At 43.4% G+C, this 72,089-nt stretch overlaps 2 protein-coding genes across 2 annotated transcripts; both read left to right on the top strand.

The window, feature by feature from the left end:
• The first annotated feature begins 13,353 nt into the window (after positions 1-13,353).
• LOC146960790 (uncharacterized) lies at positions 13,354-36,338 on the top strand. Its single transcript, XM_085772058.1, has 6 exons — positions 13,354-13,357; positions 18,721-18,916; positions 19,945-20,205; positions 20,297-20,470; positions 24,796-24,842; positions 35,492-36,338. The coding sequence occupies exons 1-6, from the start codon at positions 13,354-13,356 to the stop codon at positions 36,019-36,021; spliced, it is 1,212 nt and encodes a 403-aa protein (XP_085628184.1). The 3' UTR covers positions 36,022-36,338.
• A 5,303-nt stretch (positions 36,339-41,641) lies between these two features.
• LOC146960789 (uncharacterized) lies at positions 41,642-51,305 on the top strand. Its single transcript, XM_085772057.1, has 8 exons — positions 41,642-41,684; positions 47,421-47,540; positions 47,671-47,784; positions 48,764-48,877; positions 49,063-49,141; positions 49,302-49,530; positions 49,683-50,089; positions 51,297-51,305. The coding sequence occupies exons 2-8, from the start codon at positions 47,470-47,472 to the stop codon at positions 51,303-51,305; spliced, it is 1,023 nt and encodes a 340-aa protein (XP_085628183.1). The 5' UTR covers positions 41,642-41,684; positions 47,421-47,469.
• Positions 51,306-72,089: the final 20,784 nt, after the last annotated feature.

Genomic DNA, 72,089 nt, shown 5'->3' with positions numbered 1-72,089 from the left:
CGCTGAGCCAGCCAGGGGAGAACAAAGGGAGGATGGTGGTGATGCGCACAGGTGAGCGCACACACCCACAGGAAGAGCTTACAGGTGACAGCAGCCTCCTCCCTTTTATACCCCACTCCCTTAACAAGAAAACTGACCACTAGATGGCAGTAATACACTGACCTTTACAGGCACTTGAGTGAGGAAAAAGGGGGAATCAGCAGACAAGACACAAGAAGGCTCAGATGGCAGCTCAAAACAATTTAGCTACTATCATTTACAAGCAGCACATCTTTATATACAGTGCTGGAGCTATTTTTTTATTGTTAGTATTTAGTGCTGTTTAGTTTAGTATTTTGTTTAGTGAGTATTTTGTTTTGGTTATTCTCAATCAATTTATTTGATTTCATTATGATTAAATTTCTATTAGTATTCTAGTTTATTATTTGTTTAGTTTAGGTGTTTCTTGTTTATTATTTGTGTTTTGTTTCATTTGGACACGGTAGGAGGGCACCTGAAATTATATAGGTAGGCTGTCGGTAAGGGACCAGCATGCACCTGGGTGGGCAAATGGTTTTTTACTGGAGCGGGAGAGGCACAGGAATTTTCTTTGTTCTTTGTTTGCTCGTCTTTTGGTTAAATAAACCACGATTTTTGTTGAAATTGGACATTGGATGATGAAATTGGACATTGGATGAGAAAAAACATTATGTTTTTTCTCATCCGAGTACACCACAACCCATGGTGCAACAGTGGCCCTTTGAATTGTATAATTTGAAGTTTGATTTGACACTTTTATTTGTTTGACAATCGGTTACTACTACATTGTTATCATCAATTTATTGAAGCACCAGACCAGACTGCACAATGTTGTTAGATTTAATACATTTACACCTGTTGTGCTTCTGGCCACTTGTATTTGAGCTGCATGAACTTTACTTTAGATCATAAGAGATTTGTGCAACGAATCAACTTCCACTGCTCACCAAGGCAAAAGTGCACAGCTGTTAATAGCAGAGTATAGCAGAGTTACGTATGGTGTACCGCAGGGTTCAGTCTTAGGGCCAATCCTCTTAATTCTTTACATGCTCCCATTAGGTGGCATCATCCGGAAGCACTCAGTCAATTTTCACTGTTATGCTGATGATACGCAACTCTACTTGTCCATGGAGCCAGATGACAGAAGCCGCCTCATCAATCTGCAAGACTGTCTGAAAGACATTAGATCCTGGATGTCCTCTAACTTCTTGCTACTGAATTCAGATAAAACTGAGGTTATTGTGTTTGGACCTAAACATCTCAGGGACACTTTCTCTAATCAGATCGCTACTTTAGATGGCATCACCCTGACCCAGAGTACAACCGCGAGGAACCTTGGAGTCATTTTTGACCAGGACCTTTCCTTTAGCTCCCACATAAAGCACGTGACTAGGACCGCCTTCTTCCATCTGCGCAGTATCACTAAGATTAGGAATATCCTCTCCCAGAGTGATGCTGAGAAACTAGTACATGCATTTATCACTTCTAGGCTAAACTACTGCAACTCTCTCCTGTCAGGATGTCCGAAAAACTCTCTAAAGAGTCTCCAGCTGGTCCAGAATGCCGCAGCAAGGGTTTTGACAGGAGTTAGGAAGAGAGAGCACATCTCTCCTTAGCTTCTCTCCACTGGCTTCCTGTAGGATTTAGAATAGACTTCAAAATCCTTCTGCTGACTTATAAGGCTCTTAATGATAAAGCTCCAACCTATCTGAAAGAACTAATCATTCCTTACTGTCCTACCAGAGCACTCCGCTCCCAGAACGCAGGTCTGTTAGTGACTCCCAGTATCTCTAAAAACAGACTGGGAGGTAGAGCCTTCAGTTACCGGGCTCCTTTACTGTGGAACCAGCTCTCTCCATGGGTCAAAGAGGCAGACACTCTAACTACATTTAAGTCTAGACTTAGGCCCAATCCCATTTCACCCCTTGGCCCTACCACTTACCCCTACCCCTCCGTTTTGCGCGTTCACGTGTAGGGGTAGGGGTGTCCCAATCCCCGTTAAGACAGAGGGGTAGGAGGAAGTGGTAGGGCTACATACCCCTCCAAACGGAGATTTTTCAGAGGCACACTCCAAACGGAGGGGTATGAAAAGTTTCCCATAATGCATCTTGCGGCAGCCGGCAGCGGTGGCTGTAAAACGAAAAGCTGTTTTATTTCTTGCTGTAGCGCTGTTATTTCGTCACTTTCTTAAGTTTTAATATTTTTTCTTGCGAGAAAGTAACTGTTTAGGTCCCAAATGTGCGGTTAGTTTACCCAAATGACGGCGGGTTAGAAGTTTGCTCCGACGATTTTTCGGAGAAGTGAAGCTCCAGGAGGAGCGGCTCCTCACAGAGACAGCAGCCGGTCTGCAGCGCTGCTCCACCGGCCAAATTACGTCCTCGTCCCGGTCCCGCCGGTAGAGAAGGCGGTCGTTAAAGCAGATATCAGTGGAATGTTTTTGTTAATATAAGTCCTAAATAGTCCTATTTTCCGTCAGCAATCACTTACATGAAGTATTTCAGCCTAAACACGAGTCTCTCCGTCACTCTGCTCTGCTGTAACCCGAGGAGAAAATTTTCCTTGTGGGATACAAGTGTTATCCAATGAGGGGAGAGAACGGCATGAAGGGCTGTGTGTGCAGCCAAGGGATGCGCGTGAATGTGGTGACGTAGCACGAGGACCAATTGATGCCTGACAAGGGCGGGGGCTGCTAACTCATGGTGCGTTCAAGGAAACTCGTACTTTGTGTTTTTCCTTCCTGTGAAGTCATACCAGTTCGATCTGGTACGAGTTCACGGGTCGGAAGTTACGAGTGGCCGTTATAGGGAACTTTCACAGACAACAGGACGGTAAAAACACAAGCTACGGGTTACCTGGAACGCTACCAAGTCGTAGTTGTGACTTGAAGCTGTAACTTACGGTTTCAAAAGCCTGCCTTGAACACAGCATTAGCCGAAACGGCCGTGCCACTGATATCTGCTTTAATTAACTTATCCGCGGGTTTTTAGAGGTTTACCACCAGCATGTTAAATTCTTTTTAGCATTTAAATGTTGGTCTAATTGATTAAATCTGACAATTGTGGCAGTAGCATTAGTTATTTGGATGAAAAGTGAAGCTTCATGTATCAGACAGAGGAGCAGGCAGCGCTGCCTCTGGGCTCTGTGTACAGAAATCACCACATTTACATCAGTAAATAAATGTTTTACAATGAACCGATCAGTCTGCATTAAGTTTTATCTTATTTTATTAAGTTATATGGTACACGGCTATTTAATTTCTGGCAAAAGCTCGCCGCATCAGCTTATGTAAAAGCCAGTGAGACTACGTGATGACGTATGTGACTGTTGAAGGGGTGTCCCAATTCGGAGGGGTTAACTTTCTACCCCTACCCCTTGTAGCTCCGTTTCAAGGGGCGAGGGGCAAGGGGTAGGGGTAAGAAAGAGAAATGGGATTGGGCCTTAAGACCTTCCTTTATGACAGGGCTTTTAGTTAGGGCTGGTTCAGGTAGCTCTGAACCATTTTATAGCTACGCTGCTATAGGCTTAGACTGCTGGGGACACATCTGGTTACACAGAGCCCTCTCCTCTCCTCTCCTCTCCTCTCCTCTCCCCTCCCCTCCTCTCCTCCCCTCCCCTCCCCTCTCCTCTCCTCTCCTCAGTATATTTTTGAACTGTCATTTTCTGCTGCACTTTGTAGTTTGGCCTTGGTGTCTCGCACTCTCTCTGTGTTTCCGCAGATCCACCGGAGCTCCATCTCTCTGCACCAGCCGCCGCCTGCATCGCCCCCCCTCCCACCCTTTCCCCTGCTGTTAGACCGGCCTCCCCTTCCTTCCCATGGACCAGTCTGCCACCCAGTCCTCCCATCGAGCTGACCCCCCCCCCCCTCCCCTCACCAGAGACTGCCTTCATCAACTCCTGCTAACATTTCCATATTTCGCACATTCTGTGACAAACTGTAAACTGTTTTCTTGTCTGTAACAACATCTATTGCACGTCTGTCCGTCCTGGGTGAGGGATCCCTCCTCTGTTGCTCACCCTGAGGTTTCTCCGATTTTTCCCTGTTAAAAGGGTTTCCATGGAGTTTTTCCTCAGTCGATGTGAGGGTCTAAGGACAGAGGATGTTGTTACGATGCCATGTAAAGCCCTTTGAGACAAACAGTTTGTAAAAACGGGCTATACAAATAAAATTGCCTTGCCTTGCCTTGCCTTGCCTTGCCTTGCCTTGCCTTGCCTTGCCTTGCCTTGCCTTGCCTTGCCTTGCCTTGCCTTGCCTTGCCTTGCCTTGCCTTGCGAGGTCGAGAGGAGAGGAGACTTTTATATATCAGTGAGTTACAGAGGAATCAGCAGGAAAGGAAACAGTAGAGACTGTGGGTTTGGAAGGAACGATCAGTCCTGGTGTCTGATCTGCTATGATGGTGGTTACGATGTCTGGCACAATGACAGATCGACACCTACCTTCTCCTCCTCCTCCTCCTCCTCCTCCTCCTCCTCCTCCTCCTCCTCCTCTGTCTCTACCAGAGTAGCAGTGTATGTGGACTGTCCTGCTGGCTCTCTGTCCTTCTACAGAGTCTCCTCTGACTCACTGATCCACCTCTACACCTTCAACACCACCTTCACTCAACCTCTGTATCCTGGGTTTAGGTTCTTCAGGTCTGGTTCCTCAGTGAGTCTGTGTTGAGTGAATCAGAGTCTCCTCCTGTCACAGAAACCTTCTCTCTGTTGAACAGACAGTTCAGTCTCTACACGTCTGTCTCTGTCTCTCACTCGCGTTGTTTTCACAGGACAGAGATGAATACAGTTTAATAATGAACTCATCAGCGTCATGGCAACAGAAAATCATCAACAACACAATCCAACAACTCCATGTGACCTGCACATTCACTACACTATGAAATAATCATGTATAATAATGTAACATAACGACACACGAAGCAAATACTCGTAACTATTTGCGCTTTTGAAATCACTCCACCCAGCAGTCCTGTCTAATTGGGACCTGAAAAACAAGAAGTTTACGAGAATCACTGAGAAGAGTTTAAAAAAAATCTACTGATTTAATCCATGAATGTAAATAATCTGATGTGAAATAAACAAAAACGTGATTTAATAAACAATCAGTAAATAAATGAATTAATAAACAAACATACATGTCGACATTTATTACTGGATTTATTTTGAGATTCATTTCCTGGCAGATTGTAGTACTTCATTCATCAAGTTTTGACTAAAATGTCTCCCCATAGGCGTCAACGTCTTATTCTGAAATTGTTCACTGCTGCCAATGTGTGACTTTACATAGTAGAATGTTTATCAGTTGTTTTTCTCTAGTTGTTAAAGGGATAGTTCACACAAAATTCTAATTTCTGGGAGAATTTTCAGAGTCCTCCGTGCCTTCTCTGAGTTACGGGGGGGTCCGCGCAGCAGTATGTGTCCATATAATGGTTGTGAATGGGCCTCACTTTTCTTTGTCCAAAAAGACACACCAAAAAACATCCAAATACCTCCATAGTGCTCGTCTGTAATGTCCCTCTTGTATTGAAGCCCCGACATGAGAAATTGTAAGTGTGTCGGGCATTGCCTTCAGGGACAGTTTTTCATCAAGCAGTCTCTGTATTTACCTATCTGGAGTTTTGGAGCGTTCTGGTCCAAAGCCACAAGGGAACAGAAGAAGAACATGGTTGTGGAAGAGGTCTCACTAAGTGGAGCGGGACCGCTTCCACATCAAGGCTGTGTCCCATAGGGCAAACAAGGAGCATGGACCCTCTGGGAGGACACCGTCGACAGGGCGGTAACATGGGCAGACATCTGGCCAACTCCACAGCCACGGCTCAGCTTCCTTGTGAGAGCAGCGTATGACACCGTGCCGTGTCCCCGAAAACCTCTCGCGATGGTCTGGAAGCGAGGAGAAGAGCCCCCTGTGCAGCAAAGTCCACGCAGGCCTCCAACACACTGAATGTGAGTGTCCACACTGATACTCTCTGTTTCTGCAGGCAGGTCAGGGGGTTCAGCATCTGTCTCCATCTGTTACAGATATGAGCACTAGTAGCCAACTACATCACTGGCTTCGGCACGGTGGCACAGTGGTTAGCACTGTTGCCTCACAGCAAGAAGGTCCTGGGTTCGAATTCCCGGCCGCCCAGGTCCTTTCTGTGTGGAGTTTGCATGTTCTCTCCGTGTCTGCGTGGGTTTCCTCCGGGTGCTCTGGTTTCCCCCACCACTGAAAACATGTCGGCTAGGTTAATCCTCCAGTCAGCGCCCCTGACCAAAGGCACTGGCTCATAATCTGGAGTTGGTCCCCACTGCTCCTCAGGGATGGGTTAAATGCAGAGAAAGAATTTCACTGTACTAGCTGTATATGTGACAAATAAAGTACCTTTACCTTTAACAAGAAATGGAACAAAAAGAGCAGCACATCTTTATATATACAGTGTTGGAGCTATTTTTTTATCGTTAGTATTTAGTGCTGTTTAGTTTAGTATTTTGTTTTGGTTATTCTCAATCAATTTATTTGATTTCATTATAATTAAATTTCTATTAGTATTCTAGTTTATTATTTGTTTGGTTTAGGTGTTCCTTGTTTATTATTTGTGTTTTGTTTCATTTGGACACGGTAGGAGGGCACCTGAAATTATATAGGTAGGCTGTCGGTAAGGGACCAGCATGCACCTGGGTGGGCAAATGGTTTTTTACCGGAGCGGGAGAGGCACAGGAATTTTCTTTGTTCTTTGTTTGCTCGTCTTTTGGTTAAATAAACCACGATTTTTGTTGAAATTGGACATTTGTTTGGACATTGTGTTTTTTCTCATCCGAGTACACCACAACCCATGGTGCAACAGTGGCCCTTTGATTTGTATAATATAATTTGAAGTTTGATTAGACACTTTTATTTGTTTGACAATCGGTTACTACATACAGTATATAATAGCCTGTTATTGGTTGTTTTAAATGTATGAGCATGTATGAGCTCCTTCCAAATAATTTATACGCCTCATTTGAACATTGTTATCATCAATTTATTGAAGCACCAGACCAGACTGCACAATGTTGTTAGATTTAATACATTTACACCTGTTGGGCTTCTGGCCACTTGTATTTGAGCTGCATGAACTTTACTTTAGATTATAAGAGATTTGTGTAATGAATCAACTTCCACTGCTCATCATTAAGGCAAAGTGCACAGCTGTTAATGTGTGAAAGGAACTGGAGTTGTGATGATGACAGATTCTAGTTTTGGATTACTTTCACATTCAGTCAGTCCACAGTTGTCCACCACGCTCTCTCTCTCTGACAGCAGTGGTGTTTTATTTATTTATTATTAGGGCCACGGGCTATTAGGGCCACGGGCAATCGCACCGGGCACTGATCCCTACAGCTATGAAATAGCTGCAGGGACCAGTGCCCGGGCAAAGCCCCGGGCACTACTGTTATTGTGTGGATTTTTTCTTCCATAATATTATTTTTCATCTTCCGGACGCTTTTTCGGTTCGCTACTAGTCCTGCAACTCATATAATATATCAAAACGTGCGGCTTGATCGGGATCGGTGTGCTAGTTTACGAATTTTTCGCGACGTAAGTAAATTTTTGCATGTAAGTCAATGGGACGGGCGGAAAAAAAAGAGCGAAAAAGACCAATCATTGGAGTTTAACAAACGTCTACTGCTCAGGCATACTTTCACCTAGAGACTCCATTTAAACTTTAAACAGTAGACACAAGTCTGGTGTATTGTCGTATTACTCCACGTTTTGATAGGTCATATAGTTTTTGATCAATCCATGATCAATGACCATGATCATTTTTGGAGAAATTATTAGATTATAATGGGTGTGTATTGCACGGAATGTTCGTGTCAGAGTGGGTGACATCATCGGTTAGAGTGGGAGAGATGCCAGAAAAACTCCAGATTTTTTCTCTATCCAAACTCCAAACGGCCACAATTTTCACTCTATACACATAATTTCGGCCACGTTTGTAGACGAGCTCATCCTTGATCTCTTAATCTGCTCAAAATATCAGAGAGACTTACAGAATTTAAACTCTGAGCCTCTAAGTGCGGCCACGTCTGTCTCTGCTCCTCATTGAGTCCAATACAAATATTTTCTGAGAGAAGCAGAACGGCCTGATGTTTTAAAACTGCCAGCGTCGCCAAAATATTTACTGTAGAAACACCAAATCGTACCGAAATTTTCAGTAAGTCCTTAGAGCAACGTTGATCTGTGTTTTGTTCTGATAGGAGTTACCGTTTTGTCATGCTAAGCCTAAATGTGAGGCCGGTGCAGAGGCAGAAAATGGCTCTTTTTCTCCACGTTTCTGTCTGTCTCAGCCTGCGGGGGCCCCTATTGCCGTGGTAACCTCTTTGATCCTCAGGCCAGGGCTCGTTAACTTCATAAACAATCCACCTGGCGCTCGTTTAAATGTTTATAAACAGAGACACAGCTAAATCAGACTGACACAGGATGCAGCTACTAACTAACTATGTGTCAAGTCAGTCACACACACACACACAGACTCTAGAACCAGCTTCATGTGATTACAGTCACACACACACACACACACACACACACAAACACACACACACCTTCATGTGATTAAAACACAGTTAACGTGCAACAGAATTTAAACTTAAACCATGATTTAATCTGGTTTTAAAGTTAAACCTTGTTGGTGTCAAATGCGTCAAATGCCTCTCGTGGGAGCAGCTGATAGAGTCCCCCCCAGCTGAAAGCAGCCCACCCCACCAGCCAGAGGGTCCAGGACCATAGGGACTGCAGTGGAGGAAGGCTGCCTTAACACCCTGCACAATGGCACCCAGTACACAGAAGTTAGACAGGACCAGTCAGCCCATCACCTGGTCCGTTCAACAAATCAGTTTATGCTACTGTGATTTATGTAGCCTAGTTAAATACTACAGTAATCATCATAGTGTATTGGCAGGAAAGACCATTTAAATCTGTATCAAATATCGATTAATGAATTAATCGATCATTTGCATGTTGGTCTTGGTTAGTAAGTACCACCTTGAAAAAAAAAACAATGTTTTGTTGCTTAAGCTATTCAGTCATTCAATGGTATACTAAAATCCATGTGAAAAAAATGCTTCTCACTGTTCTCAGGTCAAATATTTATATGCGATTAAAATGCAATTAATTGCGATTCATTAATTACAAAGCCTCTAATTAATTAGATTAATTGTTTTAATTGAGTCCTGGCCCTATTACACAAGATAAACACACACACACACACACACACACACACACACACACACACACACACACACACACACACACACACACACACACACACACACACACACACACACACACACACACAGGTAACCTAATGTGGTTACAGCTCCTCCATATCAGTGCTTATAGAAAGATGATCATGTGTCTGTCTGATCAGCTCTGTCTTGACCTTAAGATCGTGGGTTTGATTCCCATGTTGACAGAGATGGCACAACCGGCAGTAGCCCCGTGGCCCATTCAAAATTTCCCGAGAGGAAATTTTCTAGTTATTATTATTATTATTAAAGAGGTGTGTCACCTTACGTCAGCATTAAGATCTGCTGTGTGTTAGACCATGGGTTAAACTTACGCCGGAATATCCCTTTAAATAAATAATGTGTTACATTAACATTTTTAACACACACAGGGGAAACACACACATGTTCTTCTGACAAGCGGCGGACTGAAGATCAATATTATCATTAGTATTTTAACTGTTTATGGTTCAGTATTAGAAATAAACAGCAGTAAAAACACCAGTCTCTCTACTCAGATTACAGAAGTGACATCCCCTCCCCCACTTCCTGTTTAAAGTTTACTTCCACTTTTCACCACGTGGTTGTGTCGCAGCTTATTTCGTCGTGTGAAGGTAAGGTGAACAGTCTGAATGTTTTCCTCGTTAACACCTGTCGTTACCTGAGTTCTCTGCCCTTCAACTTGTCGTTGTGTTGTTGTTGTGTTATTATAATGTTACTGTAGCTGAGTCAGAGCTGTAGCTGTAAAGTCTGGACCGGGTTGGGGTGGATGTGTGGATGTTGTCGGTAGAAGCGCTGGAATAAGAGCAGAAGCAGAGTCAGTGGATGGATTAGTGGATTTGTTCAATACTATGGTATTAATGGTTAAAATAAATTTGAAGCAATTTGGTTGAATGTGTGTTTTATTGAATTTAGTAACACTCTTTGTCCCCAGTGGACAAAAGAGCACAAAACATAACATTATCACACAAGTTGTGTTTCATCTTTTTATTCAACTTCAGACCAACCTGCTAATTTCACACCTCATTTATATGAAATAATACCTATTTTTTGAGTTTCACAAAATAGAAAATTTCCTCAACTGGTTTGACTGCTAAAAAGCACAAAACATAACATTATCACACATATCTGTGTTATAAAACAAATCAACATTCATTTCCAAAACATTTAACATAACATTTGAGGGGCAGCTAGGTGAGGGGCAGCTGGGCGAGGGGCAGCTGGGTGAGGGGCAGCTGCCACAGAAAGAGAGACTGTTTCTGAATGAAGATTGACTCTGAAAAGTTAGTTAGAAAGATTGAATGTATGCTGTTAAATGTTTTGGAAATTAATGTTGATTTGTTTTATAACACAAATATGTGTGATAATGTTATGTTTTGTGCTTTTTAGCAGTCAAACCAGTTGGGGTCATTTTGATATTACTAAAAAAAAGGGGTTAACAAAAAAATCCTGATGGAAGTTTGTCATATGCCAGTGTCTGATAATCCATCAATTCATTTTCCTTTGATCTTTACTATATTTGAAATTATTCAGATTTTCTGTTTTGTGAAATTAAAAAAATAGGTATAATTTAATATAAATGAGGTATTAATTACAAAAAAAAAGTATGAAATTAGTATCAATAGGTTGGTCTGAAGTTGAATAAAACGATGAAACATAAATGTGTGTGATAATGTTGTGTTTTGTGCTTTTTAGCCGTCAGAAGACAATGGATGTTACTATTTGCTGCCATTAAAAAAAGAAGAAAAGGTTAAAAAAAAAAAAAAAAACTCCTGATGGAAGTTGCTGTGATAGTGGAGCTGTGAGGTGAAATAAGTGGAGGCCCAGTTGTTGTGTGTGTAGCTTGTTTGGTCCAGTGGTTTTCTACAGGGACGCTGTCCACACAGAGACTGTGTCACATCAACTCAGTGGATCTCAGTCCTTGTGTGTGTGTGTGTGTGTGTGTGTGTGTGTGTGTGTGTGTGTGTGTGTGTGTGTGTGTGTGTGTGTGTGTCAGTGGATGGAAACAGTGGTCCATGGATCATGTTGCTGGGCTGCAGCTCCATGACGCCATCTAGTGGACTGATAGTAGAAGTAGAGCAGCTGATGGCAGCTTCCTCTTCCTCACTGCTGTGTGACTGCATTCAGCTGACACTGATATGAAGCAGAGGAGAAGAGCCAATCAGTGGAGGAGCAGCTGGAGACATGATGGACATGTGAGCTGCTGTGCAGATGAATGATGTGTGTTTCCTCTGCAGGTGAAGCTACAAAGTGTGTGTGAGCTGATGTGGATGTGAGCTCAGCAGCATGGATCAGTGTGAGGACAGAGAGGAGGGAGCCCCTCCCTCTAAAACCAAAAGCCAGACCACAGGTCAAAGGTCAGAGTTTAAAACAGTCAGAAAGACTTTTATCTCTAAAAGTCAGTTGTTGTGTTTATTAAAAGACTGAAGATATTTTTCATCGGTTTTTCTCCAACATGCACATTTATCAGTTGTGTTGTTGTTTCAGGATCCAGCAGCAGAGACCAGACTCTCCTGAACCCAGCTGTCTGTCTTTAAAGAGCAACGACTCAAAGGACTGGTCCATTAACTTTAAAGGAGGACGTGGACCAACTGATCAGATGTAAGAGACAAAACAACATTTCAAAGGTTTAGAGTTTCTGTTTAACATTCTTCCTGTGGAGTCACATTTCAATGATTCTCATTAACAACTGAGATATAACTCAGACACACGTTAAAGGACAATTCCAGGCGAATTCAACTCGGGGGTGTATGTTCCTATCATTTTAGGTCTAAAAGAAGGAATCTGAAGATTTTCAGTTTAATGTCTCCTGTTTTGCGGTAGTTGTGTCTGTCTCCGCATCACCACGGCAGCGATGAATGGGAGCGGATTGAAGTATTGCTGCTTAGGCTGTTTACATCCCTCAAAGCCACAGACAGCGTCAGATGGCGACTCAAACATGCACCGAGAAGTTTATTTACTTCAAGCAAGCCGACATGATTGTAAAACTCTATCTAATTCAAAGTCTCCCAGAGTCTCGTGCGAGACCCAAGTTGCCGTGCTGGTGTATTCAGGTGCAGTTGGAAAGCTACTGTTTGTGTCATAAACACAGGAATATCAACTTTTGGCTTGCATCAAGTAAAAAAAACTTCTCTGCGCATGTTTGAGTAGCCACCTGATGCGTGTCTGAAGCAAGTCAAGAGTTGATATTCCTGTGTTTATGACCAGTGCTTTAAGTGGGAAAAAATAAGTGCCGGTACTCCCCTTTTCAGCTGTTGGCTGGTAAATTAGGCGGTGGGCGGTCGATACTAGCACATCATTAAGAGACAGGCTATTGTACACTCAAATATGATGCTGATTAAAAAACAAAAATCCAATTGAACTTTCCAGAAAGATTTTTAAGAAGTATTTTCTTGTTAAAATCCATCTGTGAATAAGACGACAAATGAATCAGTATTTGTTATTTGAAGTTTACCCACTTCATAAAGTGTCTCTATCCTGTCCTAATTGCTGTCCTAAATTATTGCCAACATGAGTTTATTCACTACTGTAACGGAACAGCAACATTTTCAACAGTAAAGTCACAATAAACTCAATATCTAGAAACAAATTAAAATTTTCACTAAAATCAAGCTGAATGAGTGATTCCTCCAGATTCACTACATCCTGGCAGCCTAATGTTACACAGGGGTTTGGAGCTGGTTTGTCTCAGCTAGAAGTTTTTGTGATTTGTGGCCAGATAAACAGCCTGTCAGCTGTCATTGTTCTAACAAGCTGACTGCAACAGCTTTCATTTTACTGTGATCTTGTCAAGAGTAGTGTTAGCTAAACAAGCATTTTAGAAAATATGACTCATATTTAAGCATGTTGAATACAGTAAGTGGTAGGCTACCACTGGGAAGTCATGTTAATGGCTTTACACTTTAGGCACTGTTTATGACACAAACGCCCACGGCAACTTGGGTCTCGCGCGAGACTGTGGGAGATTTTGAATTAGATCTAGTTTTACAAACATGTTGGCTTGCTTGAAGTAAATAAACTTCTCGGTGCATGTTTGAGTCGCCATCTGACACTGTCTGTTGAAAAAAATTGCGGCTTTGAGGGATCTAAACAGTAGGGATGGGTACCGAAATTCTGTACTTAACCTAACTTGACCTAATTCCCACCAAAGTACCGAGTATTGATTCACATAAAGTCAATCGGTACCACATTTCGGTACCTGAACGCACCATCGTCGTGCGTCAGCAAGAGTGCAGTCTGCATGAGCACCGCACACTCGCGCCCGCCCCCCTCCTCTCTCTCCCTCTCTCTCTCTCTCTGTCTGAAATGAGACGCGGAGAAGCGGTAGTGCCAGCCCGTCGTTTTAAATCACTACCTGACAAACAGCCGTCCGTCATTCAACGTGAAGAATGGACTGTTGTAACAATCCGTACCGAAGCGGTCCGGTCCCGAGTCCCGCTTCTCATCACAGCGGCGCCATTCAAGTCCTCGTCATGTAATAAGAGCACATCTAAACGAGTCTCCCCTTCTCCTCTCGTCAAAACGTGAAGTCCACATGTTGCAGAGTTTGCACTGCAGTTTCAGTTTTTTTTTTTTTGGACAAAGTTTCACACAGAGCTTTCTGATGGCTGTAGGAGTCTCTCCATGTTTCTCATTTTCCCACAGTAAAAACGGACATTTTTTCAGACAAGACTATAGTCTCAAACTTTTTTTTTTTTTCATTGAATGACTATTCCATTATATGAAAATTATTGCCCATCCCAAAACATGAAATAGGGGAGACCGGGGTTGGTTGGCTACAGGGGTTGGTTGGCACACCCCTGTTTTCTGGCCTCCTGTTGGTCACAGACTCACAAATGTGACATCAAAATGATCATCTTTTTGAGCTGCACTTATCTAGTTTGTTAAAACATCTGAAAATTACTCACTTTTTTGCTGAGGGCAAAAAATCTGTTTTTTAGTACCAAAAGTAAAAAATTGCCCCCCGCACTTAAAGTGTTATAAAATTGCTTTGGATAAAGATATTGGAAATGTGTTACTTCCAGTTTGTAGAGATAGGAGTCAGCTTCAATTTGATATGAAACTTGAAAGTCTTTGATGAGTGATGTTAAATGGGCAACATCATATATTCACAAAAGTGGGTTTGTTTTGGTCGGGGTTGGTTGGCACACTCATGTCGGGGTTGGTTGGCACACACAAACCAACCCCAAAATGCAGTATACATATATTAAATGTGATTAAACATAATTTCATACAATTCAGTGCACTGAGTGCAAGAAATGGGCACATGATTTATGCAGTGAAATGGGCCACAAAGCCTGTATATGCCAATACTGTAATTCCAGTGATTCTATATAGGCCTTAATGTAAATAATCTGCTTCCACCCCACACAGCAAATCTAAAACACAGTGAGATGGAAAGACATAAAAATACAAAGAGGTGATATGCTATATTTAAGAATAAATTATATGTTCATTGAATATTTTCTCTTTAAAAAAAAAAAAAAAGAAGCTCAAATCATTTACTGTTTGATGTTCTGTGTACGTGTTATCTTGTTCGTGGCCTTAAATGCCCTGTTTTAGTGTTATACATGCAAATATATGCATGCACTATGCTATCTCCTTAAATTTGAATATATTGGAATTAAATTTCCAATTTATTATTATATTGGTTGCTTCATCCATTCATTTTTACAATGTGCCAACCAACCCCATGAAGTGTGCCAACCAACCCCGTGTCGGGGCTGGTTGGCACAAGTGCGCAGTATGATTTTATTCATAAATAAATTGATTTTAGAATATAACTGTGGACATGGAAATGTGTTTAGTTAAAGCTGACACTTTAACCTTTCATTTGATGCTGGTTTGAGTATTCTCACATAAATGATGCCAGAGTGCTATGGCAAAGAGTGAAAAGTGTGCCAACCAACCCCGGTCTCCCCTACTCTTAAAGGCTGAGGAGTTGTGATGTTGTTAAGGGGTAAATATTAAAATTTCAGGCGTTTCTATTAATTTTTTTATTTTTTATTTTTTGAATTACCACACACACAAAAAGTACCGAAAACAGGTACCGATTGGTACCGGTATAGGTTCCCAGGTACCGAGTATCGATACCGTATCGATTCAAATGCAAAAGGTACCCATCCCTAGTAAACAGCCTAAGCAGCGGAACTTGCATCCGCTCCCATTCATTGCTGCCGTGGCGATGCGGGGACAGGCACAACTACCACAAAACAGGAGCAATTAACCTGAAAATCTTCAGATTCCTTCTTTTAGACCTAAAATGATAAGAAAATACACCCCCGAGTTGAATTCGCCTGGAATTGTCCTTAAAGTGAATGACTGACAGCATCCCATGCATCTTTTTTTCTGTTCTTGCATCCACTGCTGATGCTACTAAATATAACAGCTGCTTTTTGTTCACTTCCTGCAGCAGTCGCTCCACTTCAGCACTAAAGTTCTTTTTATGTTTGGAGTCTGACGCTCCCCTTAGATTTTTGTTTGGACATTTTAACATTCTTTCTCAACTCACATTCTCGGGCATTCTTGATTTAACAACACGTTCATGAATCTGACGTAGAGTTTGCATGTTCTCCCCGTGCATGTGTGGGTTCTCTCCAGCTTCCTCCCACAGACCAAAGACATGCAGGTGAACTGGTGACTCTAAATTGCCCATAGGTGTGAATGTGTGTGTGTATATGTTGGCCCTGTGATAGACTGGTGACCTGTCCAGGGTGAACCCCGCCTCCTGCCCAAAGTCAGCTGAGAAAGGATCCAGCTCACCCTCCACCCTAGTGAGGATGAGCTGTGTAGAAGATGAATGAACTTAAAGAGATATTGGCGAATGAGGCCCATTGTTACAAAATGTAGGAAAAGGAAGACATTCACATTTGTAACCCTTAAAATAACTTTGCAGAGAATTCTTTTGAAAACCTAAAACTGTCAAACATGAGTTGTGTTGTTGTTTCAGGATCCAGCAGCAGAGACCAGACTCTCCTGAACCCAGCTGTCTGTCTTTAAAGAGCAACGAATCAAAGGGCATTGTTGTTAACTTTAAAGGAGGACATGGACCAACTGATCAGATGTAAGCTGTAACTGAGTCAGACTCAGGTTATTGTAGAAAAGAACCAGTTTGTACGACGTGTTGTTGGACCAGGTCTGAAACCAAAGTGTCTGTGTCTGTTGTGAACGTCCTCAGGGGACATATAAAGTCCATCTTGTATTATCTCTCTTTACTGATGTTGACTTGACACTGATTCCTCCACAGACTGGACCAGGAGAGCTCAGAGGTTCCCAGTGGTCAATCTGCCCAGCAGCATCAAACACACCTGGACTCCATATTTATGGTGAGGACATGTCCAACAGCTGCTGTCACATCTGTTGTGTTCACCATCATCTCCATGCTGCACTTTGACACCAGTGGATTGTCAGTCTGTCCAACATGGATCTGATGTTTGGCTCCTTGGTTTTAGTTTGATGCTGTCACTCATAGAGTTTCTGTTCCAGCTGCTGGAGGAGAACATGGTCACTTTTGTCAAGAATGAGCTGAAGAAGCTTCTGAGTCCAGATTACCCAGAATGCTCAGGGAGTCAGAGGGAGGATGAGGATGTGTTGGATGGTGAGGATGAACAGCAGAGGAGGAGCAGCAGAGAGGCATTAGTGAAGATCACAGTGAACTTCTTGAGGAGGATGAAGCAGGAGGAGCTGGCTGAGCGTCTGCAGAGCAGTAAGAGGATTTCTCTGATGGACATGATGGACAAATGAGACGTTCACTGACATCAACACATGGAGGGAAACATGTTCATATAGTCGCTATTTAGAGGAATTTAAATGTTATATTTTCTTATTGATCTAATTTCTTGTGTTTTCATTCAGGACATTTAGGTGCAGTTTGTGGATGTAAACTCAAATCTTCCCTGAAGAAGAAGTTCCAGTGTGTGTTTGAGGGGATCTCTAAAGCAGGAAACCAAACCCTTCTGAACCAGATCTACACAGAGCTCTACATCACAGAGGGAGGGGCTGGAGGGGTCAATGATGAACATGAGGTCAGACAGATTGAAACAGTGTCCAGGAAACCAGACAGACCAGAAACAACCATCAGACAAGAAGACATCTTTAAAGCCCCACCTGGAAGAGACCGACCAATCAGAAGAGTGATGACAAAGGGAGTGGCTGGCATTGGGAAAACAGTCTTAACACAGAAATTCACTCTGGACTGGGCTGAAGACAAAACCAATCAGGACATACACTTCACATTTCCCTTCACCTTCAGAGAGCTGAACATGCTGAAAGAGAAAAAGTTCAGCTTGGTGGAACTTGTTCATCACTTCTTCTCTGAAACCAAAGAAGCAGGAATCTGCAGGTTTGATGAGTTCCAGGTGGTCTTCATCTTTGACGGTCTGGACGAGTGTCGACCTCCTCTGGACTTCCACAACACTGAGATCCTGACTGATGTGACAGAGTCCACCTCAGTCAATGTGCTGCTCATCAACCTCATCAGGGGGAACCTGCTTCCCTCTGCTCGCCTCTGGATAACCACACGACCTGCAGCAGCCAATCAGATCCCTTCCTTCTGTGTTGACATGGTGACAGAGGTCAGAGGGTTCACTGACCCACAGAAGGAGGAGTACTTCAGGAAGAGGTTCAGAGATGAGCAGCAGGCCGGAGAGATCATCTCCCACATCAAGAGATCACGAAGCCTCCACATCATGTGCCACATCCCAGTCTTCTGCTGGATCACTGCTACAGTTCTGGAGGAGCTGTTGAAGACCAGAGAGGGAGGAGAGCTGCCCAAGACCCTGACTGAGATGTACATCCACTTCCTGGTGGTTTATCTAAAATTGAAGAAGGTCAAGTATGATGGAGGAGCTGAGACAGATCCACACTGGAGTCCAGAGAGCAGGAAGATGATTGAGTCTCTGGGAAAACTGGCTTTTGAGCAGCTGCAGAAAGGAAACCTGATCTTCTATGAATCAGACCTGACAGAGTGTGGCATCGATATCAGAGCAGCCTCAGTGTACTCAGGAGTGTTCACACAGATCTTTAAAGAGGAGAGAGGCCTGTACCAGGACAAGGTGTTCTGCTTCGTCCATCTGAGTGTTCAGGAGTTTCTGGCTGCTCTTCATGTCCATCTGACCTTCATCAACTCTGGACTCAACCTGATGTCACAACAACAAACAACCTCGAAGAAGAAGACTGAAACAACAGAAGTCAAATCAGCAGAGAGAAACTTCTACCGGAGCGCTGTGGACGAGGCCTTACAGAGTCCAAATGGACACCTGGACTTGTTCCTCCGCTTCCTCCTGGGTCTTTCACTGGAGACCAATCAGAATCTCCTTCAAGGTCTGATGTCACAGACAGGAAGTGACTCACGGTCCAAAAAGAAAACAGCCCAGTACATCAAGAAGAAGATTGAAAAGACTCCCTCTGCAGAGAAAAGCATCAACCTGTTTCACTGTCTGAATGAACTGAATGATCGTTCTCTAGTGGAGGGGATCCAACAGTCCCTGAGCTCAGGACGTCTCTCCACAGATAAACTGTCTCCTGCTCAATGGTCGGCTCTGGGCTTCATCTTACTGTCATCAGAAGAAGATCTGGACAAGTTTGACCTGAAGAAATACTCTGCTTCAGAGGAGGCTCTTCTGAGGCTGCTGCCAGTGGTCAAAGCCTCTAACAAAGCTCTGTAAGTGTAGAGATAGTTGGATTTATTCATCATTATATAAAAACACTGTCTTTATGATAGGGAAACTTCGAACGGCTGTGGAACCAGTGCTTGATAAATGTCAGTTTGCCTTCACCAAGAATCGCAGCACAAGTGGTGCCATAGTGACATAGTGAAACATACTAATTTAAGTGTTCACCAATCTGCGTGTGTGATGCCCACTTGCTGCATATTAACACGACCAAAACTGTTGAGATGCTGCTCGATCCTAGATCAGTGGGTGATCAAAGCCCAGTGGCCATCCATGGCCAAGACATTGTGGCGTACCTTGGAGTCTTCGTTGACAGCGACATGAGCTTGAGCACACAGGTGGCCAATGTCTGTGCCAATATTCATCAGTGTCTCTATATCTTACATAGGCTCAGAGTGTTTGGAGTCACATGTCTGTTCTTATGATACAGGCTGTGATCCTGAAATGTGTGTTTCTCTTCTATAATACACATTCTACATCTCGGAGGCAACATCGTTCCACATATGGACTCCCTTCCCCTTTCAAACGGGCAGAGCTCCTTGGGAAACAGTAGTGGAGACACCAAGGGAGAATCAGGGTCTGACACACACGTGCACGAAAAAGACAAGCGCACCGTTACAGCGTTGTGTTGTGATCGCATATGACGCGTGTCTATATTGAAAGTAAAGAGTTTGTGTGCACACCAGCAGCGGAAAAAATATTTGTAAAATATAACACCTTGCCACCTTCACCCTTTTCATGTCGCGCACCCCCTAGCGGCGGCTTGCACACCACACGTTGGGAATCCCTGGTCTACTGTATGAGTGGGATTGTCCAGTGTTGGTCTGTGTTTACTCCACTAGTCTTTTAATCTGATGTACGTTTATACTGTATGTTGTTTTTACTGTATGTGCTGCAACCGCTCCTTATCTCTGGGACAAATTCCTCCCTGGTGGAGACCAACAAAGTTACCTAACCTTTTCAACAGGACAGAAAATAAATTCCTTTCTTCTTTAACTCCTCATGATCATCTCTTCAGACTGAGCAGCTGTAACCTCTCAGAGAGAAGCTGTGAAGCTCTGTCCTCAGTCCTCAGCTCCCAGTCCTCTAGTCTGAGACATCTGGACCTGAGTAACAACAACCTGCAGGACTCAGGAGTGAAGCTGCTGTCTGGTGGACTGGAGAGTCCACACTGTAGATTGGAGACTCTGGACCTGAGTAACAACAACCTGCAGGACTCAGGAGTGAAGCTGCTGTCTGGTGGACTGGAGAGTCCACACTGTAGACTGGAGACTCTCAGGTGAGGATCCATCCAGCTGTTTATCTGATGACACTTGAACACAGCAGCAGGTGTTGACAGAGGGTTCCTGTGTGTTGTTGTGTGTGTTCAGTCTGTCAGGATGTCTGGTCACAGAGGAAGGCTGTGCTTCTCTGGCCTCAGCTCTGAGCTCCAACCCCTCCCATCTGAGAGAGCTGGACCTGAGCTACAACCATCCAGGAGCCTCAGGAGTGAAGCTGCTGTCTGCTGGACGGGAGGATCCAGACTGGAAACTGGACTCTCTCAGGTATGGAGAGGCTGCTGCAGCCACACACACTGTCTGATAGAGGAGGAGGAGCTGGATGTTCTATGGCCCCGTTCACACCTGGTCACACCTGGTATTAACATCTGTCTCAGGTGATCCATGCATTGATGACATCAGATCCCATCACTCAGACCATATCCAGAGGTGGTGTAGGCCACAGTGAAGCTCCGCCCACTCCACTGACGTCCTCTGTCTCAGTCTGACTCGTCCCAACACAGTTTATACTGAAGCCAAAATCTCAGAGTGTTTCAAACATGAGCTGTGCAGCTTTCATCAGCCACAGTGATGAACTACTGTGATCAGGAGTTTCTCCTCATGATGACTTCAGTGTCTCATCATGACTCACTGTGTCATATTCAGGAGAAGAGATGTCAGTGATGAAAGCAGCTGTTGGCAGCTGTGCTCTGAGTCTCTCCAGATGTTTGGATCAGACTTTATTTCAGAGTGTATCAGGAAACATTTCAGCTGCAGCTGGTTGAACTGCTCCTGAACCAACAGAGTGTTTGACCTGAACAGTCCCAGAGACTGTAGACACCTGTTGAGTGTGGACACACTAACAACAACACAGCAACAAGAATCAAAGCATGTCCACTGTTCAGAGACATTCGTCTCCCAGCGTCTCCAACCAAGGAGGAAATAAGAGACAGAATCCAGGCGGCACCATCAGGTCTCTGTCTGGTCAGATATTGATGATCAATAATCAGCTCAGTCTCTCTGAGATCCTGATCTTGTCCTGATGAGATGTGTTGTTGTGTTGAGGAGACAGTCAATCACAGTGTGACATCCAGATGTCCTCACTGTCCAGAGGCCTGGAGCTGTCAATCAGAAGAAAGTGAGTGTAGTGAACAGTGTAATAATCAGTGTTTGTGGCCAGAGATGGACAGAGTTCTCGACCCCAGTACTTGAGAAAGAGTACAAATACTACTGGTCAAAATTTACTCCCTTACAAGTAAAAGTAGCTTAGTCGACATGTTAATCGAGTAAGAGTAAAAAAGTACTTGCTTTTAAAGGTACTTATTAAGTATCCAAAAGTACATGCTTTTAAATTTACTTTAAGTAAAAGTAAGAGTGAGAGTAAATTTCTTATTTTTCACATCAATGTATTACAATATTCTTTTCGAAATGAATTTAAGTACCTTTTAAAGCAGAAGTAAGCGATCCGGTGGTTTTGGCTAACTTCCTGTCAGCAGATGGAGTTAGCAGTCCCCGCCCTCGTCCCTACGTCACCACATTCACGCGCATCCCTTGGCTGCACACACAGAGAGGACTGCCCCTTTATGCCGTTCTCTCTCCTCGTTGGATAAAGGTTGTAGGATACAAGGAAAGTTTTCTCCTCGGCTTACAGCAGAGCAGAGTGACTGACAGACCCGTGTTTCAGACCAAACACTCTATGTAAGTGATTGCTGTTGGAAGATATAACTATTTAAGACTTATATTAACACAAAAATTCCGCTTACTTCTGCTTTAACTCTTGTTTCTGAGAATTAACTCTTTGAAACCACCTGCACTGATGTGCTGCTTTTAGGGGTTAGGGTTTCCTTCTTTGACAAACACAGCTTGTGTCCAACAGTATTCCTAGAACTTAACTTGAGCAAAAGTAAAAATATTTGTCTTGGAAATGTATTCAAGTAAGAGTAATAAGTACCAAATCCTCTGGATATGTACTTTACTCCGTTACTGTCCACCACTGTTTGTGGCTGAATGTGTGTGTGGTCAAACAGCTGTTTTCAGACTGTGTGTGTGCTGACTCCAGATCAGATGAAGCCACAAAGTGTCTCCTTAATGAAAGTCTCCAGCAGCTGGAGCTTCACTTCCTGTCTGAGTCCATGTGCTCTGAGCTGAGCCTGCTTCTCTCTGCTCTACAGTTTCTCTGCTTCCTCTGGACTCTGATTTCAAGTCCAGTCAAAATGTGTGGACAGGTTTGATGGAGCTCAGGACTGGTCCTGAGGACGGCTGCTTTATTCCACATGATGTGACTGATCTCAGTGAGTCAGTGTGTTGCAGCTGATCTGTGTGAAGAGCAGAGAAGAACAGAGTCATTGATCATGAGGTCCTGATCCGTCCTGTCACTGTGATCAGATGGTTTCTATTAGAGCTCCTTCATCCACTCACTGCTGCTGTGGCTCCTGTGGAAACCTGCTCACAGCCTCATTCTTCAGCTTCCTGTGGAGTTTTCTTCAAACAAACACAAGTTGTGTTCACACTCAGTGTTTCTCACGTGTTGAGTGTGTTTCCTTCCTCATCAAACACTGAAACCACACTGCAAAAATTCAAAATCTTACCAAGAATATTTGTCTTATTTCTAGTCAAAATAAATCTAATTCTACTTAAAATAAGACTCATCACATTTAAAAAGTAGCTTGTTTTTAGACACTTTTTAATTTTTTCAAGCAAATTTTCCACTTTAAATAAATAGAAAAATCTGACAGTGGAGTAAGTTTTTCTTTACAAGCACAAAAAACGAAAGAGATTAGTTTTGACTAGAAATTAGACATTTTGACAAGAAATAAGTAGGGCTGTCAGTTTAACGCGTTAATTAGATTAATTTATTACACCGCAAATTAACGCGTTAGGAAAATTAACGCAATTAATTCTGAGTGGCAATTCAATGCGCCAGCGCTTTAAATTTGGCCCATTGAATGACCCTGGCTACTTGGCAGTGGCACGTCACGGTAGCATAGCACTGAGGAACTTGTCCGGACGTGTTGGTCACTTCCCACCTGCGTCGCTAGTCAAAGCAGAGTGACAACAGACATGGACACGACTCACAGCCCGGAGGGACGCACTGCCCGCGGAAGCGGAGCGGGAGCAGCGCGTCCTCACAGGCGCTTGGCTGCTGCACAGGCAGCTGCTTCTCCTGCTCTCTCCCCGCCGGTCAAACATCGACTCCACTCGCATCTCTACCCGTCTGTACACACACAGGTCTGTCTCTAGCTCTGTATGAATGGATGTGTGTGTCTCGCGTGCAGACGCAACTGACAAATAGACGGAAAAGCAACAACTTAATTAATCATCATTAATTATTTTATTTTGAAAATTGACCGGATTCTCTCGTCTTTTCTGAGCCCGACATCCTGTCTGGTACGATCTGGTCTATCCAGCTCGACAACAGTGCTCGCGGCTCGTGTGAAAAATAGAACAGACAGCGGCGCCCCACAACCCGAGATGTGTGGCCAGAGAGAGACTTCGCCGAAGAGCTGCGAAGCGGAGCGGCCGCGTCCCTCCAGTTCACACCAGACGCTGATTTCTCCGCGGCGGTCGCAAGCGCCTCTGCTCCTCAGCTGTTGTTTACCCACATAGAGCTGTTTTTTTTACATCATGGATAAGTAAATAATTTGACCGGAACATGGTAAATGGTGGTAAATGGTCTTTTATTGGTCTTCTATTTATATAGCGCTTTTACTATACCTGAACGATACTCAAAGCGCTTTACAGTACATCACATTCACCCATTCACACACACATTCACACACTGACGGCGGAAGCTGCCATGCAAGGCGCGAACCACGACCCATCAGGAGCAAGGCGGGTAAGGTGTCTTGCCCAAGGACACTACGGCAGCAACCGGGACAGAGCGGGATTCGAACCGCCAACCCTCTAATCATTGGACGACCCGCTCTACCACCTGAGCCACTGCCGCCCCCTCATCATCTTTATGGGTGTCCATTATCACTTTTTAATGGACACCCCGCAGCCAATCAGAATCGAGGATTCACCCAGACCATGGTATAAAATTTTGTAATGTCCTAGAATTTGAATTCTTTATTTGGGTAACTTTAGCAGATATAAGATTAAAATGTGATTAATTAGATGAATTAATTACAAATTCTATAATTAATTAGATTAATTTTTTTAATCGCCTGACAGCCCTAGAAATAAGACAAATATTCTTGGAAAGATTTTGAGTTTTTGCAGTGCATCCACTCTTCACAGCTGCACTCTTCTTCTTTCCTGGTGCATTGTGGGATATCTGGGCTGGTCAGCTCCACCTGTTGTGTCTTCATCTTCTTTGCTGTGACGTGTGTTTGTGCAGCTTGAGAGTCAGAGAGTGAAAGTGTGTGTCTCACACTGCAGTGACATCAGATGGAGAAAAGACATGATGAAGTGTTTCCTCCTGGTCTCCTCCTGCTCTGTATCATCACTAGATAAAGACTCCAGCTCCTTCTTCTCTGTGCTCAGTGTTCATCCATACATACCAGCCTCCATGTGAACACAGTGATAAAACAGTGTGTGTGTGAGAGCCATGTAATGTCCATGTGTGCATGCTGACAGAGAAGGTGCTGCTCTGACCCCCCTCCTCCTTTCAGGGTGGAGCCTGCTGGAGTCCCATGGTTGACACCAGGTCTGAGGAAGTGTAAGTCTGTTTTTACTTTGATTCATGGAAACGAGGGATGCACATGTTTAACCGTTTAACCGTTAACCGATAACAAGAACTTTGACCGATTAATACTATCAGTATTTTTTATTTTTATTAGCTCCTTGTCATCAACTGATGGGGGCGTGTCGACACGTGTAGATTTCCACGTGCCTTCAGTCATATCTCGCGGTAAAAAGGTCCACAGGAGGACTGACAGTATGTGCAGCAGCCCCCGTGAAGGAAGATCAGACCATAAATGTAGCTACACAGACATAGATGTGCATCACCTGTAACAACGGCGCTGAAAAAAAATGAAAAAAATAAATAAAAGAGGACGCCGCTGCAGCTCTCCTGCAGCTCCACAGAGGAGCTCTGCTGCTCCTTCAGTCTGGTGTTTGGCTGCACTTTGTAACTAAAACAGTTCAACATTGGACGATCTAACCTCCATATGAGAGATCAGCTGAGACAGAGCAGAGTGGATGTGGCACTGATCAGCTGTCACAGCGCACGTGTGTATTTAAAGGGATAGTTCAACATTTAGTCAAATTGGCCCATTGCCATAACCCCTATAGTCATAGCAGTAAATTCATTACCTTTAATTGTCGGTGCAAGCTATTTTTAGAACGGTGGAGCAGAGCCGTGAGCTGCTCAGAGCTACGCTACGGAGGCTCATGGGATTTCTTGGTTTCCCTCATCAAACTCATCAAATACACAATCCAACAACTCCACAACGCTCTGGTGGACAAGTTGTGACCTGCACATTCACCACGCTATGAGATAATAACACAACGTTACCAGACAGGCAAGGCAAGGCAAGGCAAGGCAAGGCAAGGCAAGGCAAGGCAAGGCAAGGCAAGGCAAGGCATCTTTATTTATATTGCGCATTTCATACCAAGGCAACTCAATGTGCTTTACATAAAGACAAAACATAAAAAAAAAAGAAGCATAAGACAGAATAAAAACAAACAAAACACTGAAAACAGAGTTAAAAGCAAGAGCAAATAAAAGTAAAATAAAAGAAAATAGATAAAGTTTTAAGTTCTCAGCTATAAGCACGTGAAAAGAGAAATGTTTTTAACCTGGATTTAAAAGTGCTTACAGTTGGGGCTGATTTCAGTTCTGCTGGTAGTTTGTTCCACTTGTGTGCAGCATAGCAGCTAAATGCTGCTTCACCATGTCTGGTCTGAACTCTGAGCTCCACTATCTGACCTGAGTCAGTAGATCTCAGAGCTCTACTGGGTTTATACGCTACTAACATGTCATTCATGTATTCTGGACCTAAACCATTCAGTGATTTGTAAACCAGTAGCAGAACTTTAAAATCTATTCTGTAGCTGACTGGGAGCCAATGTAAGGTCTTAAGAACCGGGGTGATGTGATCTGATCTCTTTCCCACCAAACATTGGACGTCTGATGGACGTGCAGATCATGTCTATATTGCGTCCGTCGGTCCAAGACCAATTCTGGACGCCTAAATGACGTCCAAACTAGGTCCACTATTTGGACGTCTAATCATGACTCCACTTGGACGTCAATATGCAGTTAAACATTTGGACGTCAGGCTTGGTCCCTTTTTTGGACGTCTAAGACAGGTGCAGGAAATTGACATGATTAATGATTGTAGTAGTTTTAGTAATAGTAGTAGTGGACAAATAACAATATTGTTATCAACATGATTAATAAATACGAATATATATTGTTTGTGATTAAACATTATAAGAGACGTCCAAACAACGTCTTGTCTACGTCATTTTTATATGTCTAATTTTGGTCCCCTGAAGGTGCAGACTGTTACGCCAGATGACGTCCAAATGTGGGCATTGTAGACATCTCTTCTATGTTCAATTTAAACTCAAGACATTGTTGTTCTTGAGTACATGTGATATTTTGTTATTTTACATCTTTGTTTTTCCTACTGTTTTTTTTTTCAATTTCATTTCATTTTATTTCAATTAATTAATTAATTAATATTTTAATTTATATATTTTGAAATTAAATTTGTGGGAAATTATGGCTTCAGAAAATAATTTCACCCGATCATGGTTCATAAGAGTAGGGAGAAGTAAATATAATTTTGAACAGTCTTTGATAAGAGCCTTTATTATTTAAACTAGTCAAAGGCACTCTGATTGGCTGAGGCAGCATGTGATCATACTCTGATTGGCTGAGGCACCAGCAAACGCCACTCTGGTTGGCTGAGGAAATACACCAAGCAACTGGCGCGTTTCTTCTCTACTGCAGAAGCAGGCTGTGGTCAACATAACGCTTTGGTTACAACAACATCGTTTTCCACTAAGTGGAAGGTAAGTTTGCTTGGTTTAGTTGATTTTATGTTTACTGTATGCATTTATAGTGTCAGTTTCTTTCCGGCGCCCATTTTAACCGATGTGTCATTCACACAAGACGCGCTGCGGCGTGCACCTACACGGCCCCGGTGTCTGCTTTATTTGCTGTAATGAGTAGCTATGAGGACTGTTGTGGTAAACTGGGATGTGAGTGGTAGTCACGGATGCTAGCCGCCACCGCTAGTTAGCATCGGGCTAGCGGAAGTTAGCATCGTGCTAGCGGAAATTAGCATCGGGCTAGCGGATAGCATCCACTGCTTGCACTCACTAGCATCCAGGACAGCTAACAGTGCTAACAGCCCTCCTATAGAGATTGCCAGCGTGTCGTCATCATGACGTATTCCCGGCGGGGAACGCAAAGCATTGTGGGAAACTTTGGCACAAACAAACGCGTCAGAATTTGAATTTGTGGAGGCAAGAACGCTAGTTTCAAATATCTACTGCTCTGGTTTGAAGATGCCATCAACCTGCTGTGTTGTGAACTGCAACAGTCGTTCGCACGATAGACAGGGCAAAAAGTTACATTTAGTACCATATAAGTAAGGGATAATGTATAGTTCGGAGGTTGTTATGGAGAAATAAACCCCGACAGGTTGTATGGAACCCGGTTTCATTCAACATGAAGGGGTTTATTTCTCCATAACAACCGACCAACTGTACATTATCCCGCTTATTACACGGTTTACGAGTGAAATAATTAATTTGAAACATAATGTTGATCAAAATACGACTTTCATCGATTTAAAATTGCATTTAGCGAATCTGCAAGACCGGGTCACTTCCGCTGTTTTGCCGAGCCTCCCGTTCGTGCATTTGAAGCCTTTGATAATCAATCAGTGGATCGATAGATTACCATAACGTTACACGTGTTAAGATGTGTGTATTGTGTGTAGTCGTATCTGTCATAAACAAGAGATTAACTTTACTGTTTACGGGGTGCGTTTGTGTCGCGGAGCCGCGGTGCCACCGAGACGAGAGGAGAGCTGTGACACCGGGTCAGAGGCTCTGATCAGCAGGTTTGGTTTCCAGCCACGATGTGGAAGGAGCCTCCACTCTCCTTGTAACAAGTTACAAATCATTTATCTCTAACATCACTATTAGTCCGACGCTGTTTAATGACGGTAAAAATGAAACACAAGGTAAATATCCTGCATAGTTTCTCTTTTCTGTGCTGCGCTGATCAGAGCGGCGTCCCTAGCAACGGTCTGTTATACGTGACGAAGGTCCGTTATACAGAAATAACAGACCGCAGAACGCAGCACTGGACCAATCAGAGCAGCATTTAATAGAGCCGTGTAATAATTATATATATATGGGTGCTGGAAGTTGGGCAGCAGGTTAATGTCAGCGGACCACACCATGTTCATAGGGATCCAGCCCATTGATTGTCTTTATTTTGTCCTCGTATCGTTTATTTGCGGCTGGATTTAGTTTTAGGCGGTATGGTTCTTTGTTGTTTTCCTTTGCCCGCTGCATTGTGCCAGTTAATTCTGTTTTTTATTGTACTTTTGTTATTATTTACATTGTCCATGTCTAGCGCGCTATGTAGATCGGGGGAAATTGGCCAAAGATACCCACAATCCTTTGCGTTTCTGATGACGTTGCCGCCCAGTTGGTCACGTGTCTTGGCAATCTCTATACTCTGCTGTACGGAGCTCCTCCTGGGCTCTGTCATACACACAAGCTGCCACTAGCTACTCTTCCTGGGTGCTGTTTCACAGTGAGGATGGTGTGTTGTGCAGTTTCCACCAGAGTTTTGCATGTATTTAAAAAAAAAAATCTGTAACACCACACATATTTTTCATCCACTTAACAATTATGCACTACTTTGTGTTGGTCTATCACATAAAATCCCAATAAAATAAATTAAAGCTGTTGTTACATGACAAAATGTGTAAAGTAAAAGTTCAAGGTGTATGAATACTTTTGCAAAGCACTGTATCATTCACATTTATTTATAAATGTTTTTTTCCCCTATAGGCTCTTCACTAATGCCCTGATGGTGACATCTAATATCAAGGGAGAAGACAAAGGTTTATAGAGCAATACAAGGTAAGCCCATATGTCATATCTTAACATTTGCTGAGATGGTTTTGTATGAATCCAGTATTGGTAGTGGAGACACAGGCTGCAGGTTGTCTTTGCATATTTCTAATTATTTGTCTTCTTCTTCTTCTTGTGCAGATAGAGCCATACATTTTGATGACACAGCCAGAGAGGACTTCATAAAGACACATGCTGGAGGAGAGGGATACACAGCAGTCACCCAGGACTGATTATCCATTGTGGAGAAATCTTCTCACAGTTTTGTATCACTTTTGTAGGCCAACATGTCTTTTCTGTGTTAAGTATGCAGTAGTTGGTTCTGATTTGTAATTGTCCTCAAAACACATTGAGTTTAGCACTTTAATTTTTATTGTGTTATATTTGTTGTTGTGCTACAGACCCAAGCAAGGTGGGCTGTGTAACTTTATGTATTTATTTGCATTTTACCAGCAGTGTTGATTTCAACAGATACCAATAACTTTATTAGAATGACATGTTTGTGCTAGTGATTAAGAAAATAAAGATGGAAATAAATGAGTGGGGATTGAATTGTGATTTATTGGTAAACCGGTGTATAACTGTAGTCCCATATGTTTACAGGAGGTGGAGGATCTGTTTCCTGTTAATTTTCCTGTAGCTTCATCTGGCTCAGCAGTAGGTTTGAACTGGAAATGCATTACACCTTTGCATGCGTTTCCAGGTAATCTGCTGCTGAGAAAACCAAATGAAGTTATAGGAAAGTTAACTGGAACAGTCTGACACCTTCTGAAATGGGACTACAGTTATGCACAGAGCCTAGAAGCAGTATAAAAACGATGTCTAAAATTAGTTAAATTTGACGTCGAAACGACCACATTTGGACGTCAAATAGCCCTCATACGGCGGTCCTGTGGACGTTCAGTAGATGTCGGTTTAAATTTTGACACAGAAAAGACGTCTATAATGACCACATTTGGACAACAAATAGCCCTCATACAGCGGTCCTGTGGACGTCAATACTGGACGTTCAGTAGACGTCGGAAAAAGACGTCGTCTGGAGTAACAGTCTGCACCTTCAGGGGACCAAAATTAGACGTGCAAAAATGACTTAGAAAAGACGTCGTTTGGACGTCTCTTTGCTCAGTGGGTTGTTCTGGTTAAAACTCGAGCTGCAGCGCTCTGAATGAGCTGCAGCTGTTTGATGCTTTTTTGGGGGAGACCAGTAAGAAGACCGTTACAGTAGTCTAGTCTACTGGAGATAAAAGCATGAATCAGCTTCTCCTGATCAGTTTGGGACATAAAACCCTTAATTCTGGATATGTTCTTAAGTTGATAAAAGGCTGATTTGGTGACTGATTTGATATGGCTGTTGAAGGTCAGATCTGAGTCTATCAGCACGCCAAGGTTTCGGACTTGGTCTTTAGTTTCTAAAGACAGTGACTCAAGGTGTTTACTGACAGCAACCCTCTTCTCTTTATTTCCAAAAACAATGGGCCTCATTCACCAATATCTTCTTAAGAACCTTCTTAGATTATTTCTTAAGTTGTTCTTAAGAGGTTCCTTAAGAAAACCCTACGTCAGATTCATCAACGCGTTCGTAAGCCTCAGAATTGTTCGCAGCTGTGTTCTTATGCCATCTCCTCGTAAGTTGAGGGCGTGTGCCAGGTGAGTCTAATTAACATATGATTAGCATAGGTAACCGCCCCATCAATGCCCGTAAAAGGGCATGAGACTGCAGGGCCGTGTGCACACAGCACCCACAGGCACTGAGCAGAGAAGGTGAAGTGAGAAAGAAAGTTGAAATGCTCAAATGAAAATCTGGGAGGGAGCACCATGACTCCAAACGTAAAAAGAACTGAAGTAGTGAAGTGGTGCTACTGCGGCAGGAATGAAACAAAGAAACAAAGAAACAAAAGGCTTATATTTAGTTTATATTTTTATATTTATATTTAGGCTATATTTAGTAGCGTCAGCAGTGGATGCAGCTCTTCGGGTTGTTATCAGAGAGACCACACTCTCACGTGTGCCATCATAAATATCATCATATTATCACATATCAAAAAAAACAGTTGTGTGTAGTGTGAACACTTACAGTAAGTGCACTGTTGCAGCCCGCAATTAGGAAAAAAAAAATCATATCGGCAGCTGTATGCCCCCCCCCCCCCCAAAAAAAGAGAAAAAAAAAACAACTGATATGAATTAAGTGTCTATAATGTTTTTTAAGAGACTGCAATGATTTGTCAATTATTATTATTAATATATATGATTATTAAAAACATCATAAAAGATAAGAAAATAATTCTTATTCAAATCATATAATATCATACAACTGCAGAACAAAAGAAAATGCTATAATCGGTTATTTTTGCAGAAGTCTCAGCACCTAAAAGTGCGTAAGTATACTCCTGACTGTTCGTAGATTTTGTTCTTAGTTAAGAACAAATTCTGGATAAGAAAACATTCATGAATGCCACAATCTTAGTAAAAACTTCGTAAGTAGGAGTTAAGAACAAATTTGTTCTTAAGAACGGTTCGTGAATGAGGCCCAATGACCTCAGTTTTTTCTTGATTTAACTGAAGGAAATTTTGGCTCATCCAATTTTTGACTTGCTCTAAACAGTGACATAATGACTCTATTGGACTGCAGTCATCTGGAGACAGTGCAAGATATATCTGTGTGTCATCTGCATAACTATGATAGTTGACATTAGAGTTCTGTAGAATTTGACCCAAAGGCAGCATACAGGTTAAACAGAAGGGGTCCAAGGACTGACCCCTGAGGAACTCCACACGTCATAGCCACTCGATCGGATTGATAACTACCAATGGTCACAAAATAACTCCGTTCCTCTAAGTAGGACCTGAACCATTTTAGGACTGTCCCGCTGAGTCCTGCCCAAGTTTCCAACCTGTCCAGCAGTATACTGTGATCCACAGTGTCAAACGCAGCACTGAGATCCAACAGGACCAGAACTGACACCTTGCCTGAGTCAGTGTTCAACCTTATGTCATTTAACACTCTAATAAGAGCTGTTTCTGTACTGTGGTGAGGTCGGAAGCCTGATTGAAATTTGTCGAAGAGTCCACTGGAGTTCAAGAAGTTGCTGAGTTGATTAAAAACCACTTTCTCAATGATCTTGGCTATAAAGGGAAGATTTGAGATGGGTCTGTAATTGGTTAAAATGGTAGTATCCAATGTTCTCTTTTTAAAGAGTGGCTTGATGGCAGCTACTTTCAGGGGTTTAGGAAACGTGCCTGATTGAAGTGAGCAATTTATTATTTGTTGCAGATCTGTTTGGACAGAGCTTATAATAGTTTTAAAAAAGTCTGATGGTATTGTGTCAAGACAACATGTCGATGTTTTAAGATGCTGAACTGTTTCTTCTAAGGTTTTTTGGTCAACTGTATTAAACTCTGACATTACCGTTGATTTATTCCTAGGTGATTTTAGGGATTGCATCATTGTATTATTTTGCTGATTTGTGTTGATGTTTAGCCTTATGGATTTGATTTTTTCATTGAAGAAGTAAGCAAATTCATTGCATTTTTCTGTGGAAAAGAGTTCTGAGGCTATCTCTTTTGGGGGGGGTTGTAAGCTTATCAACCATAGCAAACAGAGCACGCGTGTTGTTGATGTTCTTATTAATCATTTCAGTAAAGTGTTGCTGTCTAGCCTTGAATAACCCATGGTTAAAATTACAAAGACTTTGTTTGTAGAGGTCATGGTGGATTTGAAGTTTAGTTTTTCTCCATTTACGCTCAGCTTTCCTGCATTCTGTTTTCAGAGCCTTTACCATCAAAGTGTTCCTCCATGGTGTTCTCTGTCTGGTCAAGGTCATCTTAGTTTTAAAAGGTGCAATGGTATCAATGACATTTGAGATTTTGCAGTTGAAATTATCCAGGAGTTCATCAACTGTCTCTGCACTCACAGTTGGTGACATGACTATAGCCTCCATAAACTTAACACTGGTATTCTCATTTATGAACCTTTTCCTAACAGATACAGAGGGTAACTGCATGTCCGGAGTTATCTGTAAGTCAAAGAACACACAGAAATGATCAGAAAGAGCCAAGTCCTTGATATCAACAGAAGTAATGTCAACACCTCTAGAGATAACCAGATCCAGAGTGTGGCCTCGGGTGTGTGTGGGCCCTTTCACATGTTGGGAGAGGCCAAAAGTGTCAAGAAGAGAGCAAAGTTCTTTGGCATTTGTGTCCATGTTATTGTCTATGTGAATGTTAAAATCCCCTGTTATGATAAAAAAGTTGTAGTCAGTGCAGATAACTGACAGCAGTTCGGCAAACTCATCAAAGAATTTTCCTGGGTATCTTGGTGGTCTGTAAATAATTAGGAAGAGAACTTTTGGATCCCCCTTTACTAAAAAGAGACAGAGTTGTTTTAGAGGGAAATACAGAGACTGCTTGATGAAAAACTGTCCCTGAAGGCAACGCGCATCAGCGGTTTTGCATGAATTTCCCTCTAAAACAACTCTGTGTGGTAACGTTGTGTTATTATCTCATAGCGTGGTGAATGTGCAGCTCACAACTTGTCCACCAGAGCGTTGTGGAGTTGTTGGATTGTGTATTTGATGAGTTTGATGAGGGAAACCAAGAAATCCCATAATGATCCTCTGTAGCATAGCTCTGAGCAGCTCACGGCTCTGCTCCGCCGTTCTAAAAAATAGCTTGCACCAGGATTATGGCAATGGGCCAAAATGTTGAACTATCCCTTTAATAGCAAAAAAAAAAAAAAATTGGACCGTCTCAATCTTATCGGTTAACTCTTTGACTGCCAGCCATTCTCACAGCAGCTTCCTCCAGCTTGCCAGGCATTTCCCAGCTTTTTGACTGATTTCCGTAGACCCACCATATATTATGTACTGTTACTACATACACATTCAACCCATCAAAGGAAAGATGAGCGTCTCTACTTTCCAGCAAAAAAACCTGTTTGTTTCTATCTTGTTCCAGTCTTGTGAAATTGGCGGTTGAATATAGGTTAGTTTAGCCCAAAATGCCATTTTGTCACCAAAATCTTGAGAAAAAGAGGTTTTTGTGTCGGGTGTCATATTCAGGTGAACCAGTACAATTGGCTCCTTTATATTTTGCTTTAGTGACGCCTCAGAATCTGTACAGTTGTTCTCTTGTAAACAACAACTAAATCAACACTGACAAATGACTTTTGATGACAAAAGACAAAACATTTAGCTACTGACACACACTACTGCAGCCTCTTTTCTTTGAGTTACAACTTTTTCTTTCCTTTTTTTTAGTGTGTGTGCGTACGTGACGTGTGCGTGTGTGTGCGTGTGTGTCTGTCTGTGTGTGTGTGTGCGTGTGTGCGCGTGCGCGGATCAGTTCGACAGGTTTTTGTAGCCGAAACATGGCGCTTTAGATCAGATCCAGCTTCCTCTGGTCAGCAGGCAGCGGTCTCACTCACTCTCTCTGTCTCACACACACACACACACACACAGCAGCTCTGGCTGACGCCCCCTGAACCCACAACCACAGACAGTCCATGTACACTCACAACAGACACTCCCACCATCTTTAGCTCTCCTGCCCTCCTCCCCGGCGCCGTCCGCTCCTCATCCATCCACACTAGATCGCGGGATTTTCAAGCTGCTATCCGAGTGATTTCTCGCAAAATCTGGCAACTTTCCAAACGCTCTTGACGACTAACGATGAGCGATCAACGGGGTTGTTGTTACTAACGTTTGTGCTTTGTATCACGGAGCTGCACGGAGCTTCGACGAGCTGCCGAGCCGCCATGAGTCCCGCCGCCGCCCCCGAAGCTCTCACCGGCGGCCAGAGTGTCACGGAGCGGCGCCGCTGCAGTCAGACACCCGCTCCGCTCCGTGAGGGGGGAAAAACACGCTATAGTTTTTATATCTCTCAATCCAAATGTGTTTTTCTGCACTTTATTTTGATGATACAAGTCTGATCTTCACAGAGGAGTAGGGCAAGACATTCAACATGGCGTTGCCATTAAAAAAACGCTAAGACGAGTTATCTCGTCTTTGGCAGACTATGCTTGGATTCGCTAAGACGAGATAACTCGTCTTTGGCAGTGAAAGAGTTAATGGTTAATAATTGGTTAACGAGCGTCAGTTATCGGTCAGAAAAAAATTTCAAAATGTGCATCCCTACTGGAAACAAAGCAGCACATTCAACCATCTTCACACTGTCACATCACTGACCTCATGAGTTTTCATCAAACTGTCAATAACTGATCAATGATCAATAACTGCAGCTGTGTCTTGTTCTCTCCATCAGATTCCTGTCCACTCACAATCGACACAAACACAGTGAACACACTGATCAAACTGTCTGACAACAACAGGAAGGCGACACGTGTGATGGGGGAGCATCAGTCATATCCTGATCATCCAGACAGATTTGACTCGTTTCCTCAGCTGCTGTGTTCAACTGGTCTGACTGGTCGCTGCTACTGGGAGGTCGAGAGGAGAGGAGCCGTTTATATATCAGTGAGTTACAGAGGAATCAGCAGGAAAGGAAACAGTGGAGACTGTGTGTTTGGAGGGAACGATCAGTCCTGGAGTCTGATCTGCTCTGATGTTGGTTACAATGTCTGGCACAATAACAGACCGACACCTATCACCTCCTCCTCCTCCTGTGTCTCTAACAGAGTAGCAGTGTATGTGGACTGTCCTGCTGGCTCTCTGTCCTTCTACAGAGTCTCCTCTGACTCACTGATCCACCTCTACACCTTCAACACCACCTTCACTCAACCTCTGTATCCTGGATTCTGGATCGGTTCTGGTGCCTCAGTGAGTCTGTGTTGAGTGAAGCAGAGTCTCCTCCTGTCACAGAAACCTTCTCTCTGTTGAACAGACAGTTCAGTCTCTACACGTCTGTCACGTTGTCACAGGACAGAGATGAATACAGTTTAATAATGAACTCATCAGCGTCATGGTAACAGAAAAATCACTTATTATTATTCTGCTGCTGCTGACTGTTATTGTTTCTCTGAATGATTTCGATGTTATGATAAAAGGTATAGGCTACTTTCAGGACGCAGGTGGTTTCACTGCAGACTCTTATTTTGAAAAGTCGGCCTGAGCTACATGAAGAGCACCGTGTCGTTCTGACTGTCAAAATAAATAAAAATAAATAAATAAAGGTTTCAACTAGTGTTGCACCGATACCGATACTAGTATCGGTAGGGGGCCCGATACCGCACTAAAATGCTGGCATCGGTATCGACGAGTAAAACAAATGACGCACCGATGCCATTTACTGATATGAACGCTGCGCCTTGTGTCTTCTCTCGCCCGACACTCACTGCTGTGTGATCACACGTGTTCAGTGCATGCCAAGCCAAGTAAGGATGTAAACAATTCAATTAATTGCAGTTAATCCTTTTCAAGGAGTTTTTTGTAAAATGTAAACAAGCAAAGCGACATAAAGTAGCGGGATCTCTATTTAAATGTGTGCGCAGCGCACTGAGCAGCGCACTGAGCACACACAGGGGAGAGAGGAGGTGAGAAGAGACAACAACACTGTTACCTGCTGTATACTGGCCTCAGCCTGTACCATCGCTAAAACACAGAGACCAGTGTGTAACGAGTCAAAAAGCCGCCGTCACTGAGCTGCCAAACCGACGCGGGTCCGGTGTGTTTATCAAAGCTTGTTCTCCGTGCTCAGACACCGGTCGATTTGAGCTGCGTTCAGGCTGCAGTGACGGCGGCTTTTTCACTCGTTACACACTGGTCTGTGGCCAGTAGCCTATACAGCAGGTAACAGTGTTGTCTCTTTTCACCTCCTCTCTCCGTGTGCGGTGCGCACACATGTAAATAGAGATCCCGCTACGTTATGTCGGCACGGTCACTACCGGAGCTTAATTTAAAAAAAAAAAAAAAAAGCGCTCGTCGGTGCAGCTGAGAGCAGCAGAGTTTCCTCTGCTGCAGCTGATCAGCTGACATGTGGTCAAGACGAAGCTACAGAGTAGACCTGTCACTGTCACAGGTGTCTCTCATCTCATCTCATTATTATAGGACTTCAACCTCAGAGCTCTGTCTTCAGACCTGTCCCTGAACATCACACATGGACAGCATGGAGTTGCCTGTGTGATTGGTTACTGAGTTTATTAATGTTTACATCAGGCTGCGTTCAACCAATCAGTTTATGCTACTGTTATTTATGTATATACAGTAATCATTAGTGTAGTGGCAGGAAAGACCATTTCATGCATCAAATCTATTGTGTTGGTCAAGTCAGAGGAAAAATGTTTGTGGTGTGTTTACTGTTCCTAAATGTAAAAATGCGTTACATTGGACCCTCAACATTATTTAAAGTTTAAATAATGTGTTACTTAAACATTTTTACCAGGTAGGCAATAAAAAAGTTCTACTGGATTATAGTATTAGAAGAAAAAAAGCTCTTATATATTTTTTTTTCCAAACTGTGTGGTATCGGAACGGTATCGGTATCGGCAGATAGGCCTACTGCACAGCCGGGAATCGGAATCGGTATCGGGGGCCAAAAAATGGTATCGGTGCAACACTAGTTTCAACTGAAACAAAGTTCACGTCTGTGTCATTATTTACATGTTGTCACGGCAACATGAACCAGAATAACACTGAAACTCACTGTGGACTCTGTCATGAAGGTGTTAGTTACATCATATGTGTATTATATATTATATTTATATATATATATAGTGCAGGTGTTGTGGTGGACTCTCCCCAAGATGTTCAGACTTTAACGTAACAAACTGCTGCTAAATGAACTTTAATGATTTCTGCTTTTATTCAGACAGGACAGTGAAGAGAGCGAGAATAAACTTGGTTTCTGTTTTGTCTTTTTTCCTCTTCGCTTTTATTAAATTTTTGTTTTTCCTTTTCTTCTTTAGTAGACTCTCATGTCATGTTCAGGGGCATAAATCAATATATCAGAATATCATGGAAAATTAATTTATGTCAGTTTAGTTCAATTCAAACAGTGAAACACATGTATTATATAGATTCAAAACACACAGACTGAAATGTTTCATGTCTTTATTTCTTTTAATTGTAATGAAAACCTAAAATTCAGTAAATCAAGAAATAATAATAGAGTGGGAAAGTTGACTACTGTAACCTAATGAACTCCAAACAGCTGCAGAAGTTTCCTGAGCCTCGTCTCTCAGTCTGGTTCATGACCTCCATCATATTCTACTTTATTAAGATGTATCTATGATCTTTGCAACTCTGAGGGTGTTTATTTGTTATTTGTATGTATGAACTATTAAAGATAAATAGAGGAAATTTCATGCAGGTTGGATTCAAACCCAGCAAAGTCTGAGCCTGTAGCTACAGTGGCATCATCAACGATATCCAGAAGATATAAAGTTAAACATGAAACACTTTTTTCCAATATTTTAATCAATTTTAGTTTTCTACGGTTTAAAGTGAAAAAAATATAAATGAACTTCAGTTCATCAGAATCAATAATTAAACTGTCAACAAAAAGTGAACATTATAGAAACTATACACTGTAAAACCATGGACTTATTCAGTCCTATAGGATTAGAGGTCTGTTTGTCTTCTTTAATTTTTTTTTTTATTATTTCTTCAAGAAATTTTGATTGACTTTACGTATCTTTCATTTCTCGATATATAATAATAGCTTTTATGGCACAAGCAGAGACGCACTCAACTGCTGTTCGCGGGCATCGTGTCGGTGACGCGTCGCTGTCCGCGGTGAACGGAGCCTCTTAACGGGGCCGGTTCACCGGGAGTCTCTCCAGTCTCTGTGTAAAAACACCCACGGACACGGAGCTCCGGTCCACACGGGTCATAACAATTCAAACATCCGTCACGTGGAGGTCGCGTCACTGCCGCCTCCCGCCGCTCAGAGCAGAGGCCTCGACTGATGATGTCACGTCACGTGGGTTTTACCTGCAATATTCATATCCCCATATCCCCATATCTCTGGAAGTAAATAAACAGACCACCACTGCCATTGACAAAATTCTTTATAAGTTTGTGTGGAAAAACAAAATCCATTAGGCTACATTAAAAAATCAAGTTTAATGAACTCATATGAGAATGGAGGTTTTAATTTTTTAGATTTCTCCACTCTTAATAACACATTCAAAATCAACTGGATCAAACAATTCATCAGAAACCCAACTTCAATCTGGAACTTCATTCCCAACTATATATTTTCCAAAGTCGGTGGCCTTAATTTTCTGTTACTCTGTACCTATTGAAAATGATACTTCTTTCCTGGTCTTTGATTTATACACATAACTTCACCCCCCACAGATATTATATTTGGAATAATAGGGACATACAATATAAACACAAATCACTTTTTCTAGAGAACTGGTTCACCCACGGCATTATTTTGGTTAGTCAGCTTTTCAATTCTAACGGCACACTATTATCATATTCAGAATTTTTAAACAAATATACACTTCCTATTCTTCTGAAAGAATATGCAATAGTATTTGATGCAATACCCTCTGGAGTGATTATGTTATTAACAGATGTTTTGTTACCTGAGTCTGACCCCTTACCTCTGGAGCCTGTACAGACTGAAGTTGGTCGAATCTGCTTCTCAGCAAAAAACAACTGTACTGTACGTGCATTACTTCAAAAAGAAAACATCAGTACCCCCAATGTTGTCTCATACTGGAATAATTTATTCACAAACCTGATCTGGAAAAACATATGGTCCCTCCCCTACAAATATTTTATCACAAATAAAATCAAAGAAGTATCCCTTAAACTCATCCATCGTGTCTATCCCTCCAATTTATTTATGTAAAGATATAAAAAAGACATTAATGAACTCTGCTCATTTTGTAAACAGGCTCCAGAAGATTTTCAACATCTTTTCTGGTCATGTCCTCATCTGCAATCCTTTTGGAAAAATGTAACTACTTTTATCCGTCAACATTTCGACAAAAACTTTGCTTTGGACTATCAAAATGTATTGTTTGGTTTCTTTTCAGTCACGGCTTCCCAATTAAACCAATATTATATAATCAATTTGATATTATTTTTAGCCAAAGCTCATATTCACAACCGCAAATTTACAAATCAAATACTTTGCACTCACCGTTTCAGAAACGAAATCAAACAATACATCAACCTAATTAGTCAATCTGAAAATAAGAAAGCCATAAAGACCATAGCACTATTCTCTCTGTTTCCACCTTTTTGAATAGACCTCTGTTTGCCTAACATGAAATGTACCTATCCTTTGTCTTCTCCTGCCTGTCATGATACTATGTAGCCTAACTGAACCTGTTGACATTATTCCATCTTTATTTGTAACCCCCTCATCCCTCATTTCACAATGTACATCCCAACTAACAATTCTTCAATAAAAAAAACAAAAAAAAAACAAAAAAAAAAACAAGGTTGGTATGGCGTTGGCAGTTAAAAACCGTCTTCCTTTTGCAGCGGTGCGGATCTGGTCCTTGGTGAAATGACGGCTGCAGACCTTTGTATGCGGAGTAATGGTAAACCCGGTTCTGCGGATCTTGTGAAGCCACTGTGTACGGTGGTCAGTATGTTTAGGAAACCGGTGGAAGCTGAGTTCGGTGTTATACCGACTCGATCCAGTACACAGTGGCACACAACAATGCTCATTTGAGCCCCCTACAACCTTCTGCAACTTATATCCATCCCTCATGTTATTTTTTTTCTTCTTTCGTACAGTTGCAGCTCTCATTTGTTCGTTTAGATTCATATTCACCGCTGTTGTAGTGAAGCAGGAAGAAAACCGGAAACTCTTCTGCCGACAACCGGGGAAAACGGAAGTACGTCACGCGAGTTGTGCACAGAGCCTATAGCAGAATAAGCTGTTTGACTTGGCAGAAAAGATTTGGCACATTTTTCATGGGCACAACCCAGATACTTAGCTCTGCTGCTCACCCCTCAAATGAATGTTCCTCACAAGTATAGAACCATTTAAAAGGGTAATGAACAGGCTTTCCAAAGCTATAAGATTTATTTCCAAGAAGCATTGTTACAAAAAATATAATGTACCAAACACAAATGTCCTTACTTTTTGTGCTATGTTATTTGTATGGATGTTTTGTGGTGCATTGTTTGAAATGTTTGGTTATCACTTTTGTTCCTTTACTGGACTTTGGTTCTTCCTGCCCTTGTTTTAGTGGGGACAGGTTTTTTGTATCTGTGAATTAATGGTCTCACTGTCCTGTCTTTTTTAAAAATGTTTTATGAAGAATGAACCTTTAACCCACAACATGGAGCAGGGTTACACTTGTTTAGTTTATTAACTGAGAGAGAGAGAGAGAGAGAGAGAGAGAGAGAGAGAGAGAGAGAGAGAGAGAGAGAGAGAGAGAGAGAGAGAGAGAGAGAAATGGAGCAAAGAGCAGTAGAGCAGGTTTGTCCAGGTAAGACCTCGTCCTCATGTCAAACAGGTGAGGCAACTTTCATAGTTTATTTTTACCCAGCGGTTGTGTCGCAGTTTATTTCCTCGTGTGAAGGTAAGGTGATCAGTCTGAATGTTTTCCTCGTTAACACCTGTCGTTACCTGAGTTCTCTGCCCTTCAACTTGTCGTTGTGTTGTTGTTGTGTTATTATAATGTTACTGTAGCTGAGTCAGAACTGTAACTGTAAAGTCTGGACCGACAGAACCGTGTCCGCCATGTTGTGTGGATGTTGTCGGTAGAAGCGCTGGAATAAGAGCAGAAGCAGAGTTAGTGGATGGATTTGTGGAGGGCAGAATGCGCACTAACCCTTTAGAGCAGGGGTTTTCAAACTGTGGGGCACACCAGAGAGTTTGAGTTTGAGGGGGGGCGCGACCAGAGAAAAAGAAAAAAAGAAAAACTGTAAATACTATTCAAACAAAAGTTACATGTCACTTGCACATAGGGCTAAATGATTAATGTTTTTGCAGTAGCCTATAATTTGCAATTATACTGCGATATGATAAAACACGATCTTGTAACACACAGGCTGCAATTATGCTCGACTGATGTGTCAAGGAGAGCGGAGCTCAGCCGGCCTCAGGCTCGGCTGAATGTAGCACTACGTATGTGGAACTATTCCGGTTAGAAAAAGAATCTGCGTCAGCTATAACTTCATATGAACGCAGTTCAAAGCGACCCGGTGCCTCTCACGGTGACCAAGCTCAGATAAATACATTGGATCAGCAGTAGCACCACGTGTCCTCCCGCATAAAGCCGCAATCTACCAGAGCTCCTAAAAAAGAAAAGAACAGAAAAAAAGGTGCATGTCGCAGCGGAGCTGAAAACAGCAGAGTTCTCCTCTACTACAGCTGAACAGCTGACATGTGGTCAAGACGTACAGTGGAGACCTGTCACAGTGTCATCGGTGCATTTCACTAATATAAACTTCAACCTCAGACTGTCTGCTTCCCAGATGATCACACAGGGAGAGCATGAAGCTGCTTGTGTTACAGAGTTCTATATCAATGTTTAGGTTTATTTGTCAGTGCTTTATGTTGTCATGATATGCTGAGAAACAAGACTGTAAATCAAACAAATCCTACAGGAAAGACCAATTTATGTTTAATGAATCAAACATAGTTTTGGTCATAGTAACTGATAATAAATACGCTATGTTTAATTCTCTTTTTTTGGGGGGGGGATGGGCCAGGATCTGGGCAAGGGGCAGCTGCCACAGAAAGAGAGACTGTTTCTGAATGAAGATTGCTTCTGAAAAGTTAGTTTAGAAAGATTGAATGTATGCTGTTAAATGTTTTGGAAAGTAATGTTGATATGTTTTATAACACAAATATGTGTGATAATGTTATGTTTTGTGCTTTTTAGCCGTCAAACCCGTTGAGGTCATTTTGACCCCAGAAGACAATAGATGTTACTATTGCTGCCATTAAAAAAGAAGAAGAAAGCGTTAAGAAAAAAAACTCCTGATGGAAGTTGTGATAGTGGAGCTGTGAGGTGAAATAAGTCGAGGCCCAGTTGTTGTGTGTGTAGCTTGTTTGATCCAGTGGTTTTCTACAGGGACGCTGTCCACACAGAGACTGTGTCACATCAACTCAGTGGATCTCAGTCCTTGTGTGTGTCAGTGGATGGAAACAGTGGTCCATGGATCATGTTGCTGGGCTGCTCTTCACTTCACTGCAGCTCCATAACGCCATCTAGTGGACTGATAGTAGAAGTACAGCAGCTGATGGCAGCTTCCTCTTCCTCACATTTGAAAAATGAGATCAACACTGAATACCAACATGCATATGTAACCGGGTGGTTATTTGTTGTGTGAATATGTGTGTTCTCCTTCTGTGTCCCTCAGTCTCTGATGCTGCAGCAGGTCTGGCGCCTCGCGTCAGGTGTGTGGTCACGCCCCTTACCGGCACCTGTAGTGCGGAGTCGCTCATTGGCTGTTAATGCGGACCTGTTTAAATAGCCCCCGTTGTTGTTCAGTTGCTCTCTCTCTCCTCGCCTGCGTAGGCCCGGCAAACGGCTCCTCCGAGCCGCGGTCTACCGGCGCCATTATGCGCCGGGGTGTTGGTTCTCCAGGTTGGCGTGTATGCCGAGATGGTGGATGTGCGTGTGTCCCCTTCGGTTAGCCACCGCTGCCGCGCTAGCTTCTGACGGCTACATTATTTATTGGTGCAGGCTACAGCCCGCCATGCAGCCTGCCTGGCGTTAGGCTGTTGTGCCCTGCCTTGCCTCTTGCCTCTTGCCTTTTTATCTCCACGTTTTGTTTCTTTTTGTTTGCCTTGCTCTCTACTGCTCTGCCTTCGTCAGTTAGACGCTCATTTTAAAGTAGTGTGCTGTAGTTCAAGACTGACTGACCGCAACTCCTTAGTGGGGGGTGGGAAGTAGCACAGCTTTGAGGACCTGCAGAAGTTATGCATGTAGCATTATGGGTTTTGTTTTCTTTTGTGTTGATTTGAGACATTTTGTTTGGTTTCTTTTCTCTTTGTTTATTTATGCAGTGACCTCAGCAGTTATTCTCTCATCCTGATTTAAGCTGAGTCGGTGGTACAGATTAATATTGTGCTCTTTGGAAATAAAAATAACTATAATTGTTTTTACAGAAGATAAGTAACTTAAATAAATGAATGCTTCCATTTGTGACTAAATAAAACTTGTTAAACTTTTTCTATAAAGTAAAGTTTGAAAAGAGTAAATTCTTTAGGTGCAAGTCCTAAGGTGGCGTTGTTGGTGTAGTTCTCTAGATCTGCCACTCGCAGACCAGCGGTATATCGTAGCACTTCGTTTCGTCTACCGCCTCCCGCCACACATATAAGAAAGGGCACTCTACAGCCACAGCTCTTGCTCAGATGACGGATGATTGGATGAAGGATATAGATGATAAAAAATTAGTTGGTGCTGTACTGTTAGATCTGAGCGCGGCGTTTGATGTTTTGGACCACAAAGTGTTATTGAATAAGTTATGTTGCTATGGTTTCGAACCATCTGCTATTGAATGGGTGAAGAGTTACCTAACTAATAGGAAAAGTACAGTATTTTTTAATGGTAGTTATTCTGAGCTGAGAGCTGTGCGCTGTGGGGTGCCACAAGGGAGCTCTTTGGGGCCGCTTTTGTTTTCGATATTTACTAATGATTTACCGCTAATTCTGAATCATGCCGCCATTGCGATGTATGCCGATGACTCTACTATTTATACGTCCGCAAATACACCTGCTAAACTAACTAAAAATTTAAATGAGGAATTATATTTAACAGAAAAATGGATGAGAAGGAATAAATTAGTTCTAAACAAAGGAAAAACAAAGTGTATTGTTTTTGGTACAAGGTATTTATTAAAGGAGGATCCTGTGCTCCACTTAACTATGGGAGACACAGTGATAGAACAAGTAAGAGAAGTAAAATTATTGGGCATTACTGTAGACAGTCAAATGTCCTGGAATAAACAAGTGGACCAGATAATGCAGAACATGGGCAGAGGTATGGCTGTGATTAAAGACATGCATAACAATAACAAAGCCCCCACTGCACTGATTATGAAAGAATATGGTCATATTATATGTCAAATTAAACAGCAGAAGCTGGGCTACAACGTGTAAAAACCATGTTTATATGACCCAAACACAGCCCAAACACTACTCAAACAAACAACTAGACATCAAACTTCATAAAGCACCTCTGTGTGGACCCAGTCGCCACATTTCTGGCTCGTATACTACTGTACATAATGCAAAACACATCAGCGACCTCTCATCTGAACGTAAACATCGGGGCGTCCCCCAGCAACCGCGGCTAACACAGCAGCTAGCAGCAGCACGGCAGAGGGAGAAGCCAACAACCAGCAAAGTCGAGCAAACACAGACGCTGCGTGGCCAAAACATGGTCGTACATTTGCTCTTACCTTTGCTGTTTTGCCGTGAAAAGGTTGTGTTATGGGTAAATCCACAATATTTCCAGTTGAACTCTGCCTAGTGTTTACATCTGAATCAGCCGGGCCGAAATCCGACGGCGCTAGGACCCTGTACGGAGCCTGACGGAGCGCATACAACCCCACGTTGGCCTGCACGTGGATCTGCTGATCTGATTGGTTCATGGCTGTCACATGGCTGCCAGTGCGGCCAATCACATCGACCTGGGTCTAGCGTCATTCCTCTCTCTCTATTGGTTAAAATGAGCCGCCACTCACTCGAATCGACCACTCCGCGGCAGAGATAGAGGCTGAAAGCCAAACCCCCCCAAATAAGCTGCTCTGAGCAGCAGGGACGCAGAGACACTGAATCCACTATGTTAGTTATTTCCAATCGGTTCCAGTAGATTTATTTTCAGTTAGTTTATCCAAATTGTGTGAAAATAAAGATTAAACAATAGTTTATAGTAGCAGGTGGTTCCAAGCTGTGCCAAAAATGGACATTTTGGAAAGTTCGCCTGGATATTTTGTAGTAAAATCTCAATCATTTTGTCCTGCTTCAATTAATCAGAATCAACCACTGCAGAGACAATGTTCACATGTTGTACAATGATTTTATAGAGAGTTTGAGCTTCATCAGCATTATTCTAAAGGGCACTCATCAAAAATATGATTTTTTTTTTAGGCGAATATTAATTTTATTAATTTTTTTCTGTGTGTCATCTTCATTTACTCTTCACCAGTAACAGATATACTGAAATTTACACATTTCAGCAATTCCTCATTTTTTCCCCTTTACTATGACACCAAAAGTATTCAAATAGACCTTGTGGTTGCAGAGATATACTCATTTTATTATGGATATGCAATTTTCGAGAAAAGGCCTAAAAAATAGGCTGGATTTTTTAAACACTGTAGGAAATGCATACCTAATCAGTTAATTAAACAAGTAGTACAAGCACTAGTGCTGACACACTTGGATTACTGCTCTGTGATCTGGTCCAATACATCAAAGAGAAATATGACTAGACTACAGGTGGCCCAGGACAAAGCAGCTCGCTTGGTTCTAAAATGCCCGTACCAGACCAATACAAGAATAATGAATCGCCATTTAGCGTGGCTAAGTGTTGAAAGTAGAGTGCAATATTCGCTGATATGTTTCATTAAAAAATTAGTCATGACAAAAAAACCAGAAATATAGCACAGAAGTTTATCTTTTTTTTCCAGACACACACAATCATTTTACGAGGCAAATGACTGAATGTCGGTTCTTGTTACCATTATGTAGAACAAACTTAAAACAGAAGACATTGAACTACAGGGCAATGGCGGCATGGAACAAATTACCGCTTTTTTTGGTCTTGGATAATAACATTTCATGCTTTAAGAAGAAGCTAAAATTGTTTTTGTTTACCCAGGAAGGATAAATCTGTATGGTTGAATTACTGCTCCTTGAGTATGAAGAGGGGCCATAATGTTGGCTGAAGTGCCTTTCTTTGTTTTTGTCTTTAGAACTGTCTTTTGAGCAAGTGTCTTTGTGTTCTTGTGGTTTCGTAGTCTAGAGTGTCTATGGCAGTGTATTTTGATTTGTGTTGAGATGTTTGTGTGTGTGTGTGTGTGTACTGTATGTAATGTATTTTAATGGTTGTGAATGTGTATGTCAATGTATTAATGAAAATATGTATTATAATTTCAGTGATCAAGACCCCAGGGAGAGTAGCTGCTGGAAAGTCCAGCAGCTAATGTGAGTCTTTAATAAACAAACTGCTATGTGACTGCATTCAACTGACACTGATATGAAGCAGAGGAGAAGAGCCAATCAGTGGAGGAGCCGCTGGAGACATGATGGACATGTGAGCTGCTGTGCAGATGAATGATGTGTGTTTCCTCTGCAGGTGAAGCTACAAAGTGTGTGTGAGCTGATGTGGATGTGACCTCAGCAGCATGGATCAGTGTGAGGACAGAGAGGAGGGAGCCCCTCCCTCTAAAACCAAAAGCCAGACCACAGGTCAAAGGTCAGAGTTTAAAACAGTCAGAAAGACTTTTCTCTCTAAAAGTCAGTTGTTGTGTTTATTAAAAGGTTGAAGATATTTGTCATCGGTTTTTCTCCAACATGCACATTTATCAGTTGCGTTGTTGTTTCAGGATCCAGCAGCAGAGACCAGACTCTCCTGAACCCAGCTGTCTGTCTTTAAAGAGCAACGACTCAAAGGACTTTCTCGTTAACTTTAAAGGAGGACGTGGATCAGCTGATCAGATGTAAGAGACAAAACTACATTTCAAAGGTTTTGAGTTTCTGTTGAACGTTCTTCCTGTGGAGTCACATTTCAATGATTCTCATTAAAAACTGAGTTATAACTCAGACACACGTTCAGTGAATGACTGACAGCATCCCATGCATCTTTCTTTCTGTTATTGCATCCACTGCTGACGCTACTAAATATAACAGCTGCTTTTTGTTCACTTCCTGCAGCAGTCGCTCCAGCACTAAAGTTCTTTCTATGTTTGGAGTCCAACACTCCCTGTAGATTTTTGTTTGGACATTTTAACTTTATTTCTCAACTCACCTTCTCTGACATTCTTGATTTAACAACACGTTCATGAATCTGACGTAGAGTTTGCATGTTCTCCCCGTGCATGTGTGGGTTCTCTCCAGCTTCCTCCCACAGACCAAAGACATGCAGGTTAACTGGTGACTCTAAATCACCCATAGGTGTGAATGTGTGTGTGTATATGTTGGCCCTGTGATAGACTGGTGACCTGTCCAGGGTGAACCCCGCCTCCTGCCCAAAGTCAGCTGAGAAAGGCTCCAGCTCACCCTCCACCCTAGTGAGGATGAGCTGTAGAGAAGATGAATGAACTTAAAGAGATATTGGTGAATGAGGCCCATTGTTAGAAAATGTAGGAAAAGGAAGTCATTCACATTTAGCCCTTAAAATAACTTTGCAGAGAATTATTTTGAAAACCTAAAACTGTTAAACATGAGTTGTGTTGTTGTTTCAGGATCCAGCAGCAGAGACCAGACTCTCCTGAACCCAGCTGTCTGTCTTTAAAGAGCAACTTCTCCATGGATCGTCCTATTAACTTCAGTCATTCTCTTGATGGAAGGTCAGAATTTAAAACAGTCAGAAAGACTTTTCTCTCTAAAAGTCAGTTGTTGTGTTTATGAAAAGATAGAAGATATTTTTCATCATTTTTTCTCCAACATGCACATTTATCAGTTGTGTTGTTGTTTCAGGATCCAGCAGCAGAGACCAGACTCTCCTGAACCCAGCTGTCTGTCTTTAAAGAGCGACTGGTCAAATGGACGGATCATTAACTTTAAAGGAGGACGTGGATCAGCTGATCAGATGTAAGTTGTAACTGACAGTCAGACTCAGGTTATTGTAGAAAAGAACCAGTTTGTACGACGTGTTGTTGGACCAGGTCTGAAACCAAAGTGTCTGTGTCTGTTGTGAACGTCCTCAGGGGACATATAAAGTCCATCTTGTATTATCTCTCTTTACTGATGTTGACTTGACACTGATTCCTCCACAGACTGGACCAGGAGAGCTCAGAGGTTCCCAGTGGTCAATCTGCCCAGCAGCATCAAACACACCTGGACTCCATATTTATGGTGAGGACATGTCCAACAGCTGCTGTCACATCTGTTGTGTTCACCATCATCTCCATGCTGCACTTTGACACCAGTGGATTGTCAGTCTGTCCAACATGGATCTGATGTTTGGCTCCATGGTTTTAGTTTGATGCTGTCACTCATAGAGTTTCTGTTCCAGCTGCTGGAGGAGAACATGGTCACTTTTGTCAAGAACGAGCTGAAGAGGATCCACAAGGCTCTGAGTCTAGATTACCCAGAATGCTCAGGGAGTCAGAGGGAGGATGAGGATGTGTTGGATGGTGAGGATGAAGAGCAGAGGAGGAGCAGCAGAGAGGCATTAGTGAAGATCACAGTGAACTTCCTGAGGAGGATGAAGCAGGAGAAGCTGGCTGAGCATCTGCAGAGCAGTAAGAGAATTTCTCTAAAGATTCAACATGATGGACAAATGAGACGTTCACTGACATCAACACATGGAGGGAAACATGTTCATATGTCGTTATTTAGAGGAATTAAAATGTTATATTTTCTTACTGATCTTATATCTTGTGTTTTCATTCAGAATATTTTGCTCAAGTTTGTGGACGTAAACTCAAATCTGCCCTGAAGGAGAAGTTCCAGTGTGTGTTTGAGGGGATCTCTAAAGCAGGAAACCCAACCCTTCTGAACCAGATCTACACAGAGCTCTACATCACAGAGGGAGGGGCTGGAGGGGTCAATGATGAACATGAGGTCAGACAGATTGAAACAGCGTCCAGGAAACCAGTCAGACCAGAAACAACCATCAGACAAGAAGACATCTTTAAGGCCCCACCTGGAAGAGACCGACCAATCAGAAGAGTGATGACAAAGGGAGTGGCTGGCATTGGGAAAACAGTCTTAACACAGAAGTTCACTCTGGACTGGGCTGAAGACAAAACCAACCAGGACATATACTTCACATTTCCCTTCACCTTCAGAGAGCTGAATGTGCTGAAAGAGGAAAAGTTCAGCTTGGTGGGACTTGTTCATCACTTCTTCTCTGAAACCAAAGAAGCAGGAATCTGCAGGTTTGATCAGTTCCAGGTCGTCTTCATCTTTGACGGTCTGGACGAGTGTCGACTTCCTCTGGACTTCCACAACACTGAGATCCTGACTGATGTGACAGAGTCCACCTCAGTCAATGTGCTGCTCATCAACCTCATCAGGGGGAACCTGCTTCCCTCTGCTCAACTCTGGATAACCACACGACCTGCAGCAGCCAATCAGATCCCTCCTCAGTGTGTTGACATGGTGACAGAGGTCAGAGGGTTCACTGACCCACAGAAGGAGGAGTACTTCAGGAAGAGGTTCAGAGATAAGAAGCAGGCCAGAGGGATCACCTCCCACATCAAGACATCACGAAGCCTCCACATCATGTGCCACATCCCAGTCTTCTGCTGGATCACTGCTACAGTTCTGGAGGAGCTGTTGAAGACCAGAGAGGGAGGAGAGCTGCCAACCACCCTGACTGAGATGTACATCCACTTCCTGGTGGTTCATCTAAAACTGAAGAAGGTCAAGTATGATGGAGGAGCTGAGACAGATCCACACTGGAGTCCAGAGAGCAGGAAGATGATTGAGTCTCTGGGAAAACTGGCTTTTGAGGAGCTGCAGAAAGGAAACCTGATCTTTTATGAATCAGACCTGACAGAGTGTGGCATCGATATCAGAGAAGCTTCAGTGTACTCAGGAGTGTTCACACAGATCTTTAAAGAGGAGAGCAGCCTGTACCAGGACAAGGTGTTCTGCTTCGTCCATCTGAGTGTTCAGGAGTTTCTGGCTGCTCTTCATGTCCATCTGACCTTCATCAACTCTGGAGTCAACCTGATGTCACAACAACAATCAACCTCCAAGAAGAAGAAGACTGAAACAACAGGAGTCAAATCTGCAGAGACAAACTTCTACCAGAGCGCTGTGGACAAGGCCTTACAGAGTCCAAATGGACACCTGGACTTGTTCCTACGCTTCCTCCTGGGCCTTTCACTGGAGACCAATCAGAATCTCCTACGAGGTCTGATGACACAGACAGGAAGTGACTCCCTGACCAATCAGGAAACAGTCCAGTACATCAAGGAGAAGATTGAAGAGATTCCCTCTGCAGAGAAAAGCATCAACCTGTTCCACTGTCTGAATGAACTGAATGATGGTTCTTTAGTGGAGCTGATCCAACTATACCTGAGATTAGACAGTCTCTCCAAACGTAAACTGTCTCCTGCTGAATGGTCGGCTCTGGGCTTCATCTTACTGTCATCAGAAGAAGATCTGGACGAGTTTGACCCGAAGAAATACTCTGCTTCAAGTTCAGAGGAGGCTCTTCTGAGGCTGCTGCCAGTGGTCAAAGCCTCCAACAAAGCTCTGTAAGTGTAGAGATAGTTGGATTTATTCATCATTATATAAAAAGCCTTCTGTCTTTCAACAGGACAGATAATAAACTCCTTTCTTCTTTAATTCCTCATGATCATCTCTTCAGACTGAGCAGCTGTAACCTCTCCGAGAGAAGCTGTGAAGCTCTGTCCTCAGTCCTCAGCTCCCAGTCCTCTAGTCTTAGACACCTGTACCTGAGTAACAACAACCTGCAGGACTCAGGAGTGAAGCTGCTGTCTGGTGGACTGGAGAGTCCACACTGTAGACTGGAGACTCTCAGGTGAGGATCCATCCAGCTGTTTATCTGATGTCACTTGAACACAGCAGCAGGTGTTGACAGAGGGTTCCTGTGTGTTGTTGTGTGTGTTCAGTCTGTCAGGATGTCTGGTCACAGAGGAAGGCTGTGCTTCTCTGGCCTCAGCTCTGACCTCCAACCCCTCCCATCTGAGAGAGCTGGACCTGAGCTACAACCATCCAGGAGCCTCAGGAGTGAAGCTGCTGTCTGTTGGACTGGAGGATCCAGACAGGAGACTGGACTCTCTCAGGTATGGAGAGGCTGCTGCAGCCACACACACTGTCTGATAGAGGAGGAGGAGCTGGAACATTTTCTATGGCCCCGTTCACACCTGGTATTAACATCACTCAGACCATATCCAGAGATGGTGTAGGCCACAGTGAAGCCCACTCCACTGACGTCCTCTGTCTCAGTCTGACTCGTCCCAGCACAGTTTATACTGAAGCCAAAAGCTCAGAGTGTTTCAAACATGAGCTGTGCAGCTTTCATCAGTCACAGTGATGAACTACTGGGATCAGGAGTTTCTCCTCATGATGACTTCAGTGTCTCATCATGACTCACTGTGTCATATTCAGGAGAAGAGATGTCAGTGATGAAAGCAGCTGTTGGCAGCTGTGCTCTGAGTCTCTCCAGATGTTTGGATCAGACTTTATTTCAGAGTGTATCAGGAAGCATTTCAGCTACAGCTGGTTGAACTGCTCCTGAACCAACAGAGTGTTTGACCTGAACAGTCCCAGAGACTGTAGACACCTGTTGAGTGTGGACCAGTGGCGGCTGGTGACTGAAAAAATAGGAGAGGACAGGAGGAACACCAGTCCATGGCGTCATGTTTTTTTTATACTAGTTGACTAGGCTATTTATCCCTACTTTCTTATATTCAATGGAAAGTAAACAGTAAAACAATGTCTTCCAAGATTTCTTAAAAACAACATAATTTCATTAGGGCCACGGGCCATGTTGGGACCAGTGCCTGGGCAAAGCCTACTGTTATTGTGTGGATTTTTTCCTAGTTATTATTTTTCCACTTCCGGCCGACTTTCGATTCGGCCAACTTTCGATTCACTACTAGACTTTTGCATGAACTCAGTGATTTTGAGTTAAAGTCAATGGGACGGGTGAAAAAAAAAGAGCGAAAAAGACCAATCATTGGAGTTTAACAAACGTCTACTGCTCAGGCATACTTTCACCTAGAGACTTCATTTAAACGTCTTATGTATTGGCGTATTACTCCACGTTTTGATAGGTCATATAGTTTTTTATCAATCCCTGATCAATGACCATGATCATTTTTGGAGAAATTGTGAGATTATAATGGTTGTGTATTGCACGGAATGTTCGTGTCAGAGTGGGTGACATCATCAGTTAGAGTGGGAGAAAGCCCAGAAAAACTCCAGATTTTTTCTCTTTCAAAACTCGGCCCGGCCACAATTTACACTCTACACACATAATTTTTTCAGAATTTGTAAGACAAACTTGTTCTGTTTCTCATCATGTGCTCAAAATATCAGAGAGACTTACAGAATTTACAGTGTTACTGAGGGATAATAAAGGACTGTATAAACTGTTGGTTTGCTGATCCTGATCCCTAACTTCGCCCCAGGTGTGTCGGTCAGAACACAGATGCTGACAACTCTTCTTAGTTTGACTGTTTAATTAAGCTCAAGCAACAGTACAGAACATGGGCATAGCTTTGTGTGAGTGGTTCTGTCCAGAAAAGAAGGAAGAAACATATTATCTGGCCCACATTACATACACAAAATATATTGACATACTGCACCTTTAATATTTGTAATAACATACACCTTTCTGTATATGCAGTGTAGCTAATTAGCATTAACAGTGCACTTGCTAACTTAATACAGAAAAATACGTAGCTACACATCCACTCCTAGCTAACCAATTAACAACCACATGTTTTATGTTAGCAATCAGCTCCAAGCTAGGTGGCTATAATTATCAACTTCTGAAAACAAAGGATAGTGAATTAGCAACATAAATAATACCACTTACAGGTCTCACGGACGCACGCACACAATTATGGTGAACCAATTAGTTTCTGGCAGCTTCTGACTGGCAGCCTCCGCGCTCTCTCTCTCCACTCTGCACTTTCTGCCGTCTTCAGGCTTGCGTGTGCTCGCTCCCGATGCGGTGCGCGTAACTGTCACGCGCATCTGCCTCTGATCACCGTCACGCGCCCAGAGTAATCAGTACTGGCCTACGGCCCTTTCGTACATACAGAATCAGCCTCTAAGTGCGGCCACGTCTGTCTCATTGACTCCAATACAAAGATTTTCTGAGAGAAGCAGAACGGACCAATGTTTTAAAACTGCCAGCGTCTCCAAAATATTTACTGTAGAAACACCAAATCGTACCAAATTTTTCAGGAAGTCCTTACAGCACAGTTGATCTGTGTTTTGTTCTGATAGGAGTTACCGTTTGGTCACCGTAAGCCTTTTGCGAGACCAGTGCAGAGGCAGAAAATCACTCTTTTTCTCCACGTTTCTGTCTGTCTCAGCCTGGGGGGCCCCTATCGGCGTAGTAACCTCTGTGATTCTCAGGCCAGAGCTCTTTAACTTCATAAACAATCCACCTGGCGCTCGTTTAAATGTTTATAAACACAGACACACAGCTAAATCAGACTGACACAGGATGCAGCTCATAACATGTGCCAAGTCAGTCTCACACACACACACACACACACACACACACACACACACACACACACACACACACACACACACACACAGACTCTAGAACCAGCTTCATGTGATTACAGTTACAGACACACACACACACACACGCACACATGTAACCTAATGTGGTTACAGCTCCTCCATATCAGTGCTTATAGAAAGATGATCATGTGTCTGTCTGATCAGCTCTGTCTTGACCTTAAGATCGTGGGTTTGATTCCCATGTTGACAGAGATGGCAAAACCGGCAGTAGCCCCGTGGGCCTTTCAAAATTTCCCCAGAGTAAATGTTCTAGTTCAATCCTACTGTTTTCAGATTAACACAGGCCTAATGAAAAGACAGAGCACTTATCATGGATGTGGGATGTAAAAAATAAGTTGTTCAGTGACTTTCCCTGAGCTGGTCTCGAACCCAGGTCCTCTGCACCGTAGGCGCAATGCTAACCGCTTCACTAAGAGCCCTAAATGCCCTTAGCAGGTTGGTTAGCAAGTCTTGTATGGGTGAGTGAGTTTACCGTCAGTACCGTTAACCACCACACGCTGTCACTTCTCCTTACTGGTAGCTACCTCCTGAATGCTTCTCTCTCTCCCAACAGTTTATCCAGAAATCTGCTGATATTTCCTTTCAAATCGATGCCAATATCGCTGAAAACTCCGTTCTTGTGCTAGGAGCAGGATGAGCAGCACGGCTGGGAGTGAAAGTTCGGCGAGTGAAAGTTTTGGCGCACATAGCAACAGTAACCAAGGGGTTTGGAGAACTGTCATTGGACCAACCTGATGTCCATCTTGTGTTCTGGTTGCTGATTGGTAAGGGAGGACGTCCTCCCTTGGAGCGTCATTTTACGTGTGATTGGCCAATCATAGATCAGCATGAAAAAATCCTAAATGCATTGAGTGAATGGAAGGAGATCCCGCCCCGAGGCGTCTAGAGGAGGACAGAAGCCCTCGGTCCTCCCCTAAGCTCCCACCTTCCTGCTCCCTGCTCCTCACACAGACTACTCTGTCTCCTCCGCCTGCAGGCGGCGCTGTTGAGCTGTTTTAAGTGGATTTTCTTCCATAAAAGAAATTAAAAAATATATTATAAATTATTTGGTAAAGGTTTATTTCAACCAGTTACTCTTTCTTAAAAATATGTTGATCTTCCTCTGGCCTCTCAAAAATAGAGGAGGACCAACCTCTACTGCCTCTATGGACCAGCCTCCACTGGACTCACTAATAACAACACAGCAACAAGAATCAAACCATGTCGACTTCCGGGGGTGACGATGTAGGAGAAAGTCGCTCGAAAGAGGTCTTCCGATTGAACTGTTAATATATCCCTGTAAACACCACAATTTATTCGGGAAAGTGGCGAATTACAGTTTAAACTTCAACCCAGTCGTGAAATGACTAAAACTAAAGCGAGTACTTCTAACCGTCCAGTCACTCATGGCGTCTCCGTGGCGGTTACTGTAGCTGGCAAACTTGCTAAAATGGCGACCAGCTGGTTTCTGAACTAGAGAAACATCGAGCCTCGCTGCTGAAGGACATGTCTACCTTAATCCAGGAGTCTGTTAAACCATTACAGTCCTCGGTGGACGCACTTCGTGAGACGGTGAATCACTTTAATCACTGGCCGGGGACAACTTCGAGCGCATAACAAGCACGGAAAAAACAGTGAAGATGCTGGAAGCTCAGAACAAGTCTCTTCAAGACCGCCTTGACGATCTGGAAAACAGGTCCCGTAGAGTCAACCTCCGGATAATTAACATCCCTGAGGGCAGTGAAAAGGGACGGGACCCGACCGAGTTCATATCTGATCTGCTGATGGAAAACCTCGGCCCCGGCGTCTTCACCAGACCCCCGGAGCTCGAGAGGGCACATCGCTCCCTAGCCCCTAAACCTGGACCGGGAGGTAGACCCAGGCCTTTTGTGATATGCTTTCATCGTTTTCAGGAGAGGGAGAATGTGCTTCGTTGGGCCAGGCAACATGAGCTTAAGTACCGCGAAACAACGCTCCGGGTGTACCCAGACGTCAGCGCCATTACTGCAAAGAAACAAGCCGCTTTCAACAAAATCAAGCAAGCTCTCTACCAGAAAGGAGTTAATTTCAGGCTTCTCTTCCCTGCTATCTACAAGTTTCATATGAGGATGAAACGCTCACTTTTGAGACTCCAGAGGACGCACACGCATTCTACAACGAGCGAGTGATGGACAAAGAGTGAGACGCAAAAAGTGTTCCCCGCTGTCACCCACACTTGGGTTTTTTTCCCCGCTTGTTTAAATGAGGCCCTCTACTCCTGCCACTGTTTGCTGCCCTGTGGACTGACTGTTTTGCGGACATCTTCAACGAGAGACATGGTAACCATGGAAACGGGTAGACAAGTGAACTGTTTACTCTGATCGTGCTCCAGGAGCCATGTGCATAGACTTGCACTTTGCATCATTACGTTGGGGACTCTTTTTTTTTTTCCCCAACTGTGTAGTGTGGGAAACATGTGGTGGCATCACTATCTTTTTTTGTCCTAATTTTGATGGTACACATTTTGAGTTAATCTCAGCGAGTCCTTGGTTTGACTGATATGCCTCAGATGCACTCATGGCATGGCATGGCAAGGCGAGGCGAGGCGAGGCGAGGCGAGGGGAGGAGAGGCGAGGAGAGGGCTCTGTGCAACCAGATGTGTCCCCCAGCAGTCTAAGCCTATAGCAGCGTAGCTATAAAATGGTTCAGAGCTACCTGAACCAGCCCTAACTAAAAGCCCTGTCATACAGGAAGGTCTTAAGTCTAGACTTAAATGTAGTTAGAGTGTCTGCCTCTTTGACCCATGGAGAGAGCTGGTTCCACAGTAAAGGAGCCTGGTAACTGAAGGCTCTACCTCCCAGTCTGTTTTTAGAGATACTGGGAGTCACTAACAGACCTGCATTCTGGGAGCGGAGTGCTCTGGTAGGACAGTAAGGAATGATTAGTTTTTTCAGATAGGACGGAGCTTTATCATTAAGAGCCTTATAAGTCAGCAGAAGGATTTTGAAGTCTATTCTAAATCCTACAGGAAGCCAGTGGAGAGAAGCTAAAGTGGGAGAGATGTGCTCTCTCTTCCTAACTCCTGTCAAAACCCTTGCTGCGGCATTCTGGACCAGCTGGAGACTCTTTCGAGAGTTTTTTGGACATCCTGACAGGAGAGAGTTGCAGTAGTCTAGCCTAAAAGTGATAAATGCATGCACCAGTTTCTCAGCATCACTCTGGGAGAGGATATTCCTAATCTTAGTGATACTGCGCAGATGGAAGAAGGCGGTCCTAGTCACTTGTTTTATGTGGGAGCTGAAGGAAAGGTCCTGGTCAAAAATGACTCCAAAGTTCCTCGCAGTTGTACTCTGGGTCAGGGTGATGCCATCTAGAGTAGCGATCTGATTAGAGAAAGTGTCCCTGAGATGTTTAGGTCCAAACACGATGACCTCAGTTTTATCTGAATTCAGTAGCAAGAAGTTAGAGGACATCCAGGATCTAATGTCTTTCAGGCAGTCTAGCAGATTGATGAGGCGGCTTCTGTCATCTGGCTCCATGGACAAGTAGAGTTGCGTATCATCCGCATGTGACAGTGGTGGTCCTGTCACTATGCCTCCAATTGATCATGTGCCCTGGCTACTTGGCCAAAGGGATGTCCCTTTGGGTGACTGGCAAGCGCACATAACTCTTACCCGGGAGGTGTGGGTTCAATCCCCGCCCGGGCCCTCTTCACCTTGCCACATTCTGGCATTGTTGGCAGGATCCATGTAGCACTAGGGGTGGGTCCATGGATTCCTAATGTGTGGCAGCCTACGCGGAAGCACGAAGACGTGCTTGTGAAAAGAGGGGGAGAGATGTGACAGTTGACTGGTCCTGTCACTATGCCTCCAATTGATCATGCGCCCTGGCTACTTGGCCAAGCGGATGTCCCTTTGGGTGACTGGCAAGCGCGCATGACTCTTACCTGGGAGGTGTGGGTTCAATCCCCGCCCGGGCTCTCTTCACCTTCCCACACGCATAACAGTGAAAATTGATTGAGTGCTTCCAGATGATGTCACCTAATGGGAGCATGTAAAGAATGAAGAGAATTGGCCCTAAGACTGAACCCTGTGGTACACCATACGTAACTCTGCTGTACTCTGAGTGGTCGTTATTAACATTAACAAATTGAAACCTGTCAGATAAGTATGATTTAAACTATTTTAGGGCAGGTCCTTTAATCCCAATTTCATGATCCAGTCTCTGCAGCAGGATGCTGTGGTCGATGGTGTCGAATGCAGCACTGAGGTCCAAAACTACAAGTACAGAGACGAGACCTCTGTCTGAAGCTATAAGAAGATCATTAGAGACTTCGACAAGTGCTGTTTCAGTGCTATGGTGTTCTCTGAATCCAGATTGGAAAGCTTCAAAGAGCTCGTTGCTGTGCAGATGTTCATGTAGCTGCTCCAGGACAACCTTCTCGAGGATCTTAGAGATGTAAGGAAGGTTGGATATAGGCCTATAGTTGGCTAGGACGTCTGGGTCAAGAGAAGGTTTTTTAAGTAAAGGGTTAATGACAGCCACCTTGAAGGCCTGTGGCACGTAGCCTGTGACTAGGGAAAGATTGATTTGGTTAAGAAAATAAATGTTAATTAAGGGGAAGACATCCTTAAGTAGTCTTGTCGGGACTGGATCCAGCAGACATGTGGCTGACTTGGAAGAAGTAATTGACCCTTCGCCAACTCCTCCCACAAACGGCTATTGTCCAATCCTACGTTAGCAACCGTAACTATAGGCCTGGCAAGCTTTCCGCAGTGAGTCATTACGTTTGCTTTTGTGGACACATTTTGAGACTAGGACAAAAAACATTTGTTTGTAGAGAAGGATGTTGTTGTTGCTGCTGCTGCTATGGCGGTGGCGGCGGCGGCGGCAGCAATATAGAGATGTTCAGATACGAGCGGACGTTTTTTTCGACTTGAGCAAGTGTAAATATGGGGATAACCATATGTTCACCTCCGAAATGACAGCTGTACTTTTACGGCTTTTACCTGCATGGGCTGTTAGGCGAGGGATCCTCCAGGCAGGGACTGCTTTCACTGACTGATACAGCGGTGGGAGAAAACAAAACAGCAGCCAAAGCTGTATGTGGTTCACAATCGCCCAAAAACTTACAGTTTGACAACGTTTCATGACCAGTGAGATGACGTAAGTCTTCGTGGGTTGATAGACGGTAAAATTACCGGTCCTTACTGCTGCTCTGTACATTGTCCAGTCGTGTTGTTGAACAGATGTTTTATCCTCCTGCGCAAGTCACGTCACTGAAAACTATGAATGATCTTTGTGACTTCTTCTCTCTATTATCTCAGAACAGTTTATCCAGAAATTTGCTGATATTTCCTTTGAAATCGATACCAAATACTGCCAGGAGCATGGCTGGGAGTGAAAGCTTGCCCGCCGTAGCAACAGTAACCAAGGGGGCGGGGCTTACGCGAAGGGTCAATTGCAGAAGTTAAGTCTGACAGGTCGATGGGAGAGAAGCTGTCCAAGTGTGTACCAAGTCTGGGAGGTGCTTCTATGGGTACCGTAGTCTGTGCTCCATTACTGGCAATCTTCGTTCTAATATTAACAATCTTTTCGGTAAAGAAAGTTAGGAAATCATTACTGCTGAGAGTTGGAGGGATGGATGGCTCAACGACACTATGATTCTTGGTCAGCCTGGCCACAGTGTTGAAGAGGAACCTGGGGTTGTTCTTATTCTTTTCTATTAAAGATGAATAGTAATTGCTTCTAGCATTATGGAGTTCTTTTTTATATATTAATAAACTATCCTTCCAGGCTTGATCTGTTACAAAGCGCGCAGGTTTGGGCTGTACCAGGGAGCTATTCTTTTCTGGTTGATAACTTTCTTTTTCAGGGGGGCTACAGCATCAAGTGTCCCAAGGAGTGCTGCTGCAGTGCTATCCACAATATAGTCCACCTGTGTGGGGGTGAAATCAGCAAAACTGCCCATAATATTGTCACAGGATGTGGCAGCAAGCTCTGCTGGAATAAGCTCTTTAAATCTAGAAACAGCAGAGTCGGATAGACATCTACTGTAACTTTTTTCCCAGGTAGGATATAATTTGTTAGAGTAAATTCAAATGTTATTAAAGAATGGTCAGACAAGACGGGGTTCTGAGGAAGAACTGTGACATGGTCAGCTTCTATTCCATAAGTAAGTACTAAGTCAAGGATATGATTAAAAGTATGAGTGGGTTTGTTTACCCTCTGAGAGAAGCCGACTGAATCCAAAAGTGACTTGAACGCAGTAGCCAGACATGTTTATCATATGTGAAACATTGCTTTATTAGACACTTTATTTTATTATTTATATATTTTCCTCTAACCTCACTACCCCTTTTTGTTTATTTTTCTGTCTTGCGGCAGAACTTATTAAGTAGGATGGTTTTTTTTTTTTATTGAGGAAAATATTGAGGCAAACTCACTAATGGCCTGTTTACCTTAGGTAAATGTCATGATTAATGTTGACTTTCTATAATCTCAAGTCGTTCTTTAAAACGGTTCCAGGGTGCCATTCCGAAGGGCCGCCATTCCGAACGTTTACTTTAATGTGTCGGAATGCCGGCCCTTAATTATTTATGGAAAAGGGGTGCCTTTCCGAACCTGAAAAAAGTCCACCATTAAAATGTTTAAGGCACTGGGTACACAGGTTGCAGCGAAAGTTTTGGTAGTACAGTGGTTAGAGCATCTGCCTCCGGCGCGGAAAATCAGGGTTAGACTCCCGGAGGAGCTGCACATTAGCAGAGACTTTCTTGGCCTCTACCTGATCTTTTTACTAAACTTAACCAACTCCTTTCCACATTGCCTAAACCCAACCAAAGCACAGAGCAAGGACATTTATTTTTCAGTAGGAGCGCTGCGGCTGCATCAGACTCGCACCTGGGTGAAACTTTGGAGGAGGGAGGGGGGGCTGTCCCTGCGGCGCGATCGTGTCAAGCCAGGCAGGAAGTCAAACCACGAGAGAATCCGGCCAATTTTCTAAATAAAACACATTCGGAACAGCTGCCCCTCGGAAGGAATTTTCGGACTGGCAGACCGTCGGAATGGAATGGCGGTCCTTCGGAATGGGGGTCGCCCCCCCTTTAAAATGTGGTGTATGTTTTATATATTGTTCATTTGGATGACCTCTCGGACGAGAGAAGGTTATGGAAGCAGAAAGTGTTATCCTGTTGGGATCGAAGATGTGGATGCGTTTGGTTTGTATAAGGGAAAGGGTGGGGGGAGGGAGGTGGGAGGGAGGTATTTTTGTATATGTGTTTTAGTTTTGTTTTCCCCCCTTTGTCTTTGGCTCAGGAGTTGCATCGGCCCGTGGAGAGCTCCTTGTTTCTTGATGATATTTTTATTTAAACCTTTATTTTAACTCGTTGGTCATGATATGACAACTCTGGGTAAGAATCTCTGCTTTATCTCTTGGAACCTGAAGGGCACCAACCAGCTCATTAAACGTAACAAGGTAATGACTCATTTAAAGCAACTCAGGGGTGATATTTTCTTTTTACAGGAAACTCACCTCTGCTCCTCAGAGGTTAACCGTATTAAGCGACCTTGGATAGGGCATTTATTTCATTCGAAATTCCCAGTAAGGGCAAGGGGCGCAGCTATCCTCATACATAAAAACGTTCCGTTTGAATTGTCAAACGGAACCCTAATTGTCGATTTGTAATTATTTCTGGTAGTCTATGTGGCATCCCTGTGGTAATGGCCTGTGTTTATGCACCTACATGGGATAATGATACATTTATTACAAGCTTTTTTTCCTCCCTTCCTAAAGTTGATGACCATTACTTAATAATTGGTGGCGACTTCAATTTGATTCAAAACCCCTCCCTAGACAGATCCTCCTCTAATCCTCAGGTGTTGTCCAAGTCAGCTAAAGTCCTTGACACATATAGGACCAGTTTAGGTTTATTTGACCCATGGAGAGCTAAATCCCATTCAGACAAAGTTTTTTCCTTTTTTTCACATGTCCATCATTCATATTTTTTTCTCCTGGATAATTATTTTCAATCAGAGGTCCACTCATGTGAGTACCATAGCATTGTTATCTCAGACCACGCCCCTGTATCTGTGGATATTAAAGGACAATTCCAGGCGAATTCAACTCAGGGGTGTATTTTCATATCATTTTAGGTCTAAAAGAATGAATCTGAAGATTTTCAGTTTAATCGCTCCTGTTTTGCGGTAGTTGCATCTGTCCCCGCGTCCCCACGGCAGCAATGAATGGGAGTGGATGTAAGTTCCGCTGTTTAGGCTGTTTCCAGCCCTCAAAGCCGCAATTTTTTTCCACAGACAGCATCAGATGGCTACTCAAACATGCACCGAGAAGTTTATTTACTTCAAGCAAGCCGACATGTTTGTAAAACTAGATCTAATTCAAAGTCTCCCGGAGTCTCGCGCGAGACCCAGTTGCCGTGCTCGGTGTGTTCAGGTGCAGTGGGAAAAGCTACCGTTTGTGTCATAAACACAGGAATATCAACTCTTTACTTGCTTCAAATAAAAAAAACTTATCGGCGCATCTTTGAGTAGCCACCTGACGCTGTCTGTGGAAAAAAATGTACACTTCAAGCAAAGTACTTTGATTAGTGTCAGAGGCGGAGGATTGAGTAGAGCAGCAGGTCAGTGAGGAGACAGAGGAGGCTCCATCTGCAGTAACACGTCTCATAAGTTGACTGGTCAACGGCGTGAAGACCATGCGCTAAGACTCCTGTAGATGCATGTGTGTGTCAGCTCTGTAGACACACACACACACGGGAGCGTCGGAGCAGTTAAGTGAAACAATAACCTGATCACCTGAGCTGACGTGAACTGTGAGTCAGAGCACTAAAACTTGGGTAAAAAAAAGAGTAAAAAAGCTAAACTTTCATCAAGAACCATAGAAGGAAATCCTATATTATCAAGATAACAGATGTTGATGTAGGCTACAGCTGCCTATTCCGCTCACTGCAGGTAGCCTAGTCCTAACTAATGCAGTCTACTGAACAGAGAGGCATGAACATCTTTTTAATGAAAATCTTCAAATAAAAATATGATTAAAATACAAATAAATATTGTTTAAAATGAAATGAACAGAATGGTGTTTCTGGAGAGTTATAGGAAAACAACAACAATGTAAATCAAACCAAACTGTAGACTTGTGAACTGTCTCACTCTGAGTGAACATGAAAGTGAACTCATGTCATCCTCCCAAACTGAAGCCTTCTCTGTTATTCAGGATATAGTCAGGATGCTCCTCCAACTGGCAGCATCAGCTGTGTTACAGTAGTGACTGTGGAGCTTCCTACATGCCCCCTGCTTTCAGTTCAGTCCTGAATCTTTATCATTAAATAATAATAATAAAAAATGCTCTGGGAACGCATCATTTGGTTGATGCAGGGATGAAGGTGGGCCGCAAACATTTTTTAGATTTTCAAGTGGGCCCCCAGTTGCAAAAGGTTGGGAACCCCTGCTCTACACAATTAAGATGCTACTGTAATATAGGCTTGTATTGGGTTTGTTCATCTCATGTCTGAAAAATGTACATTTATATCCACAAAAGTCATCAGAATATTTAATTTAATGGACTATTTATCAAAATGTTGTCCCAGGAAATCACACCCCTGGATCCCGCTTGACAATTGTGTTGATCGGGGCATATATCTTGGCTTAGGGGCTCGCTTACCTCCGAGGGAAAAAAAGTTCAGGCTCAGGATTCTTTTTTTTACTATCACCCCTGACAGAGTCATTGATCATGAGATCCTGATCCGTCCTGTCACTGTGATCAGATGGTTTCTATTAGAGCTCCTTCATCCACTCACTGCTGCTGTGGCTCCTGTGGAAACCTGCTCACAGCCTCATTCTTCAACTTCCTGTGGAGTTTTCTTCAGACAAACACAAGTTGTGTTCACACTCAGTGTTTCTCACTAAACTCACTGTGTGTTTCACTGAGCTCTAACAAACGTGTCGAGTGTGTTTCCTTCCTCATCAAACACTGAAACCATCCACTGTTCACAGCTGCACTCTTCTTCTTTCCTGGTGCATTGTGGGATATCTGGGCTGGTCAGCTCCACCTGTTGTGTCTCCATCTTCTTTGCTGTGACGTGTGTTTGTGCAGCTTGAGAGTCAGAGAGTGAAAGTGTGTGTCTCACACTGCAGTGACATCACATGGAGAAAAGACATGATGAAGTGTTTCCTCCTCGTCTCCTCCTGCTCTGTATCATCACTAGATAAAGACTCCAGCTCCTTCTTCTCTGTGCTCAGTGTTCATCCATACATACCAGCCTCCATGTGAACACAGTGATAAAACAGTGTGTGTGTGAGAGCCATGTAATGTCCATGTGTGCATGCTGACAGAGAAGGTGCTGCTCTGACCCCCCTCCTCCTTTCAGGGTGGAGCCTGCTGGAGTCCGATTCTTGACACCAGGTCCATGGAGGTGTAAGTCTGTTTTTACTTTGATTCATGGAAACGAGGGATGCACATGTTTAACCTTTTAACCGTTAACAAGAACTTTGACCGATTAATACTATCAGTTATTTATTTATTTATTATCTCCTTATGTCGTCAACTCATGGGGGCGTGTCGACACGTGCAGATTTCCACGCGCCTTCAATCATATTTCGATCAGATCAGAAGATCAGAACATAAATGTAGCTACACAGACATAGATGTGCATCACCTGTAACAACGGTGCTGAAAAAAATGAAAGAAATAAATAAGAGGACGTCGATGCAGCTCTCCTGCAGCTCCACAGAGGAGCTCTGCTGTTCCTTCAGTCTGGTGTTTGGCTGCACTTTGTATAAAAACAGTTCTACATTGGATGATCTAACCTCCATATGAGCGATCAGCTGAGACAGAGCAGAGTGGATGTGGCGCTGATCAGCTGTCACAGTACACGTGTGTATTTAACCCTGTAAAACCCAAATATAGAAAAAAAAAAAAAAAATTCAACCATTCAGATGTTGTTGTAGGAGGCCTTTGGGGCTGAAAATGGAGTGTTTTCAAAAAATGTTATGTTTTAGTAAGTTTCTACTGAAATATTGTAATATTGCAACGTTGGGCTTAATGGGGAGCAGAATCTCCTGTATTTCCACTCATTGTCTAAACAACAATACAGAACTAAGGATTCATTTGCAGGGTTTCGCTTTCCCCAAACCAGTATATAACATGAATAATAATCTCAGTCATGTTGTTATGAAGACTAATTTATTCCAACAAGAAGAACTTTGACATTTATTTACATTATTTACAGTGATAGTCCCAGAAGCAGTTCTTGTCCTCTGAAAAACAGAAGCAGACATCCAACCCAGTCTCACAGCATCACACTTGCTTTGGGTATTAGTACACCCTTTTGAATGCTATACTCATTCGTATTTGTTGCCAGAGCTTGAACCATGTCTTCTGACACAAACTTTTGGAAGTATTGCAGTGGTGTGTGGAGGGAGTTGACATCATCTGTGAGAGCTGGACCAGAAAAATCAGTTATTGGGACTGATCAATTTTTTTGCCAGCGATATCTGTCACAGGGCATGATATGTTTGTTTGATTGGGGCTCAATGTCCACATTGGCTGGGCAATCAGTAGGTTCTTGGTTTTCTTTGTCCACACAGTAGGGGTGTCACGATTTCGATTTTTTATCGGAATCGATCGAAATTACGTCACGATCTCGAGCATCGAAGTCAAAGAGAGGGTCGACGATCCCGCCCCCCGCCCCCCCCCCCCCCCCCCCCCCCGCCGCCGCCGCCGCCGCCGCCCGCAACTCCCCATTGCGCACCAAGCGTCTTGTCAGTCACTGGTCCGAGTTCTCCTTTACTTTTTATTTCGAGACAACACTCACTCATTTTCTCTCTCTCTCTCTCTCTCTCTCTCCCTCGCTCTCTCTCTCTTTTATTTTTATTTTTTTACCGCCGTTGTCAGCTGATGTGCACGTCTGCAGCAACCCAAACAAATGCACATGTTGACTGGCTCTATTCCAGCCACATGATTGGTTCGGCGCAGCGTAACTCTCAATATCATTGGCTATTTGCCAAAACATGGATGAATGAAAACTATCGACCACGTCTCATATTTCTATCGAAGAAAAGTTATTTCACAATTTATAGCGTTTTATCACCCAGCCCTGGTGGGCTACTGTCCCTCCTACCTGGGGAACAGGAGGGAGACACAGCTCTAACTACACAACACCGACAAGCACTGAGAGCCGCATGTTGCAGAGACGTTATAAGATTAAAAAAAACAAAAAACAAACGCAAATAATAAGCCAAAAGGTGCAACTTGCCACTTTTTGTCGATGTATTATTTGCGGGGGCTTTAGGGGGATCTGGTGACGGTGGAGGACCGGGACTGATTGACTGTGGGCCACCACCAGTCTGATCAGGTCCTGATCATCAGGTCCATGGCAGCACAGCAGCTGCAGCACTGCCCCGCTGTCACATGACTCTCGCGTATCAGCGCAATCTCGCATTACATTACATTAAGCCGACATCAGGAGAATAATGAGACACGACGGTAAATTAATGAAAATAAAATTATGATAATGTACAGATATAAATATATTTGTTTCAAAACCTTGGGGGCAATTTTGGCCCCTGGATCATGATTTTGGGGGCATGTTACCTTTATATTGTAAAGAAATTATTTAAATGTGACCATTAGTGCCTATAATGTGATACATTATGGAAATTGCATCACTTATATGTAGCCCATCTTTTGAAATAAGATTTACTGTACAAAATTTGATGAATAAAACCAATGATCGTAGACTAGACTAGTCTGAAAATAGCATAGGCCTCTGTGCTGTAAGAAAAAGAAAAAAAATCGAGAATCGAATCGAATCGTGACCCTAAAATCGAAAATCAAATCGAATCGAGGATTTGGAGAATCGTGACACCCCTACCACACAGGCATCGCTGTCTGATTCTTCGTCACTTGCATCAGTGTCGTTGAAATCCATGTCCACATGTCCCATGTCCTCTCTCCGTTTCGGACGATGGAAATTACATCCTGCACGCTGTAGCCTACCGAGGATCTCTCCTTGCTGGTGGCATTCTGAAATGGAATTGAATGAAATTCTAGATGATCAGCAGGAACGATGGGGTGGTGGGGAGACTGATTTCATTATGAAGTGTTTACACATTGCACTGAATTAGCCTATTCACACATTTCACTGGTCACACAATTCTGACCTATTGATAGCTTTCATGTGACGTCACGGCCCGTGTGGAACGCCCCCCTGGCGGTCAAAACAATCCACTTCCCCGCTGTCCGCGGCTTAGGACAAGGCAGAAAAACACACACTGCTCCCTGCTGCTTCAAAAATACCGGTGTTATGGCCCAACTGGTGTCTGATTTAACTGGTTACCGTACCGAACAACAGCTGTGCTGCACTTCCGTCTGCAGATTTGTCACAAATTCACAAATCAAGCCGCAGTTCACATGTTACTGCAGCCAATATGCTTCTGTGAGTGAACCTGGCTTATTCCTCCATACGGACAGTCAGCGCCACACTACACTCACTCTGCACAATACTGCACACTATGACAAAGCCTGTCATGTTGAAAAAGTTACGAACTAATGGAAAACACTCTGAAAATACGCTAAACAATACCGGTCCCGTTACCAACGTCCTCGCCGCGGTCGGTCCCGACCCCCGTTACCATGTCGCTGCCGCTGTGGGCGGTGCTGTTGCCATGTCCGGTGGCGGGCGGTCCCGCCGGGTTACCATCGCCGCCACCGGTCCCGCTGCTATCGGACCGCCGTCATCGTTGCCGTCGGTAGCGGTGCGTAGCAAAGCTCCGGGGGGTAAAGGGGGGGCAGCTGGTCACCGTGCAGCCCAGCTAAGGGCTCTGGTTTGTGGGTGAGAGGAGCAGGGAGCCTGGGCTCAGCGGGCTGGAGCTCAGACTGTGGAGCTCAGCGGAGCTTCGGTACCAGGACGGTGTTCCCACACAGGAAAGTTACAGGTACATTTCTACCACTTCAATGAGTTCAGAAACATTATTTTAAGATCAAAAAACTACAAAGTGGGGCTTTTAATCAGAAACCAGTTGAGCCATAATATTGGTTGCAAGCGGTGGAGGATGATGGATTCTCCACCAGGTAAATGTAAACATCGCCCAACTAGAGCTTCGGCAGGGAACTGGTCATCTTAAACAGCTTGTATACAGCAGCTGGTGTTGAATATGGGTCACAAGTGCCCAAAACTTCAAAGTTGTTTTTATATCTTTCTTTCTCGGCTGCTGGCAGATGATTTAAGTCATTACTCGGTTGTTTGTCCATAGAAAGTCCGTTGCGCTGCCATTTTGGAATGTTGCTTTTGACCGCCAGGTCACTGGGAAGTCACGTCACTGAAAGCTATCAATTGACCTTTTGTAGACTGTGATTATCATCCTAATAGGAAATGCATGTAGCCTCCAGCTTACAACCACACCTTACATCCATGAACATTAACACCTGTTCCACAACAATGCCACAAATGCACCAGGAGCATCCCTGCTTTGACTATGAATTGCTAGGAACATTTTCTTATCAATAGAGACTAATGGTGCGTTCCAGGCAGGCTTTTTAACCGGTAAGTCACAACTTCAAGTCACCAGTTACGAGTTTGTAGCGTTCCAGGCAAGTTACGAGTTACGAACTGGGAACTGGGAGTAGATCGATCTAGTACGAGTTCACAGGTGGGAAGTTACAAGTTTGACTGTACGTTCTAACGGGTAACCATAGGAACAGGTCGGAAAAATACGAGTTAAGGCCCTTTCACACCGGAGACGTATTTTTCGCGCGAATAATTCGCGCATCAATATTTATTTTCGAACCCCGGTTTTCATCACGAGTCCTTTCACACCGACCGCGAATGTTTCGCGGCGAAAATGCGACATAATTTTTTTTCGGAGCGAGGTCGATTTTTCTGAGCTTTCGCCCGGCGAATAAACGCATCAACCAATCATGTGCCGTGAAAAGGAGGTACGTCACAGCCCCCACGTCAGAACACAGACAGCTGTTTCCGCACAGTCTCGGGCCGCCACAGTCTCTCACAGGAAAAATAAGTTGTTCACCGTCTTTGCTCTGATCTCTGCCAGTCAGCCCCTCCACCTGCCGTCTCTCTGGACACACACACACACACAGACACACGCACACACACACGGACATGCGGGCGCATGGACACGTGCTTGGCCGCTAATGTAAACAATAAATAACCTGTGTCTCGGAGGAGAGAGGAAGAGGAGGAGAAGAGAGGAGGAGAGGAAGAGGAGGAGGAGGAGGAGGAGAGAGGAGGAGGAGAAGGAGAGGAAGAGGAGGAGGAGGAGGAGGAGGAGGAGAGAGGAGGAGGAGAAGGAGGAGAGAGGAGGAGGAGAAGGAGGAGAGAGGAGGAGGAGAAGGAGGAGAGAGGAGGAGGAGGAGGAGGAGGAGGAGAGAGGAGGAGGAGAAGGAGAGGAAGAGGAGGAGGAGGAGGAGGAGGAGGAGAGAGGAGGAGGAGAAGGAGAGGAGGAGGAGGGGGGTAAGTGGAAAGAGGAGAGGAGGAGGAGAAATAGTAATAGAGTGTGTTCATACTGTCAGGCAGTGATCAGATATTGATCAGTGATCAGACAGTGAGCTGCTGTGTTGAGTAAAGTTGGTAACAACAGTGGCACAGTGAATACGTGAGGGATAATTAACAGATTAAAGACATGACGTGGAGGCGAAGAACCAGCCGTCGCAAAGCGAAACTTTGGAATCTAATTGTCACATCTGTCGCATATTCGCGTCGCCGCCGGTGTGAATGGAATTGATGCGAAATATTTGGCCGCGAATATTTCGCAATTTCGTGTCGTTTATTCGGTTAATAATCGGTTAAAAAGCGTCGGTTATCGGTCAGAAAAAAATTCTAAATGTGCATCCCTACTGGAAACAAAGCAGCACATTCAACCATCTTCACACTGTCACATCACTGACCTCATGAGTCTTCATCAAACTGTCAATAACTGATCACATGATCAATAACTGCAGCTGTGTCTTGTTCTCTCCATCAGATTCCTGTCGACTCACAATCAACACAAACACAGTGAACACAAAGATCAAACTGTCTGACAACAACAGGAAGGCAACATGGGTGGAGGAGGATCAGTCATATCCTGATCATCCAGACAGATTTGACCCGTTGCCTCAGCTGCTGTGTTCAACTGGTCTGACTGGTCGCTGCTACTGGGAGGTCGAGTGGAGAGGAATGGTTGAAATATCAGTGAGTTACAAAGGAATCAGAAGGAAAGGAAACAGTAGAGACTGTTGGTTTGGAGGGAACGATCAGTCCTGGAGTCTGGACTGCTCTGATGATGGTGGTTACAGTGTCTATCACAATGTCAGAGAGACACATACCTCCTCCTCCTCCTCCTGTGTCTCTACCAGAGTAGCAGTGTATGTGGACTGTCCTGCTGGCTCTCTGTCCTTCTACAGAGTCTCCTCTGACTCACTGATCCACCTCTACACCTTCAACACCACCTTCACTCAACCTCTGTATCCTGGGTTTGGATTCTCCTGGTCCAGTTCTGGTTCCTCAGTGAGTCTGTGTTGAGTGAACCAGAGTCTCCTCCTGTCACAGAAACCTTCTCTCTGTTGAACAGACAGTTCAGTCTCTACACGTCTGTCACGTTGTCACAGGACAGAGATGAATACAGTTTAATAATGAACTCATCAGCGTCATGGTAACAGAAAAATCACTTATTATTATTCTGCTGCTGCTGACTGTTATTGTTTCTCTGAATGATTTCGATGTTATGATAAAAGGTACAGGCTACTTTCAGGACGAAGGTGGTTTCACTGCAGACTCTTATTTTGAAAAGTCGGCCTGAGCTACATGAAGAGCACCGTGTCGTTCTGACTGTTAAAATAAATAAATAAATAAAGGTTTCTTTTTTTTTTATTTAGTTTTTATTGACATTCTGCCACAAATATGACATGTATTTCCATTTCAAATATTCGTCACAAAATCAGCATAAATGTCTTTTTTCTAGTAATAAAAGAACACAGAAAACAAAACTAAAACATGAACATTTAGGGAGTTAGGTATGGTTACTGTTACATATACAGCCTATTTATCTCAGGTTAAGCAAGTCAAAGTCCGGTCTGCGTGGTGTGATATCCATTTCTTCCAGCGTGAAGTAAACAAGTCCTTCTTGTAATTCAGATCTGCAGTTAATTTCTCCATTCTGCATATATCCATCGTAATGTCCATCCACATGGTCAATGTTGGACTCTCATGTGAAAGCCATTTTCTCGTAAGTGCCTTTTTGCCTGCCACCAGCAAAATACTAAATAAATGTTTGTCTCTCTTTGTATGGACAAAGAGAGACAAACATTTATTTAGTATTTTGCAAAGCAAAGTTATTTTTTTTGGACTCAGTCCAAAAAAAATAACTTTGCTTTGCAAGGGCAGGTGACTCCCAAAAATGTCTTGTATTGCCTTATGTATTTCCTTCCAATAATTTTTAATAACATGACATTCCCAAAAAACATGATAATGATTTGCATTCATATTTCCACAATTTCGCCAGCAGGCTGGGGAATTACCTTTATAGTGAGATTTTTGGTAAGGTGTAATAAAATATCTAATCAGGCTCTTCCAGCCAAACT

The sequence above is a fragment of the Trachurus japonicus genome, unplaced genomic scaffold, assembly GCF_045865225.1.
Source record: "Trachurus japonicus isolate A0001 unplaced genomic scaffold, Traja_1.0 AP030008.1".
Taxonomy (NCBI): domain Eukaryota; kingdom Metazoa; phylum Chordata; class Actinopteri; order Carangiformes; family Carangidae; genus Trachurus; species Trachurus japonicus.
Note: the sequence above shows the minus strand (reverse complement) of the source record. Positions and strands in the feature narration are given on the sequence as shown.

Coding starts and splice junctions, on each gene's coding strand:
- LOC146960789 (XM_085772057.1), top strand. CDS start 47,470: ATGGATCAGTGTGAGGACAGAGAGGAGGGAGCCCCTCCCTCTAAAACC. Junction 49,142..49,301: donor ACCTGGACTCCATATTTATG/GTGAGGACATGT, acceptor TTTCTGTTCCAG/CTGCTGGAGGAGAACATGGT. Junction 49,531..49,682: donor GGCTGAGCATCTGCAGAGCA/GTAAGAGAATTT, acceptor GTTTTCATTCAG/AATATTTTGCTCAAGTTTGT.
- LOC146960790 (XM_085772058.1), top strand. Junction 20,206..20,296: donor TGTAGACTGGAGACTCTCAG/GTGAGGATCCAT, acceptor GTGTGTGTTCAG/TCTGTCAGGATGTCTGGTCA. Junction 24,843..35,491: donor GACACCAGGTCTGAGGAAGT/GTAAGTCTGTTT, acceptor TCTCTCCATCAG/ATTCCTGTCCACTCACAATC.